Below are 72,089 nucleotides of genomic sequence, written 5' to 3' on the forward strand. Positions count from 1 at the left end.
CCAGCAACATTTAAGGTTTCTATTCTTAATGATGATTCTGCTTTTCTTCATTCAAAACTTAGTACAAATAGCTACATAACTCTGAGCTATAACTTCCATTACATTACAAAAAGTAACTCAGTCTCTATATGTTATAATTTTTGTCGTTCAGTATAATATATTAGTTTGGTCCTTCTCCGTGCTCTCAGAAGAAAAGGCTTAGTTTGTGTAAAGTATGTCCGTGTGTGTGTGTGTCTGTGTGTACACGTATTTGCAATCTGATTCTGTAGCTCCTGTAAGATGTGTGCATTTGTGTGTATTTACAGCTCTTTGTTGAATAAGTCACTGTGTATCAGTATGTCATGGATGCACTTTTGTTAATTTTCCATCTTCGCATGGTTTGGGGGGATCTCCACACGTGGGATCAGGCCTTCTGCTGGGCGGACACACCCTTCCAGTAGTCCAGTATGTCATGGAGATCTTCATCCTTGGCAAACTGAACTTTTCGCCTCAGCGCATGTCCGGCTGCCACGTAGCCTTCATCCTCCATAGATGCCTGCCTGTGCCTCTTGCGATGCAGTTTGAACCGCTCCCACAGCCCCAGGGTCGGGGTGCAGAGGAGCCCTTCCTCCTCCTCGTCTTCCTCGGGGCTGGAGCAGTAGCTCAGGTTGTGGTACTGTGGCGAGAGCGGGTAGTGTGGCGAAAGCTGGGAGTAGGCTAACTCCCTCTGCTTGGCCTGCCTGCTGAGAGTGAGGGGGTCTAACATCGAGGGCTTGCGACCTCCTGGGTGGTGGTGGAGTTCCTGCAGGATCTGGGGGTGGTGCTGCAGCTCCTGGAGATGCTGCTGGGAGCCGGGGTAGGAGTGACGGTGCTCGTTGTACTGGCGGATTCTCTGGGCTTCAGCTCGTAAGATGGCTGCAGCCGGGGTGACTGTGCGGATGGGCTCACCTCCCCCGCCCCCCCTTTCCCCTCGATCTCCTGGTGAGGCTCGCTCAATGTAGCGGGACTCTGATGAGTGGTACCCTCCCTCTGAGCGGAAGGAGCGAGGGCTCCGGGCGGAGCCGGGAGAGGAGGACGTGCTGGGCCTTTTAGATGTTGGAGGAGCCTCCATGCTGTGGTGTCGCTGTAATGAATGATGATAACTTCTCCCCCTCTCTTCTCTTCCTCCTCTCCCTCCTTTGTACACCGGGGAGAGGAACTCACCTCCTCGTTCCCTTTCTCCTTGCTCAGACAGAAGCACCAGCTGTGGCTCTGCTGTTGAAACAGCTCCTCCACCTGCAGAAGAGGGGGATTTGATCCCCTGTTGAAAGGAGGTAGATTCAGATTTGAGAGCATCTATACAATTGTTGATGATCTGGTTAACTTTATCTACTTCCTTGGCAATGGTAGAGATCTCTGCTACTGAGCCTTGGGGATTTGCTTGCGGTGACATCTCCCTTTCTCTCTCTCGTTCTCTCTCCCTTTCAATGTCCGACCCTCTCACCTCCATATAGTTGAGTTTAGGGGGCTTGTGGGCTGGTGTCTCTATCACCTCCTGAAGCTTGTATGGATCTATCTCACCACCCTGAGGTAGGTAGGGCATTCTGGACAGACTGTCCCCAGCACCAAGCTTCTGGGAAACGGTTCCTCCACTCCCTCCCTCTATATCCCCTTCTCCACCATACTTTAGCTCTATCAGTGTTCTCTGGATCCTGCTCATCTTCCTTTCCTTTTCCTCCATGATCCTCTTTCTTCTCAGGCAGTGGACAACAAAGCCAAGGAACACAAGCATTCCAAACAGGCATCCCAAAATTGTCATAATGTAATGGGTTGCTGATGACTCAGTGGGTAATCTGCCTGTTCCGACTCGACGGCCTGTTGAGATGGTCAGACAGGTGTGGTTGAAGCGAAGGGAGTTTCGTATAGAAGCCACACAGTAGGTGTAGTCAGTGTTTGGTTTTAAGTTCTTTAGCTCAATATCTTCTCTTTTATCTTTCAAATTCTGAATATCCGTGAAGAAGCTATTGTTATAAAGCATCAGGATGTACATTTTCTTGTACGGATCGGGAATCTGAACTGTTATCACAGCGCTCGAATCTAGCACTTGCTTTACAGTCATAAAGGGTTTGGCATCGGGGAAAATGGGACTCAAGCTGATCACCTCACCCCCATCAGGAGGGGTCCCAGAAGCGCAATCATCCAGTCCGCAGGGAGAGGCGAAATCTGGCGGAGGAGTTGTGGAATCAATACCATAGAAGGATGTTGCGCTACTGCTGTCATCTGTGCACACGTGACTGAGCGCATACAAAGCACTGCGTTGGTTAAGCATGCGGGGATTTTGGTTGAGAAGGTTGTACCCCGAGAATCCATGAGGGGAGTCACACACCATCCTCTCACTGGTCCTGTTGGGGAAGGCTGCAAGCCAGCGAAGGAAACCCAGCAACTCGCAAGAGCAATTGAAGGGGTTAGTGTAAAGTTCACAGGTGGTCAGCTTAGAGAGTCCAGAGAACAAACTGCCATCCAACACCTGAATCCTGGAAAAAGATCAATAAGAAAGTATAAATTTATTGGCAAGTTACCCCTTTAGATGTGTTCTTTCACATTTAATGCACCTATTCCCTCCATTTAATAGATTTCAGCTTATGGTCAAAAACATCTTCTGCAATACAATTTTCAACAAGTCCAAAAGAGCAGTTAAGCTTATTTCATTTAGCTGTTGCTATACATTTAGGTCAACAGATCAATACCAATTACCAAAACCAATAGTAAGAACAAGACAGTTATTTCCACTGAGAAAAAAAGTGAGTAGCGTAGGGATCTGCTGAGGATACCGTCACAGGAGAAAATTAGTATCACTGAATGGTCAGTAGTGCGTTTTTCCATCACCAGTGCAAATAGTTGAATTTAGAAAACAAGCATAGCTAAAATGCCTGGCATTTTAATTTTTGTTTGTTCTCCAGTGTACATGTGCTGCAATTATTACAATTACAATTTCACCATCTATATATATCAACAATCATCAGGAATAACATTATGAGCACTAACAAGCGACATTTAAAATGAATAACACTGATTATCTCTTCTTCATGGCACCTGTTAGTGGGTGGGGTATATTAGGGAGCAAGCGAATATTTTGTCCTCACATTTACTGTGCAGGAAAAATGGGCAAACATAAAGATTTGAGTGAGTTTGACAAGGGCTAAATTGTGAAAACCGCAGATTTTGTGGGGTGTTCCCACTCTGCAGTGGTCAGTATCTTATCAAAAAGTTGTCCAAGGAAGGAAGAGCGGTGAACCTGCAACAAGGTCATGGGGAGCCAAGGCTCACTGTTGCATGTGGGGAGCAAAGGCTGGTCTGTGTGGTCTGATCCATCAGATACTGAAACCAAAGTTTCTGAAAAAAGTTAACACTAGTTCTGATAGAAAGCTGTCAGAATACAGAGTGCATAATAATGGGGCTGCCCATGCTGACCCCTGTCCACCGCCCAAAGCACCAACAATGGACACGTGTGAGAGATGCACTATGGGAAGAAGGCAAGCTGGCACAAGCAGTGTGATGCTATGTTGGAAAAACTTGGGTCCTGCTATCTCTGTGGATATTCTGTTTTGACATGTACCACCTACCTAAGCACTGTTGGAGACCATCTACATGGGCATGTTATTCCCTAATGGCTGGAGCCATTTTTAGCATGCACCCTGCCACAAAGCAAATATGATTCAGCAATGATTTGCGCATCAACAAGTTTGAGGTGTTAACCTGGCCTCCAAACTCCTCAGATTTCACTATAATCAAGCATCTGTGGGTTGTGCTAGACAAACAAGTCCGATCCATGGTTGCACCACATTGCAACTTAAGGGACCTAAAGTATCTGTTGCTCACTTCCAGATACCACAGCTTCAGGGGTCTAGGGGAGTCTTTGCCTCGATGGGTTAGGGCTGTTTTGGCAGCAAAAGGGGCACCAAAACAAGAGTCACGATGTTATGCCTGATTGGTGTTCATATATTATGGCTGAAAAAGCAGCAATTTCCAACATTTAAGCAGTTTCACCTAGTAAGCATGATTGTCAATACCTGTTCATGGAGAGGTCTATATTCTCTATATTCGGACATTCCCAGAAGGTGTTGGGTGTAACAGTCTCAATGAGGTTGGCTTGCAGGTAAAGGTACTGCAGCTTGCCCAGGCCTCGCAACATGCCCTCTGTCAGGTTCCTCAACTTGTTAAAGCCCATCTGGAGAACCTGGGGAGGCAAAGACAAGTGGGATTAGTCTAATCTCTGAAGACCTAGCCTGTGCCAGGCATCACTCACCACAAGCTGGAAACATACGGAACAAACAGATGACGATTCAAACAATTCGTGTTTGACACCGTGATCTAAGCCCGTGTGCTGCGCTGAATTTACTGAGATCTTTCTTGTTCACATTTTACCTCCTGGCTTAGCTCCAGCAGCCGGATAGATGTGTAAGCATGCCAGCTCATTATGGATGTGTTGAGATCGGTTTGGTGAAACACTTTGCTTGAATATTCCTGGAAGCCATAATGAGCGGGTGTTGTCATTCTCATGTCTGTGTCCATCTGTGCGTATATCGATGGAAGAATTTCGATCTCTTTAGACCCCTGTTTTGGTTTACATATTATTCTAAATAGAACAGTTTAAACTTGTAATATATGATAAATACAGTTTGAATAAGTCTATGTTTATTGTAGAAATCTATAAGAATAAGTAAAGAAATGGTATGCATAGTTTGATTCTAAACTATTTGTCTCTGTGAACTCCTCAGGACTGTTTTATTGTGATTACTTTCACATAAGATTGACAATTTCACCATATAAATGAAACATTAACCTCTATGTCAAAACAACCCAAGTTTGATATCAACGATCATCACTAGTGTAATGTGAGGGTTCGTCATAGGCTACTAAATCTCTGACCTGTTATAAACATCAAGATGGACACAGATAACTTTTCCAGCACTAACTTCAGAATTCATAGTACTTCTATCAGTAGTCACATCATCAATAAAGACTAGTAGAGAGCTGCACATTCCATCACATTACCTCCACCATGTTTCGCAGATGTGCTATGCTGTGGATCAGAAGCTGTTCCTAACAATGCCTTGTTGTAGACACTCTGCATTTCCATTCATGAAGGCATCTCTGCATTGTAGACTTCACGAGTGATGCACCAACCTCCCTGAGAGTATTTTTGAATTGGTTAGTTGGTATGAAGTTCTTTTTCTTTACCAAGGAAAGAATTTACGATGATCCACTTTGGTTGTCTTCTGTGGTTTTTGAGGCTTTTTGGCATGGTCGAACTGCATTCATTATTTGTTAGAAAGTACCAGATTTGGTCACTCCTAAAGTTTTTGTGGCCTCACTGACAGGCCTGCTTATATTTAATCTCCCTTAAAATAACAAAGAACCTGGCCTCAAGTGCCCATGAAACTGCTTGTCAGTCAATTGTCCAATCAAAACCTGTCCCATTGTCCAAATACTTATGGACCTGACTGTAAAATGGCAGCCACATGGACGAACTGCATGGACGAAAACCACCTTGAGGAGGGGATCAGATTACTAGAAATGAGATAAGGCATTTGCTTTTGACAGGGAAAGTGGCAGAACTGTATTTTTATTGCATACACATAAACATACTCATACATACTACTACTAATAATACTAATAATAAGAAGAAAAAGAATATATTCGGTTGGTGCATAATAGTATAGTAATTTGATACCAAGTGTTAAGTATATATTGTGTAATTGGATTATTAGTCCTCTGGTGCACTGTGGGATTAAGCAGCAGTTTAATGTTGGATATGCACTCTCATATGCACAAACACTTTGTTTACATTGAGACTGATGGATTTCATTTAGTTACTGTGTATACTGTAAAATTATGGAGCACTTTTTACATTATCCAAATACATCCAAACAGTTTGAAGAGTGCATTTCATGTACCCAAATAATACTGTAATTTTCCACTGCTGTATGTATGTGCATTGATGAATGTGCACCTATATGGAAAAACCTATGAATGCATATTGTGTCAGGACGCACCTGCAGATTAAATTGTGCTGAAAACGCTCCATCTTCTACGTAACTGATATCGTTCTTGGTCAGGTTCAGATAGGTGAGGTTGCTGAAGCGACTCAGTGAAGAATAATGGACCGCCCGTATCTTGTTCTCGTTCAGCCTCAGATCCACAATAGTGCTATGGAGAGATGTGTGAGATCTCTCAGCATCCAGCAACTCGGGAAAATACTGTGGAAATAAGTTTCTTTGTAAGTTTTCGTACCTGTTAATGTGGGAGGGTATGGCCTCGTAGGGAGGCTGGTTCATACTGCAGATAGCCAGCCACACGAAGCCTTTCTCCCCTTCAATAAGCCAGCAGTCTGCCTTAACCACCGGCAGCCGCATCATTGAAAGCAGTGCAAGGAAACAGAAGAAGGAGCTGGCTGTAGACAAGACCACTGATGAAGACCCTCCAGTCGTGTTATGTCGCTGCCGTCCCTGTTCAGTGTTCTGGGCCATTTGGGATGTCATTGCAGTATCCGCTGGAGAAAGCCGACCAGAGTTGCTCGCCATCTAACATTTATTCTTGTAGACTGGAGCCATTGCGAAGGGAGGGTGGGTGTGTTTTTTAACGGTTATATTTTCATGAACAGGGATTTGCTTTTCTTGAGAATTGTGACTGTTCCACGAGCGGCAAATGTGCCAAACCGAGGAATTGCTAAAAGCTTGAAGAAATAGTGTGCATGAATGGGATGTAACACTTCATTGGTAGTATGTGTGTCTAGGTAAACTGTATAAGTCGATTAATTAGCGGGGTCACATTTGATTTATGTATGATTTGGCAAGTGGAAGTCGTCCTAGTGCCAGATTGGCTGGTATTCATGTCTTCTGTGGCCATCTGCACCTCTGATTGGACAAGCACCTCTTTTCTTTCTTCCTCATTGCGTGCTGCTCTGTACTTGGTGTGAGAACCGGTCCCTGGAGGGAAAAGGAGAGAGAGCGAGAGATGGGAGGAGGGCGTAAGAACGGGATTGCCAGTAACACACAGTGGTTTGTTTGTGAGCTGCAACAAAAACAACCCTGTTACCAGCACGATGAGATAAAGGTGCTTATTTTTTTTCTTATATAACAGTCTGACGTGTGCACATGCATACTCAAATTTAGGCATGCGTACACACACAATTTTTATATACAGTGACATTTCTTGACAAGTCCAATTAGTGTACACACTGGCGCAGATACACAAGCACCTGCAGATCTGAAAAATACACACAGCTTGGTGCTGCTGCTGCGAAAAACAACACAAACAGACACACACACACACACACACACACACACACACACACACACACACACACACACACACACATGCACACATGTTTTCTGCAGTTCCATTAGCCTCTGGGCCTTGATGGCCAGGGCTCTGATACTGTATCTAATTAATTAATCTGCTCTAAATAAAACACTTCCTGGGAAAAACAGCTGACGTATGACGGAATAGGAGAGACGGGGAGGCGGAAAAGTGAAAGAGGCTCTCACAGGGCTGTGCAGAGCAGGAGGAAGAAAAAGTGGGTGCAAGGGAGTTGCAAGGAAAGATGCTTGGGGGAGGGGGGAGAGAGATGGTGAGATGGAGAAGAGGTTGAGGTAGAAGGAGGAATAAAGCAGTCGGTGGTGAAAGAGACAGCGGTTCTGTGGGGAGAAAGAGGAGGCTGAGAGGGGGAAAAGGGATGTGGTGGGACTCTGTTCAGGGAAATTGCGAGAATAGTGGCTCCCTCTTCTCTCTTCTAAGCCTTTTTCTCTCAGCTGCGAGAGCAACAAACAGGAAGTGACATCACCGAGGTGAAGGAGAAGGAGTAGGAAGGAGCAAAAGGTTGGGCCTTCCTGACAAGCATCTCCTGGCTGCTGTTGACACATTATTGATTACGGCGAAGCAGAGCGGTGCTGATGTGTCACCTCTGATCTGAGGACGAGGGTAAATGAGAGCGGCGTACTTGTGGGGAATAGGATACAGTTCCCTTCGACTTTTTGTGTCCTTTTAGAGAGCTGGCTTCTGGAAACATTCACATATAGCTTGTTAGTAATGCATTCACATAATGAGTAATGGCAATGACATTTTTCACTTTTAATGACACATGGGTTTGTGTTGATACCCTCCGTGTTCCCTCTCATAGCTCATCAGTCATCTGGCCTTGGTCAAGTAGGTAGCACTAAACCTGCAGTGGTTTGGAGCTCGTTGGATATTGTGTTAAAAGGAGATGAAAAACAAAACAAAACAATAGGAGTAATCTTTCACGCACAACCATCATGTCTAGACAAAGATATTGAACGGCACAGCAATTGTAAGGCACAACTGTGCTCCAAGTTTTCTTTGTCATTTGATTTATCACAAATGCTATGTGTTTTTCAGTGAGGGTTTTTGAACTTCTAGACTTGCAGGGATTGATGGCTTTAACTTCTCCAGTATGCAGTTTGTCCCTTTTCCTCTTTGTCCTCTCTCCCCTCTGTACCTTTTCTCATGCATGTCTGACTCCAGAGCTGCATGTTTCTGATGCACGGTGACTGAGTGTTTACTGTTATATTGTTCGTGATTTGTTGCTCCTCTTTTCTCTCTTTGCTTTCCCCTCACCCCAACCGGCTGAGGCAGATGGCCGCCCTCCTCGAGCTCGGTTTACGTCGGCGGTTTCTTCCTGTCAAAACAGAGTCCGACCGCCTGCCGTTACAATGTAAAGTTCCCCGCAATAATCGCTGTTGTGAATTGGCACTTTAGAAATAGAAATGAATTGAGGGGAACCCCCCCCCCCCTCCCCCCGGAAGCCTTCTTCATAAATGTGACTAATGTACGCTGGCATGCATGAGTGTTTACCGGTGTGTAGCCATATGCATGGGCTTTCCCACCCAGTCAGCATAATCTATAATTGATGGTGAGACTTCCTCCCACGTTGCATGAGGCAAACTACCTAGATGGGACACGAGAGAAAGTGTAGGAACTGCTGCCAGCAACACACACTCTGATGGGAGATGTCCATTTTGCTGACCAGATAAACTCGAGTAAACAAACTGTTGAGAGGGAACAACATGGTGGTGTAGCAGGGGGTGCAGTGTGTGTGTGTGTGCGTGTGTGTGTGTGTGTGGGGGGGGGGTGTTAGCTAAGATGCTGATTTCCACCTGACCTCTTTCTTTTCATACTGAGGCAAGTACAAGGGTCCAGGAGACAGAACAAGAGTGCAGGTTACCAGAAAGAGAGATCCAGTAGCAGTTACTAGCTTTCACTTGACCTTCTTTGTAGTAAAAAGTGTAGTAAATACACTTGTAGTAGCTAACGTGATATGCACAGAAGGAACTGTTAAGAGCCTGTCGGCCTCTTTTCCATTTTGCATCATTCATTGCATTCCCCGACCTCGCTCGCACTCTCCGCGTGTACGCACGCTCGACGCTGCCTCAGCTGTCGAGAACAGGCATGTGGAATATTTCAGCACTCAGCATCGTGACCGCCTCACTTTTCAGTCATGTCACACTCAAAGATTTATAGGGTACAAACTGTCATCCCGAGAAAGACTGAGACTCTAACCTTGCTTTGACCACGGTGGTGTCATGGCTGCTGTACTTTAAGGTAATGTTGTGTAGATGCGCATGTTCTCTGAAACTCTGGAAAAACAAGCCACCCGGGGAAAGATTCATATAGCTGTGTGTGCACAAAAGCAGAAAAATGCATACGCTGTCTTCTTGAGAGATTTCGAAAGCCACGTGTATGCGCTGTCCTCTTTTAAAAACACAAATCTCAGTCACAGTGAGATTTTACGCACATGGCCGAGCCAACTCTTTGCTCGCATCTTTAGCCACGAGTGGACACAGATGCTTTCTTATTGCATCAGTTCCATATAAAATCGCTGTTTGCAACTCAGGTTAATGAAGAAGTGCAATTTACTTTGGGGAGGATGTGAAGAAAGTGGAGAAAGGGAAATGTGGCTTTGATTGTTTTTGGAATTAAAAAGAAAAGAAAAACAGAACGGGGATAAAAAAGAGCAAAAGACCCTGGCAAAAAACAAAATATTAGACTACAAACAAAAGGAAAAAAAGAGAAAGCAGACCATTACACATGGTCACAGCTATTTATAGCATCAGTGATGATAGACCATCGTAAAAGCACTGGCTGTTTTGCTTCATGCTAGTTATTTCTCACCTTATTTTTCATCTTTATGCTATTGGACTTGGCCTTCTCTAGAGGCATTTTTACAGTTAATTTTTACATTATAAAAAACACTTTGCATTCGGGGAAGGTCATATTATATGCATGTTTCTTTGTACATACACAGTTTATGCACACAACCTCTGTAAACACCCCTAAAACTGGTCTTTGTTACACCTTCCTCACATGATTATCAGATTATTGAGTCTCGCTGATTTTCACCATGATTTTTATATTGTGTCTTTGTAATATGGAGACATAGTTCTGAGTGAATCTCCCCTTTAGACCCTCTTGAGCACTGGAGCACTCTCCTTTGAGAGTCACTATTTTTTATTTACTCTTGTTTCCATTTCAGATTCTGTTACTCTCCCTTTTCATCATGATTTTTTCTCTTTTTTTGGTCAGGCATAGCCACAGTCTCCTTCCTTTTTTGAGCGTTCGTTTTCCTGGGAGATTTTTAGTATCCAGACAGAATTGCATAATAAAAGCGAGGATTGTAGTTAGCCAATCTAAATGCAGACCGCATCATTATTTTTATTTTACCTGTTACTCTGTGCAGTAAAAAATAAGTGTGTCATCTTTAACAAGGCAATAAATGTACAGTCCAGTTTCCTTTGATTTAATGAATCTAAATAACCTCAAATCACAAACATCCATCATCATACGCTCATTTGCAAGAAAGGAGCTTGTGTGAAACAGCAGCAAGTGGCCCGTAAAACAATAATAAACTATTTTCAATCAAAACACATATTAAAACATTTTAAACTATCAACAAAATTTTTAGTAGCATCTTTATTGTATTTCTGATTTTCGCTCTTCTTCTCGCTCCCTGCGTCAGCGCTACCCCAAACAAGTGGGAAAGATCCACAGCATGACTCAGAAAAATCTAAGAGAGTCAAGCAGAGAAAGTAGATTGCAGATGATGTATCCTGTTTACAAAGCTGAAGGCTGTTCTTTCTATCTCTGCTGAGAAAGCTACAGAGTTGCAGTCCTGTTGGTTTGATATTTTACACATTTCAGAGACACCTGGTTTTAGGTTACGCCCTGAGGCTAAAGAGAAAGAAACAAGTTTTCTGGTGCAGATCCCTGAAGGGTTTATTTTATATGCTCTCATTTAAATGGATCAAGGAATATTTAGTCGGTGTTTGTCAGCTGCATATAGAGAGGTTCACGTCAAAGGAAAATCCTGAACCCTTGACTCCTGAAAGGTGTCCATTAAGTCTCTTGTGCTGTAATGGGCATTTTGTCCCCCTATAGGGAAGGGTTGCTTCTCATCAATGCAGTATTGTCCTGAGTGATCAACTTTAACCCTAATGGGCATGGTCTCTCAATCCAAAGGCCACAAGGAGTCACCAAGTGAAAATAACTGTGCTCATTTACTGTGAATCTTCAAGTCACCAGATGGAAAAGTCTGCGCTGACAGGTTGTACAGCTCTCTGCTTCACGGTCATGAAAGTACCAAGTGAGGGAATATATATTTTATTTTATTCCAGGTTTCTAGTAGCACTCAGTTTTCTTTTCCTTTGGGTGATAACTTCATTTTATCATGCAAACACTCACCTGTTTATGCCTGCAATTACCTAGTCACACAATGTACCAGCAGTACTAAGCATAAGATCCAGCACACAAGTCCGGGGCTTCAGCTAATGTCCACATCAAACATCAGAGTCAAGACAAAAAGCGGTCTCCGTCACTGCAGCCGTGATGTGAGTGTTGATGCCAGATGGGTGAGTTTGAGTATTTCTCAGACTGCTGATCTCCTGAGATTTTCACAACATGAAAGTATGGCTGACGAATCTGCAGAAACCACGCGATCCAATCATGTCAGCATGGACCAGCATTTCAAATGGATGTTTCCAACATCTTGTAGAATCTATGGCATAAAACATTTAGGTTGTTTTGACAGCAGATGGGACTGGTCGATGTAATGATGGTTTTCATAATAAAGTGCTTGGTGTTCCTACTTTGGGATAAACTGGAAGTTTGATTAAAAACCTGCATGATCATTAAAAAGATCAGCAGTTTTTACCGCTGCAAAAAATTTTAACGTAAATGTAAATTAAAAGTAAATGTTCTTACTAGTAGAACTGAATTGTCTATTTTTTAACATCTTCTACATCATTTTTCACTTTTTTTCCCCCCATGTGACCGATGAGCAACACTAAGGAGATGGGTTGCACTCCTGGGCAGGCTGTGAATGAGGCTAAAACATGCGCGCATTAATAACAGGGATACTGTCATATACCCACATACATAAGGAGATGTAGATCCCCATTTCTGTGTGTAGTGGTGCATCTCAACTCATGCCAGTGCTTTCATTACCATTCAAAAGCAATGTGGAAAGCAGCAGCGGCACAAAGCGGCTGGAAGCCATGAATGGAAAAATGATGAAGAAGGTGAGGCAGAATGAGGAAGACAAATGACCTATATTGCCCATATACCTGTATATGTATGTGTGTGTATGTGTGCATTTACTGTGAAGTCGTACTATATTTAAATGTAAGTAGAAGTCCTGTCAGAATAGGTTTAACTGGTATGCCTGTAATAATAGCATAATAATAGCATATTAATGCAATGGTTTCATCTGGAGTTTAAAATTGTATACCTCTTTTCTTTTCAGAAAAGAGGTATACACTATTCCACTATTTCTATAACAAATAGTGGAATCTGGCCATCTCCACCCTGAAACTCATCAGACTGCCTGATGCATGCATTTATTGCAGCAGTGCTTCTCACTGATAAGACCCTCACTGTTAACTGTTGCTGTGTTACGGCTTATGCAAACCTAACATTTCCACCTGACTCTACTTTACTTTAAAAGCTTTCAATGAGATGACATGGTGGAGTTTTTTTTGTGAACCACTGACTGTACATCTGTGTTTGGGTTTCCTCATAAACTGTAAGAGATGAACATGTCTGCCATGACATCAGTCTGTGCTTTTTCGATGCCTCGTTTGAGACTTTGATTGTGGATGTTGCTGTCTTGTATTGTTAACTTAGCCCACAATTAGCTTCACTTACGATTGAAAACCACATGTGCACATCTGCAAATTAGCAATTACACATTAGGCCAGGTGTAAGCACTTAATTTCTCCAACAGGTCAAATGAGAAACTGGGACTGCTGTGGAGGGTAAATGTCGTTCACGCAGTCTTATGAAAGAACGATGGCCCAGAAGGTTAGCTTAGCTTAAATTCTGAATCCAAAAATACTTAATAGCCAAAAAAGGGTTTCATCCTCTGGAATAGTATTAAAAATAACTACTAATTGCTTAAGTTAGTATTCTCTTACACAAACAGTCTGAAGAATTTCAGTTCAACTTTGTTTTCTGGGTGTGGTGTTTAGCACTGTCACGTCAGAGCAGCTCGGTCCTGGGTTTGAGTCTGCCAGTTGACCGGGACCTTCCTATGAGGAGTTTGTTCTCCCTGTGCCTGTGCAGGTCATCACCGCGAACTCCAGCTTCCTCCCACACCCGAAAGACAAGCATGTCAGGTTAACTGATGATCCTAAATTGGCTATAGGTGTAAATAGGTGTAAATGGTTATCAGTCTCTCGGTGACCCCCTGAATTAGAGTTTTCGCCTTGTACTTGATTTTTTCTTACACCCACTAGACGTTCTACAAATACTGTCACATGCATCTTCTCTTAATGCTGTATGTTGATTTGCAAGGCTATTTTGGGATTGCTCTCAAATTATTTGGGTATTTATGTAACCAGCACAAATATATGGACGTTAGCAGTGTACAGTTTTCCCTTTGTAGCTTCAAGCCCTGACAGAGATGTTCTAGACAGTCTTTATGATGCTTTGAGTGCATCGTGTAAATTTGTCTTCTTAAAGGCTCGAAAATTCAGAAACTCATTTCTCTGGCAGAGTTCAAAGCATTCATTGCAGCTGTGTGAGATGAATCCTTGGGAGTTGTCATTGCTTTGAATAAGTTTTTTTTTTCTCTTTTTTCTTTTTTGGGGGGGATGCTAGGCCTGTGTCTCTCTGTCGTTCTGCCTGTCTGTCCCCAGAACTTTTTACGCTGTATTATTTATCTAAGACCTCTATCTACAGAATATGGCTGTCTTATCGGTGAGGACTCCCTTGCAGATTTTGGATCCCAAAAGGTGCAATCTGGTTAAATATAGATTTAGCGTTAAAATGGAGCATAAGTGAATCCCTTTCCTGTGTTTTGATTATGTTCGATGCTTATTGATTTCCCAGGACATAGAGATGTGAAACGGTGGACAAGCTTGTGAAGAATTCATCTTTTCTCAGTATCTTGGGACCTCACAACAAACCGTATCACACAGTCAGCTCTGGGCAGTACAAAAGTCCTCACACACACACACACACACACACACACAGACTTTGCACATTTGTGCAATCGATGAAAGTGAGTCATCTGGATTAGGTTAGATTACAGAGCAAGAAAAGGCGAAGAGGAATGGAGAACGAGAGAAAAAGAGAAGAAAGGAGGAACGGGAGTTTAAGGAAGTCAGATCAAAACGCGCCACGCTCTGAGGCAAGTTCTACTACATCTCTCACAACCGGGAGGCGCAGCGCGAGTATGCGTCTGCCTGTCGTCCGCGTGATTCAAAGACATCTGTGAGAATGTAATTTGTTTTGACTCTCAGTCTCACCCATCCCTCCCCACTCTCCCCCCACCACAGTGATTGACTATTACGGATATAAGGCTTCAACATCACACAACATCACACGTCCTTGAGGGAGGAATGAAAGCAAAAGCGTCTTCTCTCCCCCTCTCTACTCAGTCACGAGGGTAAGGGGTTTAAAAAGTGGGGGCGGGCCGAGGAGTGAGCGATGGATGGAGCGAGGGGTAGAGGAGTTTGGGGGTTAAGCTGACGTCCAGACTTGGCATGATGGACGTTTCTATAAGAGATATGGAAACACGGAGCGTGACGGACATTTCTATTATAGAAATTCTATGCTGCTTGCTACCCAGCAGTTGGGAGCGAGAGAGAGAGAGAGACTTCTATGCAGTAAGGCATGCCAGACAGGACAAAATGTGGAGAATAATGCTATTGATACAAGCTTGTACTTTTCTCATCCTGATCTAATATCTGTGTCGTATCTGTCTCTGTCTTTTTCTCCATCACAGAGTGTCTTCCTGTCTGTCTTTCGCTGTCTTTGCAGTGAGAGGGTTATGCCAGAATAATAGGCAGTGCTGATATATATCTCCTCCACGGGCCCTGCGGTGCTACACTTGTCACTCCCCTGTAGAGAGATGTGGACATGTGAGATGCCGTGGATGATCCTCTGTGGCGAAACATTGTACGGTTACGTAATGCATTTGGTATTCAGAGAGGAGAACAAGAGGAAGGAGGAAAGATGGGAAGCAGAGGTGGAAAGAGTCACACGGCTCAGTAAATGAGGGCGAGGAGCTGACTGGAAACATGCCACGTAGTTCATTTTGCCTTAGAATTAAATCTCCCATTTCTTACTCTTAGTATGGAGTGCTGAGTGTGCTACCTGAAAACAATCACATCTGGAGGTCTCTTTAAATATCAGTTGTAATCTTGTTTTTACTTGTATTCTTTTAGCATTTGAAGAACAACAACTACCAGAAGACAGAAAAAAACCCTCATCATAAAAAATTAATTAACAGTTTTAAGCTACTCATCGAACATCTTTGAACATTCAGCCAGTGCAGATAAACGCAGAGAAACTTGAGCTTCCAGCTACAAGCAAGCTCGCTTGACTGATATTAATAAAGCAAGCTCATACTGGAATGCCTCCAAAAGAAACATAAAGTGCCACTCTGCTAACATTTAATATTGTGCAAACGTATTTAGCCGCCCCTCATTTCTTTAGATTTTTATGGGAAAATGGAAAATATGCGCAGTGATTTATTGAATGTGCAAACATACTTGGTGTGGCGGAGGCGTGGCCCCGGGCGCAGCTGCAGGGGAGGAGTGGAGCGGAAGGCTCAACGGGGCGGCGCCGCGAGGCTGGTAAGAACAGCTGATATTGTTTATGGACTAATGATGGTCTCCTCCGCTGTGTTTATAGTGAGACGAGGAGGAGCGGCCAAGAGGGATCAGCTGGGCTCGAGCTGTCAGACGGTGCGACTGAGTCAGCTGTCAAAATACAAATATATCAATAAACGTGGAAGTTGGCTATACCTGCCTGTGTGTGCGTGTGTCTGTGCTGGGTGTACTCTACACTTGGAAATACAGAACAGTAGGCAAAAACAGAGTTTGTATAATTTCAACAACTTTGAAAGTCAATATTTGGTATGACCACCTTTATTCTTTAACACAGCGCTGCTGCAGTAAAAATACTATTTTATGCCTGTCAGACAGAGATTTATTTTTATCTTTGTTCTTGTAGATTCAACTGAAGGAATGGAAACAAATTACTGTGAATGTTTTGAGACAAAGTGCCTAAAGATGCCATTGATAATTGGATCTTTCTGTGGACACAACACTGATTCATCTGTTGAACCAGTGCTATCAATAAAGTTACCTTTTGTCACCAAAAGCTGATTCTGTTCATCTGGACGTAGCGTTGTCAGAGGGAGAAACGTCACATTACATAATGACTGAAACCAGCCCACTGAAGGTACAATGGGCTGTGAGGTCAGTTCATTGATCATTAATATGGAAATTCTCATGACCATTGTTGAACAACCACTAATCATAGCCCATTGATGAAAGACCATTGATCAATGACCATGACTCCATAGAGAGTTGAGGAATGGCTGCAATCACAGCACTGCAAGACGGCAAAAGATGTACCCTTAGCCCCCCTCCTCAATTGGGGAAACATGCAGTCAGTTGAGACTGAAGAATCACTTGGATGAGTGACGAAACGTTTCTCCCACAAAACGCTACGTCCAGATGAACAGAATCAACTTTTGGAGATTTACTTACCTGGATGATTGAGCACACATCAAGAAGTTACCTTTTGTACACACACACACACACACACACACACACACACACACACACACACACACACACACACACACACACACACACACACACACACACACACACACACACACACACACACAAAGACCTTGAAAATGGTCAGGTACAAGAAGTGGACTGAAAAGGAGTGAAAAAGCAGTCAAAGAACAACTTAGGCTGGAGAACTATCGCTCAAGACCACTTTTGAAATGTTTGAGAAAATTTGGGTGTTTGGAAGCAAAATATAAAGAAATAACGGTCGGTTCAAGAGTTTTGCACAGTATTATATAGAATTTATTCAAACGTTTCCAAAGTGAATGTAACTGTTCACATCTCAGTTCCATTTAGAAGTAAGGAGACTGCCAAACATTTGCAGTGTAGCACATTTTCACAAAGTGAATTCAAAGTTGAATCAAAGAACTGTTTATTTTGTCAATTTAAAGGTAATTTAAATGAAGGAAGTTTCCCACATGTCATGCCAAATGTTCGTCACTGCAGTCAGGAACGATCTCAACTCACATTTAAAACTCATTTCAGATAATGAAAGTTTGGAGTTGTCGTGTATGCAGAGTAGGTCGTAGCTCAGGACAGAAGTGATGGTTAAATGCTCGATGCTGCGTATTCACAGTGGCTGATGACACAGATCTGACCACAGATGTTCCTCAGTTGTAGTGTTCAAATCTGATTCCCATCTCGCTGTCTCTCTGTAGATTTGTGAAAACGTAGCACAAAGCCAACAATGATAGATATATTTTAGAACTCTGTTTATATGGGCGTCCCTCAAAAAGCAATTTCTCCTCAGCAGTCAGCACAGTTAAGGTCATTTCTGGGTCCTGGCTGGTTCTAAGAAAAAGACCTTAACTGAAGGTGAGAGAAAAGAAAAGTCCTGGCTGAATGGATTCATGTTTTCTCGTCAGTGGTTCAAAAGGAATAAAGAGCTTGTCTTCATAACAGTCTTCCAAATATTAGATTTCTTCATGACGCCAGGGTCTTATTGTTTAAAGTATGAGTTTATTTTTTCTCAGACATGTTTTTGTTGACAGACTGAGATCTCTGAGTCACATACACAATTTTAATACTTTAAGATACATTTACTTCATTTTTGAGTAGATGAAGGGAACAGTTGCCATAAACAGACCTTGAGGTGAGATTATTTTGTCAATTGTTTCGTTGCCAAGGTCAAGAATAGACTCTAAGCCACAGCCTCACTCCCTCCTACTGCTTATTTCAAAGCAGCTAATGAAGTGCTCTTAAATTATGCATTAAAAACTAAGTAAAGTAATTAATGATTTGCGTTAATTGCTTTGGTTCTAATTAAGAGAATTCTCTCAAAAAGTCATGTAATCTCGCACAGCCCTGCGCAACCGTGTAATGATACCAGCTCGTAAACATCTGACCACTTGTTACGGACCATCCATCTATCCATGGTTTGATCATCTAGTAATCTCATAAGGCATCGTAGGAAGCACAGATAGTTTACTTCCAACTCTGACATGTCAGTGCCCCTGTGAAGAAAGGCAAGTCCACAAAAATAGCTTTTCTAGTGTGGTGCTAGAGAATGACTGCCACAGAGCTCTGACCTAAAACCAACAAATAAAAAACAAGAGAGTGAGCCAGCTTTTATCACCACAGACATTAAAAGAGAAAGCCGTGGCACTCTAGCAATCGGGAAAAGGTCTTTATTGAAGTATTCTCGAAAGCCAAACGGAGCCTGTCATTCCAAAGAATCAGCCAGCAGCTACGATCTTGCTGCACTGGCACACATTCGTATTAAAATGTTCAATTTCAGCTGTGTGGTGGGCACGTGTGCTTCAAATTGAATAGCATTTGGAATTTTTCAGATTCCCTAAACCTTTACTGAATTCCCAGATAAACAGCCTCAAAGCATGACACAACCACCGCCATGCTCGACAGGGGCAATGGTGTTGTTTTGATGAATATGTAGTATATTAGTGCTGTTTTTGTGTCAAAGATACCATTTACATCAGAGCACAACACATTTTGGAAGACTTGGTGTATCTTGTTTCAAAATTTAGCCAGGCTTGAATGTTTTTCTTTAGTTTCAGCTCCTTAACGAAAGATCCAACGATGAGACACCCCCCAGAAAAGGAATGCATTTACAGGTTAAGGCCACTGACATTTTTTCCCATAGAGGGGTGCAGAGGAGATTTAGGAGACAGGCAGTTACTCTAGGAGACTGTAGAACATCCTTAACCCATCAGCAGGTCTGGAGAAGCCGTGAAGAACTTTTACAAACATTATAACAACTCTATTTTTGCCTTACATACATTTCCACGTATGTTTGCACATTTCAATAAGCCACTGAGTCTATTTTCTATTTTTCTAGCATCATACAAAGAAATAAGTGGAAGCTAAAGACTTGTGAAGTCCCAAGCTTTCACCTTGCTTTTCAAAGGAATTGTACAGATTACACATTAAATTGTGGTCATATGTAGTATGCAGACTTTTTGAGTTTGTGACATATTCATGGTTCCAAAGCTTCTAGATACCAACGAGACCTTGAACCCACATTAGATTCACAAACGCTATTTTCGGTAGAAAATATTCACCTGAAAATTACCATCACACGATATAGCTCTTCTCCAAAAGCCGATGTGCATCCATATCCGCACGCAGAAACATACACAGATGCCTGCGTAACAAAACAAACACACATACAGGTGTGACAACTGCGAGCGTGTCTGTGTGTAGGGCGTCTGCCTCTCCAAACAGGCAGTAGGCCAGAGAGGGGTTTTAACACACTTAATGGGATTTTACACTCTGAAGTACACACGTGTACACACTCTCGGACACACACTAATGTTGAAGATAAACATGTCTGAAAGCTATGTGTGATCCCAGACAAATAAACACCCACACACCCACACATGCACACTCTCTGATATAAAAGGATTTGTCAGGCTCCCACATTGTACACATGCAAAATTAATGGACTCCAATATCCACACAGAAACACGACTGTTACTCAGTCATTTACAAAAGAGATGTGGCTTCACACACCTGACAGAGTGAAGACGCAGAAACACAGACGCTATACAAATCTTCCATTATGTGTCAGCCCAGGATTGTTGGGGCTTTACCGGTGCTGTGGTCATGGTGACCTCTTATTCTTCAGGGAGTGTTTAAGGAGTGCTCTACTGAAAATCTATATTTTCAATCATCTGGTACTTGGTGTCTCAAAACTTGCTGAATGCTGCACCGAAAAGTTTGTAGCTCTCCTTTTTGCAGAGAACGACAGGTGTGGTAGGGTTGCTTTGACTGCAGTTAGAGCAGAAATTGAATCATAAGTCATTATTTTTTGATCTGTGCATTTATGTTTTTTTCTGTCTTGTCACATGAGCGGTTGAGCAACTTTTTTTCCATCCCTCTTGATTGCTATTAGAAACCATGTAAGGATCGACTTAAACAGATTAAAGGAACAGTTCAAACCAAAAGCAATTTATGCAAAAATTTGGCTCAGTTCTTGGAGTTCTGGTTTCTCCTGCCATCCTAAACATGCTGGTTTATTTCTCAAGCATGTACTAATATGAGCGTAGCAACTCTGGTTAAATTGTGACCGATAACAATGAATGTATTTCCATCCAGACTGTCAAAAATGTGCACACATACACAGGCCAAGGTGTACTAATGTGTGCACACAAAAACCGCCATAAAACATTGGTAAAATCATGTGTGAAATGCATTCATTAAACACACTAAAAACATCAACTGTGTGGAGTTATAAAGACCCGGAAAGCTTCACCAAGTAGCAAGCAACAAACTTTCCAGAGCCACTTATCAAGCCTGTGCGGTGAGAATTTAGCACTCCAATAAAATTGATTTTCTTCAGATTTATTTCTCTAAGAATACATCTGTTTGGGACTAATGCTCAAAAACAGGTGTGTTTGGGGATCAATTTAATATTTCTCAAGAAGACAGGCTCCAGACTTCTCTCAAAGTGGATGGCATTTTTTATTTTTTTTTATTTTCCCCAAACAAGAAACTCTGCGGTAGTTATCTGTTGTCTTCAGAGCATGCAATAAAATATGGGACCTCTACGCTGAGAGAGTGAGTGAGAGCGAGAGAGGAATTTCTTAGTAATAGAGCTTATGTGCTCTGGTAGGTGGACCGTGTTATGGCCTGTCTGAAAACTTTTGCAAAGTTTGGCATTAGAACTTCACCAGACAAATGACCCGGGCCACATACCATAAGTCATGGAGGAAAGCATCTTTCTCTCTCTTCCTCTTTTTCTCCCTCGCTTTCTAGTTCTATCTGTCTCTCTCACTTAGGTGCACACACACACACACACACACACACACACACACACACACACACACACACACACACACACACACACACACACACACACACACACACACACACACACACACACACAGCTAGCGGCAGCTGAAGCAGCATCACTCAGACACCTCAAGCTGTTAATTTCCTTCCTGTCTTGATACATGCAGCCAAGTGGAAAATATTATAGAAGCAACAGCAGTGTGTCCGCTGAGCGCTCACACAAGCACCCCAATCTCTTTTCACCTTCTGACAAACACGTGGTTAAAAGAATCTGTGCGACTGTGCCAGGAGTGCCTGCTGGCTGCTGTTTGCTTTGTGTGTGTTACTGTGTGGCACACACTGGTGAGCTGGGAGGTCGGACGTAATGGAAATGCGGCTCACCTGCTTTCCTGGTTGCTGACGTGCCGACTGATGGAGAGGCGACCTCTGCTGTGATGGTGGGGACAGAAATTGAGATAAATGATGGAAATAATGGCACACCATGGTACAAACTTTGTTTTTCTCTTTCAACTATGCATAACTGGCATTCAGTTTTGATACTGTGCAGAAGGCTTCAGGGAGCCAGACATTCTTGTAATTTTATAGAAAGTGGTCTTGAGCAGTAGTTCTCCAGGCTTCCTGGAGGTCTTTCAAAGTTTTTCTTTGGACATGGGACTGATTTACAATCATTTTCACTTCAGTCGTTGTACCTGACCGTTAACACTGACCTGTGAATTATTGAAACATAAAATGCACCTGACTAAAAGTATGAATCAGTGTTGTGTCTACACATGACAGATGACTTAGCAAAATTGTATTTAATTGTATCTTTAGGCTCTTTTTTTATTAGTCAGTTGTAAATGCACATAATTTGTTGCCACTTCTTTTGTTGCATCTATCATAGCATGGTGTGCAGTTTGCACTTAAAATTTTGAGGAAACTGGAAAAGAAGCCACAGAAACTGCTGTTGGGGAACTTGTTGAAGTACCATCAGAGTTTGGTCCACCATCTAATTCAACCTGGAAAACATCTGATTTGGAACAGCTTCATTTTTCAGCATGACAGTGATCCCCAAAAAACTGCTAGTGTTGTAAAAGCATACATCAGCTGTGGATTGCCCTTTTCTGAGCCTGCACCTCAATGTTATTAAAGCAGTGTGGGATCATTTTGACTTATTTTGGGTCCAGTTTGTATGCCATTTGGCATACCTCAGCCTTTTCTCCCTTTTTTCCTTCCTTAAGACTGACTTGACAACCACCCTTCTACTGAGACTATTTCTGATGGGGCTTTAGTGAACACAGTGGCCAAACTGAACAGCCAGATCCATCTCCCAGGTCATCTTTGCTGAAGGAAATCTGCTTGAAATGGTCAGATACAAGGACTAAACTAAAATTGTGTGGAAAAGGTAGCTAAAGCCCAAAAGAAAATGACCTTCAGAAGACCTGGAGAACGCTCAAGACCACATAAAAAATTACAAGAAAGTCTGGCTTCTTGGAAGCAAAATATAAAGAAATGACAGATCTAACCGCTCTCATTTAGTCGTTATTCCTCTTGCTTATATTGGCCGTTGTTGCTGCTGCTACACTTTCTTTGCCACTTTTTCCTACACTCTCATAATAACCTTGTTCAAAATCTCTCTTGCCCAATGACCACTCCGCCAGTTTAAGCCAACCTGCCCCTTTCCCCTGTTCTTTAAATCCACTGCGATCTGTCACTGTGCATTTCAGGCTCTGTATTGGTACATTTGGACTGTTCAGGCTGGATGTGTGTCATCCAAACTCTGATCCAAAGTCTTTACCTCAACACCACCATCCTAGCCTTCCAAACGATCCCTCCTTATTAAAAGGTATATTGTCAATATTTTTACAAGAAGCTCGATGACAAAATGAGAATATAATATTGTGTAACTGAACATACTTTTAAGCAAAGCTTCCCCTGCTCTCAGCACAAAACGTCTTGTTTCACTGGAACTCTAAATTTCATGCAAATATAATTTTACTTCCTTGATATAAAGAGGCACAGTTACTCCTTCATTTTATCAACAATAAATGCCTTTATAGAGTCGTTTGTAAATGCTGGCTAATCACCCTTAGTTTGTGTATGTGGGGATATACCCACATACACAATGCTAAGTGCCCAGAGTGAGGGACAAAAACAATATCCATGTGCAAAGGATTTGAAAATGAAAGTGCATGACCCAAATTGGGACCGATGGTCTGTTGCCCTGCTACAATTTGTCTGGCTTATTTCCAAACACTGTTGTTATTTGCTCAGACTTGGCAGTAGTTAGTAATTCTTCAAAAAAAGGGAAAGTCAGCAAATGCAGATGCCGTGAACAAAGTGGATTATGTATTATGATTAAAGTCTCTGGGTCCACCTGTCACAGGATATTGTTGTGGGCCAAATGCTGGTAAAATTAATTATAGATTTAAAGTAGTGCAATTCTGCAGGAAAAAAAAACAGGAAGAGCTGCTAGCTTCTGAAAGAAGGTCATTTTTTTCTTTTCTTGGATGATATCTGTTCAGTGAGAGGCATTCGTGATCTCAAGACTCTTCTTTGGTACTAAAAACATGAAAACAACATGAGTTATCAAGATGACAGTGCACTTGGGTTGATTTGATAAGTAGCTATTGGCTCACCAAGACACACTAAGTGGATAACAGGCAAAGGTGAAAACTTTCTCTGCTTCAAAGAAGAAAAAAAAAGCGGTGTGCTGCAATAATTCACCTGGTGCAGATGATAGAATTTAACAGCAGAAGTGCTGTGGGCAACTTTGCTGATTTTATTTATCCATCCTAAATTCAGTAAGACTTTCTCTGTTTTGTGACTGTAAGATTGCAGTCCAGGTCCTGCAATTTGGCTTCAATATTGGATCTTAACAATTTCGTCCCACCTTTTTTTGTCATAATGCACCTCCATCAACTTTGCCCCGGAGCTCGGACACAGCCGCTGCAGCTGCCGTCTCTGCCTCGCTGCCATTAACTCATCTGTAATCTTTAGTGCTTGGTCCAAAGTTGCAGTAAACAGTTTTGCTTGCTTGCAACTTGGAGTTTTATTATCCAGTAATCATGTAACACATTGCCAGTAAACTGCACACAGCTGGACGATAAATTCTCTGCCGAGCTTTCACTCGACAGAGTTTGCACTTTTGTTTTTCACCTTTTCTATCTAAAACAGCTGTTTTGTTTGAACCCCTGGTACATTAATAAGATCTTCAGGTTACCATGTAATAAAGAAGATCACAATTACTGAACATAGTGAACCTTCAGTTGTTATTTAACAATCTCAGCTGGATCGATTGCTCAAATACTTAGCTGTTGCACTTTAAACAGGATACAAAGTGACAACAGCACTGATATGTGTATCACGTTTCCCGCTGATACAGGCACAGATCAAATCATCTGTGTCGCATCTGGTTTGCCCGTGGTTTTTTTTTTTTTGGTTGTTGTTTCCTCTAATGTTGCTCTACTTTGTCATCCTGGCTGATGAAATATTTGTAGTTTTACATAAAAAGCCCGCGCTGGGCTCCTTTGACAGTGCAATCAAACATTTTTAAACTCTCAGATCAAGAAAATTCCAGCAGCATCCTTCATCAGCTCTGCTGGGTGCTTTAAATTCAGTCTTGTCTTAAGTATGAAGCAGTTCGTCTTTCTTAAAATTCGAATAGTGCATCGCTGCCCGTTCTGGACTAAACTGCTGGTGAAATTTCCAAAGCAAATCTGCAGAACAGTCTCAATGGCACAACAGCACAATGGATCAAATACTCTGTCTCTGTGTGTAAGAATAAACATGTGGTTAAACACAGCTTAATTTGAACAATCTGAACTCATTCGAGAAAGTTAAATTACCTGGAAACATTTCATATTTCCTAGAAGTTTTCTTACTCTTGATTGATAACTTAATTGATTCGATCAGACTGACTGACATATCTTCCTAGTAACCATCCTCAGATTCTGAAGATGTTTCTAGAAGGTATTTTGATGTAAACACTGCAGACCTGCCACTGAGGTACAGCCTGTTCATACTGAATGGTATTTGTGATTGTTTTGAACGAATCAGGTTTATCCTGGCACATTTTCAAAGTCTGAGCCCTGTCCCTGCTTTTTCTTTTCACCGTTGTGTCTTCTAGTGTGTGCCACTGTGTGTCTCTCTCTGTCAATGTGTGCTTTCCTTGTCACCTTTTGCAAGGATAGTTTATGAAAAACCAACCTGGGATTTGTTGCATATTTCTGCTAACACACAAACAGACAAGGAAACAGAGAGAAAATATCCCATTTATAGTCTTCTAGTTCCTGTCCCCCACAGCTTGATGCCTCCACTGCCGTGTTTGACTGTAGGGGTGGTATTAATGAGGTGATGCTCAGCGCCTAGTTTCCTCTAAACATGCCGCTGGAAATTGCGGCCAAATGGTTGAATCATCATTTCATCAGACCAATTTCCCCTTCTAGTTGTCGTTCAGGTGGCCTCTGGCAAAACTCCCAGCATGTTGTGATGTGCCTGTTAGTGAGGAATGAAGTCCATCTGGCCACTCCACCATTAAGGTATAATTGGTGCTGCACTGAAGGCTGTCCTTGTAGAAGGTTCTCCTATAGCCAACAAGGAACCACAGTATGGCTCTCATCCATCCCTTATTACTCATTTTGACTGGGTTTTCAGTTTGACTGTTGGTTGCTTCACACTTCTTCTGTTCAAAGTAACTTTGTTAGAAATTCCTTTCAATGCTTAAAGTATTGTCTTGTATCGATCCCCAGATCTTTGCCTTGACACAGTCCTGTCTTGCAGGCCTATGGACTGCTGACTTGACCTAACAACTCTCATGATAATGTCCAATATTTTATCCACCCTTAGGAACCCAGAGTTTTTAGGTTTTTTTCTCCTGTACATCACCACAGTGGATTTTAGGTCAAACACTCACCATGTGGCAGACTTTCAACTTTAATTCAAAGGGTTTAATCAAAGTGCTGCATGAACTGTTCATGAATTAAAGCCATTTTTATACACGTCCCACATTTCAGAGGCTCAAAAATAATTGGACAGTTGACTGATACAATAGCTTCATGGCCAAGTGAGGCCTGTTCCTTCAGTAGATCACAGCAAATTAGGCAAATAAAAGATCTGGAGTTGATTCAAAGAGTTGAATTTGGAGCTCTGGTAGTCATGAAACTGTTCATCAAACAATTGTCCTGTTACTTTCGATCCTCTGAGAATGAGGGACTGGATATAAAACTGGCTGTAATTCCAAAACGTTTTTATTATTATTATTATTTTAAAGCATAAAGCATTATTTTTGAACTAAAGCCAAAAGTTTGGATTTCAACCACATCTTGATTGTTTAACTTAAGATCCACTGTGGTGACACACAGCGACAAAACCTACAAAAACTATGTCATTTTCCAAACATACTCCCAAGAACCCAGCTACAGTATTTGAGGTTACATAACTGTATCATTAAATACACCATATCTGTTCTTTAATATATGTGTGAAATGCTTCCTGTGGCCACTGGAAGGTGCTGTCACATTAAAAGGGGTCGAATTAACACAGAATTCATTGTTATCAGTTTCACTATTTCATTCCATACAGAGTGAGTGATTGTTGGGTGTGCAACCAACACAGAGTGATTGTGGACAGTTCATCAGCTTGATGGTGATGACACTACAGGGAGGTAAAAATACTGATTTGTTGAAAAGTTGGCTTGAATTGAAAAAGGAGTGACAGCACGCTGACAGGTATAAAACATTCATCAAAGCACATCAATGCAATTCAATTCATTTCAATTCAGTTTTATTTATATAGCGCCAAATCACAACAACAGTCGCCTCAAGGTGCTTTATATTGCAAGGTAGAGCCCACAATAATACATACAGAGAAAAACCCAACAATCACATGACCTCCTATGAGCAAGCACTTTGGCAACAGTGGGAAGGAAAAACTCCCTTTTAACGGGAAGAAACCTCCAGCAGAACCAGGCTCAGGGAGGGGCGGGGCCATCTGCAGCAACCAATTGGGGTGAGAGAAGGAAGGATAAAAGCCAATGGCTGCAGTTAACATTTTTAATGGCTTCTTACGCTCACTTCATAATGAAGAAGTGTTACGTATGTTCTCCGTGAGTAGCTAAAGGAACAAAAGTAGTGCGACCACAAACAAAAGTTGCCAATGTCCCCTGGTGACAATACACAGCTACAACACGTAGACGATAATCTGCAAAGCTCCATGTAGGAGCGCTGCCATAACCACGCCAGTCACTTAAGCTGCTTGAACAAACATCTTACTGGGGCTGGGAGGGATCCGTCTATTTATGTTTTTTGAAAAATCTATACACGCCTCAGTTTCTGGCACAAAAAACATTGAGGATAAAAACTGGAATTTCTTATTTCATCTGTTTCATGAATTTGTTGATGCTCTCACTAAGTGCGAGTGAGAATCGGCGAGTGCCTGCTTTGTAAATGTGTGTTTGGATAATGGAGAGTCCAGTGATTGATGGAAAGGTTAATCATTCTAGACAGATGGTATGTGCTGCTAAATCAGCATGAGGTGAAGTCAGTGAGTGTGTATGTGTGTGCGTGTATATCAAGGCGTTCATGTCCGCTTAAGCTGTAATGAGCCGGTTTTCTATGTGAGGGAAGGAGGACCGGGCCATTCAGGCATCATGGGAACCAGCAGCCTCATTATTTTCAGAGAACGTAGACAAGGAGAAAACAGCGTATTCATTTCCTAGCTTGTGTGTGGGCGACTTGGCGACTGAAAACATAAAGCAAGCCGAGTTCAACAGCTCATTGCACCAGAGCTTCATAGAAATCTACAGTAACGCTACCAAGGTTACTTCATAGAAACTGTGAATCCAGACGTGTGATTGGAATGACCTGATATGAAGGGGTCGAGTGCATCTGTGCGTGTGTGCGTGTGTGTGTGTGTGTGTGTGTAATGAATCCGATGAGGCTCATGCAACCTTTTTGTCTAGACCTCATAAAGATCTGTTGACCCAAGCTGACTTTCACGCTAACACATGCACACTTTCACTGCACACGTTGCTGATCAGCTTAGACATGCTCAATGCAGCTGCAACATTTCCATGCCTTTTATACATAAAACATGGCTTCTGTGTAAACAGAATACCTTCACATGGGTAAACTAAAGCACAGCCTCCCCCGACGTGAGTGCACACACGAACGCATTCACACACACGCTTGAAAGGATGGAGGAGGCAGCGGCAGGCCATAGCTAGGAGCTAGGGCAATGTGATAAATGTGTTTGTACGTCTCATATAGGCTCAAGAATGTGGATACACACAGTGGAGGCGAGGAAGGAGAGGGAAGGAGGAGGAGGAGTGAGTGGGTGGCCGAAGGAGGTTGTGAATGAGGAGAGAAAAGCAAAAGATTTTTGTCATCTCAGTCACAACTTGAGGGTGATATTTTATTAATGTTGCTAATATCAATATTGCTACTGCCAATAATATATTAAAGACTAGAATGAGTTATTAACACCATAACAAGACAGCAATCAAATTACTCAGTGACAGTAGACTGTTGAGGTCAGGCAATGATAACACCCGGATAATTGCAATATGGTCTTCTTGAGCTATTCAGTGACAGAATGGAAAGTTTGAAGATCGATATTTCAAACAAAACAACTGAGACGTCATTCTCTGCTGGCGCTCTTTAAATGCTTTGTGGAGAATCGCATGCTCTACGCGGTTTGACAGACATCTCCGAGGTGCCGCATCAGAGCTTCATTTCCATGGCTCCACTCAGGCACAAATAACCAGTTTGACCAGTGTCATATTTCAACACTGCTTCCTTCTTTGTTATGCCAACCTCCTCACATTCTCTGTATTATGCTACTGCCGTCGAATACTTGGCAGAGGTGCTCATATTAAAAGGTCCTTTCAGCACCAATCAGATGCATTGAAATGCCTGCTGCTCTTTTTATATCTCTGTTGAACATGAAGTACAGCCGTAAAATTAGAGGCTACCGAGTGCGCAAACTACCAAAAAGAGACGGAGAATATTTCAGACAAATGATCAGACAGGAAAGGAAAAAAAACAAGAAAAGAAAAAGATGCTGTTTATAAAACTCGCTAGGATCATATTCTACGCTTTTGTTGTTTATTTCCAATGACCAACTGTTTGTTTTATTTTGCTCATACTTCAACAGAAAGCATTTATTCATTGTAAAAACAACAAAACAAAAGCAAAAAGGTTGGTATAAATCCCAGACAGAGGTCAAAGTTCACATCATATTTTTTATAGAATAATAACTTCATGAAAATCTGGCTGTAACCTTTGTGGTGTAACATTTTCCACAAAACTTAAAACACTACAGCAAATTTTTCAAAGCTGAGTGTAACCAAATCATCTAACTACACTCACATACACGGATGGCAAACCAGGGTAGTGGATACAGCAGGGCAACGAGAAACAAGTGACGACAATCAAGACAGAAATGAACTGAACTGAAAAATAAAGTGGAGAACACAAGATGAAGATGAAGACTGAATTTTTTTCTTTTTTATTGGAGTGCATCATGTTATAACAAAGTTCACCTTTGCTCACCTTCAACGTGTAGCTATTTCAGCACAGAACTGAGCTGTAGCTCACACACAATGATGGAAAGCATACGATAAATCCAAGTACAAATCTGAGGCACAACCAAGAAAATCATGGTCTGAATGCTTACCCAAGAGGAGCATTGTAGGCTTTCTATAGGCTTCCTCTTATTACTCTTTTTGCCGTATTTATTTATTTTACAATATTATTCACATTATTATCTGTGTGTATTGTGTTGGAGTGGGCAGGGGGTGAAGGCCAGGTTGGTGAAAGGAGAAGAAGAACGAGGAACAGAAAAAGAAAAAGGGGGTTGAGGATGAAGCCAACAGACATAAACACAGTGTTTGTCATGAGCATCATGTCATGTCATTACATGCTAACAGGGGGCAGGAAGGACAAAAACATGGCATGATACACTAATAACGCTAAAAAATGTATTTTTATTGATTTATTTAGGCAGCACTAAATTAAACTAGTCCTATGATGATCATTTCCATATTTTCTTTATGTTTCCCACTAAAAGTATCTTTGCATGATTCAAGATTCAAAATAATTGCATCTTGGTGCAGCTTCCAGACAGAAGCTGACACTTCAGCTTCTGTCTGGAACAAGCTGTTTCAGCTCCTTTCCTCTTAAGTTTCTTTCTTCTGACTGGCTGCCCTTCAACAAACAAAAGGTTTGGTGTGGCATCAGGTGGGTGGTGCTGCTGTGCACACACAGACCATACTGAGCATATCCTCTCAGTGACATTATACAAAGACAAGAAAAAAGTGTCCCACACTGTTAGGAGCAGGGCAATTTTGTTTTGTGGTGATTACCTGCACACATGCTAACCTCCTTAGTTAAAATGTTGCACACGTGACTTCAGACACCTATCAGCAGACTCACAAGAATATTTTTCGAGGCTTATCACATGTAGCACACAGGAGGAGAAAGTCAGCTTCATGCACATTTTTAGTGGAAATACTAATTTAGTCAAGACCGCTGTCCTTTTAGAGCCACGTGATGACCACTCACTCACTGTAAATACACAGAACCTGTACCAGAGCTGCTCTCACATCAGAACTGCTGGACATAAGTAGGTGAGATAATGTTTGCTTGTCGCATGCAGTTCCATCAGGTAATGTCTAGAAAGGTTCAGGGTTATATATATACACCATGTGTGAAAACTTGAGATTGCACTGAAAGAACATTTTTCTGAGCCAAGAAAGAAATATTGTAGTTATTGTTGCTTTAGGCTGAGATTTTTCCCACCAGTCATCTAATGTATATAAAACTGAGCATATGGTTTTTGCTCTGGCAGGCCTCAAGTTCAAGCTCAGCTGCAAATCTGTGAATATCAGCTGATGTCGGTGCCAGCCGGCATTATCTGATGGTTCACCTGATGCTCTTCTAAGCATCCAACTGGCAAACATCTTATGAGGCAACCTGTTCAAAATGGTTCAACCTGCCTCCCAGCTCCTCCTTTTCATGTTATTTCTCCATTTATCAGTCATGTCTGTTATTATTGATGCCATCTCTGTTCTGTGAGGGAATCTTGTTGCTTTGATTTGACTTTCCACATTTCCACATCGCTTGTAATATCTTTTCTATACTGTAGCTAGTATTGTTTTAACTTTGGAATATTCAATTTTAATTTAACATGACACTCGAGTGCCTTAGTTTTACTTACCTTCACTTATTTTTTTTCTATAGAGTTTCTATCTTTAATATTAATACTTTAAGCGAGCATCAGTAGTCTGACTCTGACATGTGCATTGAAGGGCAGGGAGGTCCGGATGCGGATGGATTAACAGTTTAGGTTTGACTGAAATGGTCCTGATGCGAACGCTTTTAGAATAAAAAGAATTTGCTCAAATCACTGAAACACTCGACTGGATGAAGAGCAAAGTTTCACTACATCAATATTCATGTGGTGAAACATCACTGGGCACTTTTACAAATCTATTCCAAATGAAGTACCATGCATTTGTGCCTGCTATCACAGGATCTACCTCTCAAACATCATTTGATGCTTGAAATGAGCTCTTTCTTTCCAGCCTCCTCACCTGCCTTCCTCATCACAGGAACAGAAATGTGCGCGGTATATTTTTGGTTCCCTCTTCCGCAGACAGGTATTGTTTCGGATTCGTGACAAACGTAGAGTCGGGCTCTAAAGCGATGATGAGGGATTATTCTATTACTCATTTTTCCTCTCTGAAATAATGTACACGGGAATATTTAATATGGCTTTGCCTGCTGGGTGGAAAGCATCTGACTAGACTGCAGATTTACAGCGAGGTTCTGACCATTTTGCATAATCCCAGGAGACATCTGTCTGTGTGAGTCCCACCTAGTACATTTCACATTTGAAGAATTTAAATGAGGCGCTTAAGGACTTAACACTAACAGACTTTTCTAAACACATGCAGGCAAAGATGCTAATTTCCAACAGATAATCGACTGTTCGCGGATAATCTCTGTTGCCCTAAAGCATGTACGCACTTTAAACCAGATTTTAATTCAAAAATAAACCATAACTGTTTAAGGTGTGTGTCTTTCTGCGCGTGTGAGTGCGCAGAGTAAATCCCGAGCCAAAATCTTTCCAGCTGCACTGCTGTTTATCTGTGTATCACTCACTTTATGGTATTTGTTCGCTGGTTTTTCCTTGTTTGCAGAACTCAGTGGATAAGAAGCACTTCTGTCTCAAGTTATGCCAGCCCTCCAAACACACGCACGCACGCACACACACGTTCGCAAGTCAGTTGTTACACTCTGTCCCTCTTCCTTGTCCTTGTAGTTCTTATAAAAACAAATTACACGTCCTCATCCTCTTTGATTCCTTTTGTTAAGGTTTTGTGTTCCTCGCGTGTCCCGCCGCTAGACGATAGTCTGTCACATCTCGGAGGTGTCTGTGCACATGCGGCGTAGATGTGTGGGCCCGTATTAAAGCAGGAAGAAGTTATGTGGCTGATTCTGATCTTCTTTCAAGTGTCAGCCGGCTCTGCATCAACTTCCCTCCGCCTGTCTTTTACTATGTATGCCTCTCTTTCTACACCTGTCACCGCCATGCAACAGAGACAAATGAGCCTCACGGATGGTGACAGGATCTTTTCAAAACATTTTCCATCACCCTCATGTGTTTCTGTTTTTGCTTAACTTTCTGAAATAAACACATTTACTATTACATAAACAACACTACCAACGAGATAATTGGCAGTGCCCATTGCACCGTTTCTTCTCTTTCTCTGTCCCTCTGGACCAGATTTGATGAGATTTCTGTAGCATTGCACAAAAAGCTGCTGTTCTTTGGCTTCACAGAATAATCTTTCTCTCAGCACATATTGGATGGCTGAATTTGTTCAAAGCAGCTGATTTTGGGAGCTCACGCACAGAAGAACGTAGGCTGTGGAATCGATTATAGGGCTAGTTATTAAAACAGTTAAATAACTGACCTTTAGTGAACTCAGCAAGTCTCCGCTGGGGTTCGAATCAAGAGAAAATGCTAGAGGTGGAACTTTTAATGAATTAATTCAGGTGTGTGACCTGACTGGATAATTAGGAAAGCAAACAGGAGATTAGGCGAGTAATCCAGATGGTATTGAAGCAATAGATCAACAAAAGAGAAACTAAATATCATTATTCTCTCACACAAAGGATCTAAATTCAATTGTCTAATTCAAGCCTGCATGCACTGTTGCATCAAGCATATGCAAACAGCGGCCGCATCACGTCGCTGCAGTTAAAATGCTTCTACGTGTTATTTTGTTCATCCTTGTCATCATATCTGGTCTTTCCCTGTGTTTGGAGATTTTTGTATTTTGGTTTATTGGGTTCTTTTGTATTTTCTTAGTGTTTATGTGTTGTTTGTTTGTGACTATAGGCTCAGGCACGATTCCTGTTTTGACTTTATTTTTCTTCCTTGTACTTTGTCTTTATTCTTGCTACTTATATCCTTAAATCCATGGTTTCTTTTACTCAATTCAGCTGCTAGTCTCATCTTTCTTTCTCATTTTTCTGTGTTCTCTACTTTATTAGTTCATTCCTGTGTCCACGTTCCTTGGATGAGTTAAAGTTGTTCATTTCCTGTCTTGATTGTCACTAGTTTTTTCTTGTTACAAAGCTGTATGGATTTCCATCAGTGTGTGTGTGCGCATATGTCCACATGTTCACAAGTATTTTCTTTTGCCTGTTTTTTCTATACATATTTACTAGGGGTGCAACGATACTCGTATCGATATTGAACCGTTCGATACAGTGCTTTCGGTTCGGTACGCATATGTATCGAACAATACAATTTTTTTTATTTATTTTATCAACTTTTCTTCTGACGATGCTGTCTGTGTTGAGAGCTCAGTGGATCTGCGTTTGACTACTCCGCCTAGGCTGCACTGTCGAGCGCAGATCCACTGAGCGCAGACAGACAGAAGCTAAGCTCGTTGCAACATGGCAAATTGAACCTCCCCCACCCTCATTCAGATCTGGCCTTTGGAACTATTTTGGTTTTCATGTGACGTATGACCCTGAAGGTAAGCGTGTCATGGACTAAAGTAAAACAGTATGTTGGATGTGCCACGCAATGCTCAATTGGTGGGAACTGGTGCGTTAGCGCAGTTAGCTTGTTAACGTGTTGACGCCGTCCAGCCCCACGCACGGGGCGATCCGCGGTAACTCGTTAACGGAGATTTGCCGCGTTATGGCGTTAACGTCATTTTAACGAGATGAATGCTGACAGCACTAGTGGGAACACAACGAATATGACGGCACATTTACACCGACATCATCCTAGTGCAAAGACAAGTGGAAGCAGACAAAAACAACAAGCACGCATGCTACAAACTTTACCCGAGTCATTTAGACAGCCGTTAGCACATGATTCTCCTTATGGGGACCTGATATGTTTAATATGCTGCTGAGAATATAGCCCAGAAGAAGCGTATAGTATAGCTTTTATTTTGGAAAGAGCCATTTCTCTGTAATAAACTCTCTTTTCCAAAGATGAGTGATTCCTCAATCAGAAATCAGATTTATTTTTTTTTTAAATTATTTTGTTGTTTCATCAACATTAAATTTAAAAACCGTACTTTTGAGTTAAAATATATATTTAGAATTTTAATAAATGACAAATTAAAAAGGCATGAACATTTTTTTGGATCGAAAAAATGTCGAACCGTGACACCAAAGTATCGAACCGAACCGTGAATTTTGTGTATCCTTGCACCCCTAGTATTTACCTTAGGTATTTTTTTAAGTTTCTGTAAAATGATTTTCAGAAGCTCCGTTTATGTGTCTGGATGAAGAGAAACTGAGATTTTGTCCTGCAGTATCAAAGGTGTTTGCATCTTTCGTTGATGTTGGATTGTGCACTGATTTATTGCTTGTAATCTTCTGATTGGCCAACGTTTCTTTATGACTAGATTTATACCAGCAGCTGTTGATTTTTCATGCTCTTAACAGCACTTGACATCATGTTTTTCTTTTTCATCTGGACTACGTGGAGCTTTATCTCAGCAGAAATGTGTTTACAGGGGTAAGGACAGAAAGACGTTTTCCCATAAACTTCTACAAGACTATCGTCATCTGGTGGCCTTCAGATTTCCAGATTGGCTTTATTTTTCCTTCTATGGTGCATTCCTGATGTGTTCCTAATGTTTGGATAACCTTGTTCTGATATGTTTTGCATTTGAGTTTTTCATTGGACTGTGTTAAATTATTTATTTTGTTCATTTTTTATTTATGGACTTTGACATTTAGTTATTTTTAACCCTGCCACCAGGATCTGGGTCCTGTCCCCTTCAAACAAAACTGTGTGAAAACAGTTGCGCAATCATGACGATTCTGTATTGATGGTGCTGCAACAGCATCAGTGTTGCTAAAGCAACATGTCTGCAACTGACCAGTCACGTTGCCATGTTGTCTGGGATATTTTGACTTCAAGACACTTTGGCAGTAACACTTTTAATACTGTGTTCAACAAATGATTTTGTCCTACACTTAACCAAAGGAAAGTAAAAAACTCAAAAAAATAGTCTGCACAGACTGTGTTGCTCTTTATCTCACCTCACTTCCTGAACCTTTCTGCTTAAAAGCCAGGAGGCCTGTAAGACACAGAAACACACTGATTGCCAAGTAGTCCAACTTGGCATTTTTGCCAGTGAGGCTTATTTGGCATAAAGCCCTGCAAGCAAACTTCACACTAGCTTCCAACTACTCTGCTATCTCACCAGTCTGGTGTTTTCCCCAAGTCCCAAATCTATGGCATCGCAGCGGTGTGATAGGTCAACCCCACCGAAGTTTCCTGAAGCAACATTAATCATAACACTGTAGGAACAGCAACACTGGGGCAGTAATGGATACTCCAAAAACAATGAAAAAAACAAAAGGAACAAGTAAGACAAGTATTATATTGCAAAGGTGTTGATGACATTTCTCAGATTGCATGTCATGAAGATCTCTGAATCAGGGGACGATTTGTTTTAGAAAACAAAAAGAAATCTCTGAAAACAATCAGCAATTGATGAAAACAGTTGTGTTTTTCCATTTGTGTCTGTCTTTGGCTGTTTCATAAATCATTCATGAAACCAATACCTCTTCTAATTAAAAAAAAACAAACAGATTGATTTTCTGAAAATGACTCTTTGTTCACATTTAAAAATCCTTAAACCTTCAAAGAAAAAGTGAGCTGAACACTGAGCAGAGACAAACAGGATTACGATGTCTTGTGCAAGAGTGTCCTGGGCCAAGATGGGCAGTGTTAGTCGCATTTTTTGATGGGCTGCAGAAACCAGGGCCAGCAGAGGAAACCAGCACAAACACCAGGAGACAAAACCTCCCACGATATGAAGGAATTAAAAAGTTATAGGAGCCTGCTGTCTTTTTTGTGCCGTGTTTGCATGTGGTTCCCATGTCTGTGTAGGTTTAATTGTTGTGTCTCATCAGGATTGTTTGCTGTGCGAAAAGCTAAAGTTTTCTTGTTATTTTATATCTTTCTTTTTTTCATTATGATTTCTGGTGGCTTTTCTGAGCTGTTCCATCTCTGGATATAGTGCTTGGAAACTTGCACCCAGCTTATTTACTTCTTTTTCTCATTATATATGTTATGACCGCTTTGATTTTTATGGTGCTGCTGTTGCGTGGTGACCAGAATAACAACAACAGACATGCCCGCTGAAGGATCAAAGGCAGAGGATGACACACAGAGGATGTGAAGAAGGAAAGAAATGATGAGAAAAAAAGCTGAAGAGATATGAACTATATCTTCTATAATGTGCTGTCGCTGGATGATGGATGCGAGGAAACTGAGGGTCCATCTGTGATGGTTCAGTTATGTGTTTTCAAAGAGGCATTACTCTGGATCTGATGCCGACTGCTACCAAATGTTATGGTGACCATGAATAAATCCAAGCATGCCAAGTATAGAAGGGGATGATGGTCACATTACCATGAAGGAAAACGTCTGCAGCACAAACTTTTACCCATGCAACTCCATCTTGATGGCACCCCTAGATGCCCAGGAAGTTGTTTGCATCCCTCTCTATGCTAACATGCTAACCACAGGTAACCCCATCCAGGCTCTAGACTTTGCATTCAAATGCTTGCAAAACAATTTCCCATCTATTTCAGTTTCCTGAAACTCCAAAACATCTTCACACCGTTCACATCATAAATGTAACTTTAACAAAAAAGTTTCTCAAATGAGAAATCAGACGCTATTTTGCATGTTTAGTTCGGTCTTCTTTGTCATTAATCCTCAGAATGGCAGTTAATTTGACAAAAAATATATATATTGATGTTTACAAATAGCCCACATTCAGTCAGGTAGATACATGGACAACTAAAGTGTGGTGCCAGTGACGGCTGAGTGAAGAAATGCGTCTCCTGCTGTCGCTGTGCTTTATCAATAAACCAAGATGGATCTCCTCTGCGTGCCGCTCTGTCTAATTTGGATGTCTACCAGAGCTGACACCCAACCAGAGAGATATCAGATGTCACAGCGAGCTGCGCGTGATATTTCTTATTGCATCAAATCAACTTGAGGTTATATTGAAGGAAAATAATCTTTATTCTGGCCTTTATAAAGAAGAAGCAAAAGACTATTCAAAATCAGTCCAGTCATATTTGTAAAATGAAAACAATAATTGTTGAAAAATCCTTTGTTTTTTTTTAATTAAAAGGTTTTCTTCATGATTTTTTGTTTTCATTGAAAATAAATTTTCCTGCTAATTAAAATTCAAAGGAAATGCCCTTGTGTGATGATCTCAGTGCTGAACTGTTCAATTTCTCATCATTACCAGTTTTTGCTTCATTACAATCTTGTTGGATTTTTAATGCATTTGATATAACTCCTGTTTTTAATCATATCAAAAACAACCAAACAGAACAAAAACACAACTCCCCACGCTGCATGGCTCAACCTAAGCAGGGATCTTAGCTACCACTATAAAGGACTGCTGAGACACCCCTACTGTCACAGGCTGGGTCTCCGACCCAGCACTTTGAGTTTTCTTTGTATTGTTCTTATTTTTTGAGATGTTGTTAGTTTTGTGTTATTTCCCATTTTGCCTTTAGTTTAGGCAGTTATTGCTCCTGGGTTTTCTGTTTGAGTTCTTGCATTATTCATCACGTATTTGGTATGTTAAGTTTGTATTGTCATGTCTAGTTTTAGTGTTTCCTGTTTTATTCTGACAGTGTCATGTGTTCTTTGGTCATTGTATTTAGTTTCACTCCTCCTGGTCCTGTCATTAGATTCATGTCAGTCAGCTGTTTCCTCATGTGTCGCCACTTCCCCTGATCACCTCATGTCTGTATTTAAGCCTTTTGTTTTCTTCATGCCATTGTCAGTTCGTCTGTTTATTCTCACCAGAGTCATAGTCATAGCCTGTTTATTTTTCCCACCTCGGTCATAGTTATAGTTTTTGGTCTTAGTACCTTTAGTGTTTTGTTTCTTAGTGTTTTGTCAGTTCAGTGTTTTGTTTCTTAGTGTTTTGCCTGTTTGCTTTGGTCTCTTGGTTCATTTCCTGCCGTCATCGCAATAAAGGTTCACTTTTCTGTTAATCATTACTATTCCTCGTCATCATCTGCTTTTGGGTCCTGTTTCCGCACACATCGGCGCACCCCGCCGTGACACCTACTAAATCTGCTCTGAGCATGAAGCTCAATCATGATCGTGTGCCAGAAAATAGGACTTGGTCTATCCTCATTCTTGCAGTGTCAGCGTTTACTAACAGCCCCGAAGCAGCCTTTGTATCATTACGCACCATTACATACTGTGAGTCCTAACAGCCCTGTGATTGATCACTCACGAGCTGGTATAATTTATGATGTCATGCGTGTTTTCCTGCATCTTTTCTCCTTTTTTTCGGTACAGACAGTATGTAAATACATTTCCTTCAGCAGGAATGAAAGTCTCTGTGTGTTTTGACCACTGGCTGCACTGCATAGCCATGATGTGATTAACTAGCATGAGTCAAGCCAGACTCTGTAATGTTTACCATTGAAATCAAACAGCATCATTTTTGGCTTTTCCCAATGATGTCTGTGGAGGGAAGCAGCCACTGAGTCAGACACCTCATTAACACCATCCTTGCAGTCTAACACGATGGTGGCAGCATCACGCTGTGGAGCGTTTCTACCACAGGGACAGCGAGGATGGTAAATGAAAAACATAAAACGGGACTGGATAAAAACGTTTTTGTAATTACTTAAGTTCTTTGGCTGAGGAAAAAGTATATATTGCTATACCTTTAGCAGCAATCATGTTCTTTCCTTATGTTCACTGAAGTTTGCAGGCAGTCATTTATGCACAGCTCTCCTGATCATTGACCAGGACAATGTGCTCACCTCAATGACTGCAGGGGGCCCTGTGACTGGAATACAAGGCCAAATCATCACCCTTCCAGCAGCTGTAGGAGGTGTTTGGTTTTCTCCAAGCATGGCGCTGTGCACGATTGCTGATTGTTATCTGCCTTTAGCCTCATCTGCTCAGAGGACATTGTTCTGGAAGTGTTGTGGTTTGTTCAGATGTATATTTGCAAACCTAACCTTTGATGTTGTTTTTAGGGAGAAAGGAGAGGCTTTCTCCTAGCAACCCTTCCAAATCAACCTTACTTGTTCAGTTTGTTTCTTATTGTGCTGCCTGGAACTTTAACATGCTAAGTGCGGCCTGTGGAGATTTCTTTGAGCATTGCACAGTCCAACCTTGGGATCAGTCCTGGGAAGATTGTGGCATTAGTATGCTCCAGACCAGCAGGATACCGAAACGTCTGTTTTTGCAGCTGTGGTCACAGTTGCCGATGATTAATTAATGAAGTGGATTTGATTAGCATGGAGTGGCTGCTGCTTATCCTCTTAGTTCCTCAGATATCGCTACGTTAACCTGTTGTTAAGTGAAACGTCAGAATTGTTAGTGGAATATTTTAGCCTTTCAGTCTAAAAAACCCCACATCTTTACTTTATAATTTTGGAGTCTTGTGTGTACATCAGTGAGGAAAAAGATAAGATTCGAATCCGTTTTAAGTCTAAAACAGAAACAAAGATGAAAACAAATATTAAATCAGTGTGTATCTGATGGTTGTGGATTTACAAAGCTCTAATACATCTTTCTGAAGCATATGGTAATGTTTCAGATGTCTGTATGTAGAAGTTAATTGCTGATTACTTTTCCCTTTTTCACAAAAAAAGAGTGAAAAAATAGAATATTTATGTAGCAAAGTGTCTTGTATATTTCCTTCTTTTTCTTTATACAGTGAATAACACCTTCACATGCTTCATGAATCCTAGGAGGTGGACAATCCTTCACCCCAGAGCTGATTGATGCAGGTTGCTGCCCGTTCCTGAGCCTGGTCTTTCTGGATTGTTCTCCTGCTTTCCCTCAGCCCATCCACAGATCATTTTTTAATTATCATCATTATCATTGTGTCTTCTGTCCCGTCCTTCTCTGAGCCTTTCTTCCCATTAAAAGGGAGTTCTCCTTTCCCACTGTCACCAAGTGCTTGCTCATACAGGTTTGTTTTATTGTTGGAGTTTTCTCTCAATTATTGTAAGGTTTTTAGTTTATAAAACTGTATAAAGCTGTTGGTATAATTTGGGGCTATATTAAAATAAAACGGAATCGAATTAAACTCGCAAACATACATAACATAGCTCTATCTCAGACAACAACTCAGTAATAAAATGCTTCTTTTAAACTGAAATGTCAGCATTAAAAATCGAATGCTACATAATATATAAAGGTCTCCGAAAGCAGAATCAGGTTGTCTTTTGAGCCTGTAGCTCCCACCCTGGCACACCTTTGAGACCCAACTTAACATGTTGTCCAAATTCAACAATGCACACAAATCCACATGATAACAAAATGTGTGGATATGCGTGGATGCATGGTGGTGTACGCACACACTAACACATGGGAAACAGTCTAATTTCTCAGCAGAAAGCAGCATGTCTTTGTATGTAAATTCATGTACTCATTGTTGTGCCTGCTTGGCTCACAAGACAGATGAAGCAGCACTTGTCTCCCCAGTCAGATAATCTGCTCTCCTGTAATTTAAAATTCCACTTTCTCCTAAAAAATCTCTTGTCGCAGCAAACACACTCCCCTGTTCACACCCAAACAGCCCTCTTCCTCTCCCCTGTCCCCTTTTCCTCGCTCTTTATCTTTTCTTCTCTCTATCACACACACAGGCTGGTGCCAAGTTGTTAAATTTGAGCTCTCCATCTACTTTCCTATACAGACAAACACACACAGACACACACTCTCTCTCTCACTCACACACACACATGCACACTCATGCACAAATAGAGGCAAACACACAGCCTTGCAAAAATAGCATTCATCTCTACATCCATCTCTGATTTTGGGCTCAAAGATGAGAATACTTTGGCAGGAATCTATCACTCTGTCACACACGCACACACACACACACACACACACACACACACACACACACACACAGGGAGAGACAAGCATAATCTCTCGCTTTCTATCTCACCACTCAAATTGAATCTGCGGTCTTGACAGGCCAAGAGGACAGGGACGACGAATAAAAATCACCTCATTACGCACATACACATCCCTCACACACACATACGCAGACAAACGTAGGCAAGCAGGTCATTCACATGCATTAGGGATGGGAATAGAGAAGCCTTGAATCTTGGTCAAACACCATTTGGTGTGTAAATGCTGACAGACGAGGGTAGCCACATTTGTGTCTGGAGGATCAGAGACGATGTTTGGCAGAGAGGCTGGAATAATGGAGGGACGGACGGAGGCACAATGGTGTGTACATTTGTGCAGGATAAAAATAATGATGATAATGATTAGTCTGATGAAAGAAGGTCACAGTGACAATATAAGCACTGAAACTGATGATAATGATAGTGTTCTGTCAACCATTATCTCCTTTTGATCATCGATCCTGGCACACTGGGTGGATACAATCATAATAAGATGTGTAAAGCCTCCTGCTGTTAATTTTGTTTTAGGAATCTTTTAGTTTGCGCTCAGCTCTGACAGACAAGGACTGTTTAAAGAATGAAATGTATGCCACTGGATGAATACTGCTGTGTGCAAATAGGCAACAGTGTGTTTTCAAAAAGCTACAGGCCACAGGGAGCATCGCAAACAAACACTGAAGGCTGACACACTGTCACCCGTTAAGAATCGACAAAGAGCACTTTCACAGGAAGTGGCAATAATAGGGCAATAATTACAGAGCAGGTATCAAACCTGTGAACTGCCTCATGAATATAGGTGTGAATTCAAAATACACAGAAAATTTGCACTACTGGTGGCTAGTCCTCGAGACCCTTTACATACACAAGCTTTGTCATGAGTTTATCATTGTGATCATTATATAATCAACATTTTAAATGAATGATCAGTCTAGCATTAATTTCACTTAAGTATATCGTTGATGGCTGTTAATAAACACTGAAGTGATGATTAACAATGTCATTAAAAGTGTTTGTTTGTCATTAGTTAGTTAGACATTTCGTGTAGCATGCCGAGGATAAGAGACAAGATTTATGTTTTGATGACACTGCCTCTGTTATGTATGTGTTAATGACTTTCAGTGTTTTATAGCCAATCAGTGAATCAGTTCTCATCACAAATCAATCAAATGCTGCTGTTTTATCATAGCTATCAGTATCTCAGAGGTACACTGCCATTGGTGCAGTGTCACACTTGACTTACGCCCAAATTCTTACATTTGAACACTTCAGTAGGACTCTTTAACAACCATCCATCCATCCCACCATCCATCCATCCATCCCACCATCCATCCATCCATCCATCCATCCATCCAACCATCCATCCATCCATCCATCCATCCATCCAACCATCCATCCATCCATCCATCCATCCAACCATCCATCCATCCATCCATCCATCCAACCAACCATCCATCCATCCATCCCACCATCCATCCAACCAACCATCCATCCATCCATCCATCCATCCACCCATCCATCTTCTTCATGTTTCAATTATTTACTTAAAAGTTAAATTTAGCTTCACAGCGTGAATACCTTCAGACAAAGCACTGTTTGAATGTGTTCTCCAGACAGTGTAAAATTTAAACTGGCTCATTGAGCAGTATTTCACATATAAGGAGTATATATAATCTAAATAAAATCCACCAGGTGTTTTTAATGTTACAATCCCCAGGCTGCTAAAACATACAGAATAAAAATAAATTCTGGTGGTCAGTTTTGCTTTGGCCTATCCTCACAACAAGCCTGAGAAGCTCAGGGATCAACAGATCACAGTGTGTTTGTACTGGGAAGCTGAATTTTAACAATCCTAATCTATGACACAAAATAATTGTTTATTTTATCGAGCTATACTGTAGCAACCTGATGTGAATTTGGAAGGAAAGTAAAATCTCAAAAGAGGACTGGAATTCAGTTTGTGCTGATGCTCACTGAATGCACGCCTCAGATTAACACACTGTAATCATGCAAACATAAGTAACCTCTGACAAGTCATAATTATAATCAGACTATATCGGGCATATGCACCAGATGCACGGAGGCTAAAACAACAATGTTTCACTGTGTTTGTCAGTGAAAGGAAGATTAAAATATTATGGGAACTGCAATGATATGTGAGAACATGCATCTTTTCTGTTGTGCTATTGTAATTTCAAGCAAAGAAATACTTTCTAATTCTTTTGTTTTGTTTTATACTTCTATATTTCTATATACAAGGTCCCTCTTGCAAAACATGCAAACTACAACACACATTTATTTCTGGTTTTCAAAATTTCTGGTTTTGATCGTCTTCTAACTCTACGACCTACTACCAACTCTAATTCTCGTCAGAAGTGTAGTCTATTATTCTTACTCTTTCTCTTTTTTTTAAGTGAAAGTGTATAAACTAGCAACACTGCTGGCACGGGTTCGTGTACTGTGTAGAAACAGACTGCACACTTATTAAAGAGATACCAGATTAAACAGATTTACCAATAACACCTCAATCAAATCCTTAAAAAATGATTAAATTAGTGCTGAAAGCTGAATGTTATTATTAATAAATCTTTTGTCGCTATCATTCAGCCTACATATGTAAATTGTTTACTTCCTAGTAGTGTAATATAAAATAACCAGAGCTACCATGCTCGGTTCACGATCAGAGATGGGCAGTAACACGTTACTGTAATCTGATTACTTTTTTCAAGTAACGAGTAAAGTAAGGGATTACTATTGCAAAAACGGTAATTAGATTACCGTTACTTCCCGTAGGAACGCTGCGTTACTGCGTTACTAAAACCGTGATTTTTTGCGAGAATGTCTCACGACAGTGACGTAAGCGAGTGCGCCGTTAGTGACAACAGCTGTGTGCAGATCAACAATGGATCACATATCGAGTGCAGGAGAGAGTATGAGCGTGCAGCGTTTAAAGCGTGGAAGTACTGACCTTACTTTGAGTTTGATTCCATAAAAAGTGACAAAAACATTAGCGTCCATCGTGCGTGGGAAGAAAACTTCTTTTTACAGCGAAAAAAACCCCTAAACTTCCAAGCAAGCACCGAGTGCGCAACGACGTAATGCGCAACTGACCACAGCACACCTGCACCAAGGTAAACCTCCGCCTACCCTCAGTCCTGCTTTACAGGTAAAAATAGAGCAACAGGACCGCTGAGTCTTTGACTTTATTTATTTTCTGCTGTGTTTTACTTGCATCTATTTGAAAGAGTGAGTGTAAACACAAAAAATATTTTATTTTATGTGTTGGAATGTGTAGAAAATAGGTTTAAATGTTAAACTAATTTATTCAAGTCAGAGAATGTTGCATATAATTAAATTTTTGCTTGATGCATAAAGTTAAAAGATTAAAACTGATAAAACAAGTTAAAAAAAGAGACTTTTCCATTTGATTACATTTTGTATGATGGATTATGTAGAAAAAGTATTGGGCTGAAAGCTCTATCGCTTTATCACCTATTCAGGTTGTAAATCGTGTTTTTAAAAAGTAACTAAGTAACTAAGTAATTAATTACTTTTGAAAATAAGTAATCAGTAAAGTAACGGGATTACTTTTTTGGGGGAGTAATCAGTAATTAGTTACTGATTACTTTTTTCAAGTAACTTGACCAACACTGTTCACAATTCTCACATTTGGATGTAGCATTATTTTCTTGTCCTATGTTTAAAATTATAGAAACTGTGAAATTTTGAGGAAATGTGGCATTTTGCAGCTGTGATTTTTGGTTATTACACAGAAGCTACTACACGTTTTCAGGAAATCATCACATTATTTGAGGTTTGACTTTACGTAATGTGTGCGACTCTGATCCCTGGTTATTGCCTCTGCATAAACATTGTTACTTTGTTAACTTTAAACAAAGAAGAATTTCAGCATTATAATATGATCGTCAACCATTATCACTATTATCCATGAATCCTCTGCCTCTTATCTTTATCAGGGTGACACAGTAAGAGAAAAAATTTAGACCTTGCTAATTACTGGTTACAACCCTGCTTGACTTTAGACAAATCATGTTAAAGCTTCCGATTCAAAACATAAAAAACATAAAACACCGTCGGGTCATGCTGTAATGCTCAGTAGGGTAAGTTTGAAATATTGTGGTATTTTCACTCTAAGCACAGCTCCAATTTGACTGTACAATAAACACGTCTAGATTTTTCTGTTACCAGTCCCGTGTCCTTGGGTGGCCATAACCCTTAAACTTTGACAGCTCACAATTTCTCATAAAGGGAAGAGATAATAGGATTTTTCATCTCTCCTCACACACGTGCACACACACAAAATCTCCTCCTGTGTTTGTGTCATGAACATTTTCTCAAAGGAAATAAAGGGTAAATCATGTGATGAATTACCTTTTCACCGCGTTGCACGCCTGTTTATGTATGTGTGTGTGTGCATTTTGTGCATTTGTCTGAAATGTTTGCCGCATGCCACTTTTGGTCTAAACTGTTAAAGCGCTGCTTTGTATTCTGCAGATGTCTTCTCATCCAGCAGTGAAGGTTTAAAAGCAGAGACAGAGAACAGAATGAAAAACCGACAGACACAAAGAGGAAGGGGGGAAACTTTTTACCTTTGCAGATGGAGGTCTTTTCCAAACCAGCTGAGCCTTCAGTCTCAGAGCACTTTTCACATCACTAACAAAAAAGGGACCAAAAGTGGGAAAGGGAACAGGAAGAAGAAAATAGAGAGAGGTTAGTTTAGGGTAGAATGAAACAAGTCATTAAGCCCATTTAATGCCTCTACTTCAAAAACAAGAAAGCTGAGCAGTTAGGATGCATCAGGAAAAACACAGGAGCTGCTTACTATAAGTCTGAATGTGCCATTTTCCTGCAGTTACGGCGCGAGAGTCATCCAAAAATAATAATATGAATTAGATTTATATAACACATTTATAGGACATTAAAAAATCTATGTATGTCAGAGAGGGAAGAGAGATTGACAGTGAAATGGGACACAGTCATGGGAAAAAAGTGAGGAATTGTTGAAATAAGAGCTGTGTGAGAAAACAGAGGGGGATTCCCATTAGAGAGACAAATGAAGGGACGGCTGAGGATGACAGCAACATCTGACAGTTGGCAAGTCAATGATGGACAGAGGGAGGGAGACAGAGAGAAAGAGCCTATATATATTGAGGCTAATATGTGGCTCTGTCTCGCAGAAGAGCGCTAACAACCTCCTCTGGCCTCTCTGGCACATGACTGTTTACTTGTGTCAAGACCCATGTGTATGTGAGTGTGTGTAGAGAAGAAGCTCCCATTATTCAGTTGGTGGATGAAGAGAAAAAAAACAAAAAGCAAAAGCCTGCCGGCTATGTTACTGTAAAGTACCCCTATTATTTTGTCAAACCCCACTAAAACATGACCAGCTCATTGCAGCCTATTACAGAGGACAACATCACAACAGACCTGTGACTGTGACGAGGCTGACCCACAAATGCTTCACAAACATGCAGCTTATTTAAGCTAAGGTTGCTGTTTGAGGATAAGATTTTTTAAAATGCAACAGTGTCGAGACTCAGACAGAGGCAGTATTATCGATTTAAGCCAGAGGTTCCCAAAGTGTGGGGCGCAGAGCCATTGCAGGGGGGGGTGTCACGGTATGAAAAGAAAAAAAAAGTGGGGATACAAATGATATCAGGCTGATCCTGCCACAGTTTGTTCCCCTGGTTCAAATCCCGGACAAACAGTATCCCACAGCTGTTTATGTTTTTAAACCCATTTTGCACAGAGAGGCATTTTTTGAAAAATGTATTGATAGCAATGTTGAATTTTATTACACAGGAAAAGAACAACTACACGTAAAATAATCACACTGTGACGCCTCTGCCTTTGTAAATGGAGGGACCGTAACTGCGTGTGTATGTAAGCGTGTAAAACCTGAGGATAGTCAGATTAACAGTATTTTGTCTCTATCTGCCATTCTGCAATTCATCTCATGTAAACAATAACGTGGCGCACAGCGTGACGTGAAAAAAGGCACATACCTTTGACGTTGCGTGACGAACTCTGTATTCCTCGTCCACACGTAAACGCAAAAAAGGATTTTTAAAAACTCTCCGTTTTCAGTGATTCGAAACGCCGTTTACGTGTGGACGAAAGGCCCAAACACATAGAAACAGCTGCGTTTTCAAAAATACCCGTGTAGGTGTGGACGTAGCGTAAAAAAGTTAGTAGTGTATTTTCTTACTACCTGTAATTTCTTGCAGTTTACTTGTATTTGCTTAATTGTTTACTAAATGTTTGAGGTGTGCGGTGGCGGGGTAGATGGTTTGGGGGGGGCGAACATTTTTCTTGTAAAACAAAGGGGGTCTAGCAGAAAAAGTTTGGGAACCACTGATTTAAGCACATATTTTAAGTCATGCTACCGACTCCACAGGCAACACATCGCCCTCTCAGGATATTTGCATAAAATGATTTCATTGGCTAACAGCTGCACTGGATCATTTGAATAAATGTGATTTGATTGGCTGACGCTCGCACTGGCCCTTGGGAAGTTGAATTTCTCTCGACTTTGACTCCAAGCAGGAAGACTAAAGCGAAACAATGGATCCATAATTCAGTTTGGCACTGTGTGACATCACCCGATTCAGCGTAAATGAGAAGCGAGGGCGCCAAATTCTGAAATGCATCCATGTGAATCTTGCCTAAGTCTATCAAGACTAATACTCCTGGCAGTCAGTGTCATACAGTTCCCCTACAGCACCTTTACTAATGGTAAGTGTCATTGCAGAATTACAAATTAGATTTAAATTTCATTACATGATATTGTGAGCTCAATAATTTGATTATCTACATTTTGCAGGATAATTTAATGCAAATTGACAGAATGTTATGTGTTACGCATGCAGAGGTCTATTCTTCTGTCAAGATGCTTTTTGGCAATAAAGATCTCACATAAATTAGTTTTTGCCTTCGATACAGCACCGTCATTCCCAAATCAGTCTTAGACCCAGACTGAATTTCACCTTTTCATAGATCTACTCTATATTCACATAAATATCTGCACATAAAAACTGGTAGCACATATCAAGTCATTGCATAATTAGATTCATGTTGTATTAATCATGAGTAAAAATTACAAGATTATCTCTGTTTTTTCAAAAGGACAAAGATCTCAAATGTTCAAGTCCTTTTGCGTCATGATGATTTGATGTCATTAAAGAAAAGTCCAAATCTAGTCATGCAGCTTCTCTCAAGCTTGAGCATAGCTTTGGAGTGTTGGCTTTATGCATCTTGTTGAATAGTCAGTATACTACATAATCCCTTCATTGTAGTTTCCTCTATTTTAAGCACTCAAGTGACCTTTTGTAGGCCTGTAAACCAGAACAAAGATGCTGATCTTTTTCTCTTTTTCTTTATTGTTTGTTTTGTCTGTCTGTCAGTGTCAGACCAGTTACTTTTACTGAATATGTATTCCCAATGAAAAAAGTTATTACATTGCTTCCGGGGAGCTCAGCAGCAGACATCCAATCATTCACACCTACATGTTGCATCTTTTGTATTTAATAAGTAGAAATCAAACATCAGACTTGCTGCCATCCCTCCAGTTTAGAAACATTTAATGACCTTTTCAACAGCAGGTGTTTTAGCCTCAGAGGCTCCACACAGTTCTCCAGAAATCTTTAAACATTTTGATACCAGCAAACTACTGACAGCAAACCAGCCACGCACATACATTTCAAAACACAGAGTGCATAATCATCACATGCTACACTGAAAAGTAAAATAATATATGGTTTTACAATCAAGGAATTTTCCTTATTAATTTAAAGATTTTTTCCCATATTTTTTAACCACACGCTGAATAGTAGCGCTTGCCATGTAATAATGTATCCATTTTTTTTTGTTTTGTTTTTTTACATTGTACTCCCTTCACCCATCACAGACTTTCCAGTCTAGCACATCTGGCCACATCTGGCCACTGAACAGCAAGAGCAGTCCTTTATCTAACTGGAGATAGCGAACAAGCTGCCCCTTACGAAGTGTGTATGCTTGGTACCGGAAAATAAAATCCCATCACATTTTCCTTCCCAACACTGGTCTGAGGTTAGATCAGGCTGTTGAGAGTGAAACTAAATATAAGAATAAAAAGAATAAAAATATAAACCTGATGTCTTTGGAGATCTTCCAGCTTTTTTTTTTACAGGCTTAAGAAGTCAACTCGGCCATGTCAAGTCTAAAGTCAAGTCATTTGGCCTAAAGCTCGAGTTGGTACTTTGAACTGAAAATGATTAAATCTGCTTCCACAATTGAAAGAAATGACGACGAAAATAAAAAACCACATCTACACAAACATACACAAAGACACTCATTCAAGCACTGCAGCTTATGTCTTTTTATTAGCAAGAGAGCTGCTTGAGCCTGAGGATGCGGAGATGGACAGAACCAAGAGGGAGAGACTGAAGGAGGAACAGGAGGATTCTGGGAAATGAGAAGTTGCCTGAGTGGAAAAAGGCAAAATAGCAAACTGTTGAACGGCTATAGAATGTTACTTACAGCCGAATGATACTGCTAACAAGTGTAGCCATTTTGTACTTGTGTGAGTCCTTGGAGCCTGCCGGCCAGGATAAACAGTAAGACATTCAGACAACATCATTGAGCTCCGCAGTTCTGATCTTTACTGCAGGGATCCGTTTTTTCAAACACCACACGCTTTCCGTAATCGCGGAGGGCAACGGCGAAAACACGTATTCTATGATCAACCACAAAGTCTCTCGTGTCATTTCTGGCATTTGACATTACAAACCGAATGGAGACAACACACATTAAAATCAATCCACATGCAATGGAGGATGAAACAGAGCAGGTGTGGTAGGTTTACAAGAACAATAAAGGAGAAAAGCATGGGGAGATGATAGGGGTGGGGGGTGTTAAAGTAAAGCAAAGAACAGCTAAAATTGAGGTTGTGATGCATTACCTGTGGCAAATTAGCTAAACATAGAAACTACTACTGAACTGCCTCACACAGACGCACAGTGAGTGCTCTTCAAATATTCCTTATGCATCAGCAGTGCGCTTGCTTCTCTGTAGTCACCTTGACTGCAAATGGAGAGGACAGCAGAGAGAGGTGCTGCGTGTTTATTGTTATCCTGACAAACTAGTGTCTGTAAAGGCTAAAAACGCAGTGACCAGCGAGCCCAGGAGCACTGTGAGTGAGTCAGACTCAGCTGGTCTCCATCAGTGGGAGGTCTGTAGTGTGGGATATCTGATTTGCTGAGAGAAATATATAAATAAATATATATATATATATATATATATATATATATATATATATATATATATATATATATATATATATATATATATATATATGAAGAAAAGAAAAAAGGGAAGTTTGGCCGCAGGCAAGCTCAGGGCACTCTGTCTCAGCCCTCTGAATGTCATTTCACTTGACTACTATAAACATATGCCCTGTATGTGGAATGTACCGTGTGGTGTATGCATTGTGTTAACATTTGTCAACAACACGTGCTTGAATAAAGAGCTGGATGAAGTTTGCTTAAGTCGTAGGAAGCTGCACAGCACCTGCCTGACACAGAGCAGCAGACAGACTGATCCTGATCTTTCTTTGCTGTCAAGCAGAAGCCCGCTCCTATCAAGACTGTAAGTGTGTGGGCTCAGGAGTGTTTGATGGGCTGCATGACCGCTAATGAATGCACACAGCCAAACCTGCTCTGTGGGACATCAAAGGACTCTCCCACGGCATTAGAGATTACCTCGGTGTCTGCGTGGACACTTAAGATACCAATAAATGTGTTTTCCAAAGGACACACGCTGGACGACAAAAGCCATCAAATCCCTTATAAATAGGAAGAAGAGAGCTCTCGGGGCTTTGGGGAAGAGAGGAAGTTAAGTCTGTCCAGAGGGAGCCGAAAAGGAGAATGGAGTATGGAACAACACCTACCAGTACCGAAGAGAACAATCTGCAACAAAAACAGTCTAAAGGAGGTGTAGAGTGTGATGAGAACAATCGAACACGCAACTAGGCCAAACCGAGAGAGGAACAAGTGGAATACTTAAAGGGGAAACAGCTAGCTGGTAAAATTTTTATGTACACTGGGAGTTTGTACCTGGTCTTAATCACCCTCTCTGTCCCACTCCGCAGACACTTGAGTATGCATGAACTGCATCAATGTGTTAATATATAAATATAGATATAGATATATATTTCAACACTATGGGTGGCTGGATTTGTATTTCCAGAATAAAAATGACTGTCATTGTGACTTTCAAATCAAATGTGAATGCATTTTATTTTGAAAGAAAAACACGTCTTTTGAGATTGGGATTAGCCTCACAGCCCCTGAGTGGGTGGCCTCACAGCTGAGCAGGCAGGGACGCGGGCACACAATGTAAATTAACTTGTGCTTATAATTGTGGCTTACAAATCCAGAGCAGGCAGCATTTTGTTAGACGTGGTGTACTGTGGTGAAGTGGGTGGAGGTATTTTAGGCAACCAAGATTTGAAGTGTTGAAAGTTTCATTAATTTCCTAGCTGTGACTGGCAGATGCAGCATTTCTGGGCCTCAGATGGGCATTTGAGTGTTCTGTTTTCATTGTCCGTGTAAAAGACTTGTTGTCTTTTTAATAATAAAAAAGCTTAAAGAAGCACGTACATGAATACTTAAGTTGAGAAGTTACCTACTGTATGACTACCTTTGAGCACACAACTCCAGTGAAGACAAACCCAATACCAGGTTCTGTAGAAAAATGCTAGAAGCAATTAGCAGTTTAAATCAGGTTAACAGCAGGGCTTTTTAGTACTTCCTGTTCTGCTCTGTGGATTTCCTACAACTGTGAGTCACACCTTTGGCTTGTCTCTGTTGTGATAGTATTATTTTTTTAAAGCTCAAGAGCAGAACCAGGGGTGTCAATGTCGTTTAGGTTCATGACCCAAACACAACCAAATTTGATCTCAACCAGACCAGTTTTCAATTCAGTTCAATTCAATTTTATTTATTTAGCACCAAATCACAATAGCTGTCACCTCAAGAGACTTTAGTTGTAAGGTAGAGACGCTACAATAATACAGAGACAATCAAACAACCCCCTCTGAGCAAGTCTTGGCGACAGTGGGAAGGAAAACCTCCCTTTTAACAGGAAGACACCTCTGAAAGAACCAGGCTCATAGAGAGTGAAGAGGTGAGTGACCAGGAAACCTGCAGTGCATTAGTGAATCCTGTATTATACTGTATTATAACTACCACTAACTATAACTATCAGAAATGTGAGGTTGCTGGTCAAACTCCCAAGTTTAACCGCCTTAGGCCCTAGGCACACAGAGACCTGCAAGCGAAATGAAATCTGTGTTTTGTTTTGTACTTTTACTTTGAACGTGAACACTCCCCACACTGAAAAAAATATGTTGTTGGATTTACTTAATTCAATGGTGGACATTTGTTGCACACAGATGTTTTGCTTTGGCAGCAACTTAAACAATTGAGTTAAATTAACACAATTTATTCATGTTCAATAAATCTGTGCAATTTGTGTTGATAAAATGTGACTTAAACATGTTTTGATGAAGTAATTTGAGCTCTTGAAATATTTTAATCCTTCACAATTTTCTCACTTTATCCCAACACCATTCAATAACTTTTACCCAATACTACTTGGTCACTTAAATACTACATGTTATCTTCAAATTACATTTTGCTATTATATTCTAGTATCAAATACACAATTTTCAAATGGAGGCCTTATAACAGATTGTATTGTTCTCTTCCAAGATGGTTGCTGGCATCCACCAGTAACCTTTCAAAACAACATGTCTAATTTCACTGCAGTAGTTAAAGAATTAAACTGACATTACTCCTCTACTGAATCTATATAAATCAACAGTTAAATAATGTCAGTTCTTCCGTGTTCTCTGGAATCAATCGCAGCAAAGAAATTAGACTGTTTCTTTAGAAAAATGTTGGGAAAGAACAAATCAAAACATTCTATTTAAGGCCTCTGACATCAAGATTCAGTTAAACAACAATTATAACTAAACAATTTGAGGTAATGTTAGTTTCCATTAACATTAAATTAGGTTACTGAATTGGCAAACACCTTCCTATTAACACTACCCATTTTACCCCAATAACTAAAGAAATTAGCACTTGCAGGTCAAAACCTTTATTCAAGAGACGCAAAAATAACATTGATACAGTGACTGTCAAAAAATACAGCACTGATCATACTGTGACATCTTGGTTCAAAACAGCACACTTAGAAATATTCAACGTTCTTTACTTCAACTGAATGAAACTGAAAATACCATTTCACACGACCCATATGGGATATTTAGACTGTATAACTGTTCACGCTACATCTCTTCACTAGTAAAAGAAAGAAAAAATACAAAGAGAAATTTAAAAATGCTGCCAAACAGACAAACAGAACTTGTACAGAGCAAAAGGAAAAACAAACAACAACAAAAAACAGCTCGTCCTCATGGCAGTTGCAGAGTATATAAAAATGAACCCTGCGATCCGTTCCTGGAATTGAGCTTCAAAAATGCAGCAGAACAAGTGTGAGATTTAAATGTCCTCTCACCTAGAGCTGGTCACCTCACATGCATAACAGTGAGCTTCGTTGCAGGAGCAGTTTTGTCTTAGTTGTGAGCTTTTCTTGAGAGCTGAGTTGCATCCAACTCCATTACCACCCTTTGAATCACCTCAAAAGTGTAGCAGAGTTGTGATGGGTAACTCATGTTGAAGGAATAAAAAAGGTCCAAACAGCATGGCTACTGCAAAGGTCACGTTATCCAGATCTTGAAGAACAACATCAGAAAAGTCATTGCCTGGCGCATCTCTGGAGACAGATGTTCATTGTGGTTTTCTCAATCTGTGCAGTGGCCTCAGTCAAGTCCTGGTTAAACACAAAACATTTCTTTAAGATTCCTTTTTAAACTCATCTCTTTTGAATCTACCAGTTCTAATGTTAGAGTAATTTAAACCAATGCAAGCAACATAGTAAATAGCTATAGCCAAAGAGTGGCCTGCCATGCTGCCATTCATGGTCTAACAGAGTTTCTAAGAGAGGGTGAAAAACATAATAATTTCAAATGCTTTACATTAGTTTTTGTTAGAAAGACACCGGCCCATCAGAAATCCAGGTTATGTCACTCAGAAGATGTTAGAATTTAGACTTTCAGCCCCACAATTTGGTTAGCTGTTGGTCAGTTGGTCTTTTTTTTTTTTTTTCAAACAAAAGCTAATGTAAATACTGGTGGGATTTTCCTTTGTTCACTAGAATGACAAATTTAAAGTTTTTTCACACTGATGTGACCCCTAATACAGGGGTGGGGGTGGGGCCTCAAGGGCCGGCGGCCGAGTTCACTACCAGGCCTCATGTGAACTTCAAATTATTAAAGAGGACTACTGGTCCTAACCAGTCCAATGAGGATCAAGTGGATTACTAAATGCATTTTTAAATGTTGCAAATCCACAATCTACTCATAAAACACTCACCATGAACTCCTGCACCAAGATGTTGCAATTGTCTTTCACACAGATGCGGAGCACTTTGATGAGGGACTTCAAGCATTAATGTCATCCTTGAGTATTATAACAAAGAAAACAAAGATTTGTGAACTTTTCAGTAGCACAGAAGAAAATGATCCCAGACAAAAACTCTTGACTTTTTAAACCAGTCAACATGCAACACCAGCATCTACAAAGCAATAGCAAAAGTTCCTGTTTGACATCAACTTTATGGATATATAGTTTCCAGAACATTTATTTTTTAAAAAAAGATAAATTTTTCTCAGTGGGCCAGTAAATGCATGACGAAAATTATGGCATCCTTTTAGTGGAATCATTACTCACAGGTAATAGTTGACTGTTTCAATGGATGTAGCATAAAAATCTTTTACTGACCTAATGCAATACATATACACTTTGTAGTTAAAGAATTTTAAAGTTCTTACTGTCATAATGGCAGCTACATCCTTTAGCTTTGTGCCCTGTTCCCCCGATCACTTTGCAAACACTTTCAGCAGACTGTCAGAGAGAAACTCAGCTCCGTCAGAAACCTTGACTGTAAAGGCATGGTTGGGATGCACTGGAATGCTGCATTTTATCTAAAATGACATAAAATTATTTTGAAATAACAGCAGGCACTGTGCTTGGTTAATCAGTAATGTTTTGTTGAATAAAAACTGTGTTTCCAGATCTTATGGGATTAAAAAAAATCCAAAGATGTTTGTTTCTGATTTGCAACCCAACAACCCACAAGTTACAACCTCATTTCAGTTCAAGTGTGCATTAATGCGAGTCCAGTAATCACCTTTCTGGCAATACATACAGGTATAAGTTAAACCTATGGCAGATTTTGGATTTCTCAGTTGTATTAATAGGGTGAGTATGCATGCACCTAATAATTATAAAAAACCTATTATAATTAAGTTACAGAAACGAAAATAGAATATACTTTCTTACCATAACACCTTGAACCCACAATCCATCAGCTGACTCCTGGTGAAATGCAGAATAGAGGTCGTCTCTCAATGTGCAGCAAAAAAAACAAAAACAAAAACAAAAGGACAGCAGGTGAGGGCAGGAGGGGTAGGGATGTAAGCTAGCATAATGCCGCTGATGATATTAGCTAAAGCTGTTCAATGTCCAAAATCTCACTAACACCACGGTGCAGTAAATACACAATGTAACTGAAGAGTCAGTTGGCAAATCTATTCACACAGAAAACCAAATTATGTTATGAGTGCCTCGTAATTAGGTTTAATGTGATATTACGGCTCTTGTGCCAAAGACAAATTCAAATGAAAAAGCGCCAATTCTTTGACAACAGATAAAACAGCAAATAAGCTAACGGCTCTTTTTTAGCATGTTACATGGCGACACTCTAGACGTTTAACTACATTTGGCTGAAATATGGTAAATATTAATTCAAAAAATCAAGACATACCAAAAACGTAGAGTTGGCTGCTCGACTTGACTGAGATGGATGCCTTTTTTAAACCACGATCCAAAGCCCGCGAGATGAAATCACGCGTGGTTTCACGAGATTTAACGTTGCTATCTTATTGACTTACTTCACCTGAACATGATATGAACAATTTAATACACCCTTTCTGCATATCATGTAGTTTTTACACTATATAGTTACATTTAACTTTAAAACATGAGGCAATTGTGTTAAATACATGCAAGATGCTTACATAAATCCAAGAGATGGCCAGTCCCTTTTTTTCAGTGCATTTGTGGTTTCTACCCCAACTACTGCTCCATGAGTAGTTGGCCAGTGTTAGTGTCTTCCATGCAGACTCTGGGCCAATCGTCTAGTGACCACAGAAATGACAAGAAGGTTTTTAATGCAGGACCTTCTCTCTAACCTTTTCCACCTAGTGACAGCCTCAAGAAACCACACAGCAAGCAGTGAGGGAATACTGGAGGTCTCTGAGCAGTTTCTTTCAGTGTGGTATGGGAGTTCATGGTTAATGCTAGCAATAAAAAGGCTGTTTTAAACTGTTTTTTCCTTCTGTTTTGAGTGTGTTTGAACATTTACGTGTAATTATGGGCTGTAAAAATAAGACTGACTTGACTTCAGTTGATTTGATGTGATACATTCTTATCACTACCAAACCAATGCTTCCTGCTACATAATACAGTCAAAGTAAGAAATTATGCCCTCCTTTTCTCCCATTATGTACCTTTTGTTTGGCTGGTTTTAGTGGCAAATGATAATGAAAAATGAAGACACTAAGGCCATAAGATAAACAAAAAGAAGTTTCTGAAACTCCAGCACAGTTATTCAGCTGAAAACCAATATTTATTTCTGTTTCTGTTCCAGGTGCTCCAGCTGATTCTGACTGCAGTGTCACAGTGTTACTTAACGTGTCAAGGAGTGTTTGTTTGGTTGCCGATGTTTTTCTTTTTTGTTCTTTTTTTTGTTTCTTTGTAATGCAATTTTACAATCAGTAGCAGAAACATCCAACTTGACTCCAACATAAAGTACAGTCATAGTTGAAGCAGTAGAGATCATAATTGAACTCCCTTGGTTATGAGGCACAATGCCATTGTTCTTAGTCATTACTCCCAGCATGCATGCTGGGTCGTTTTCCTCTCTGGCAAGGTGTCAAACCCGCTTCCCTGCACTGCCTGACGATGTCTTGCCAGGCGTGCGGCTAATCTTTCCTCCAAACAAATGAAAATGGATTCAGGAGCGACTGCAGATATAAAACACAGTGATTCAGAGCTCACAGTCCTCTTGTCTATCTGCATGCACAGTCCCAGAGGAAAGGAAAAAAAAGAGAGAAAAACTTTTTCAATTTCCTGCTAATAGCAGCACTCCCAGACACACACGTGGTCAGGTCAGCGATCAGCTATTTCATGCTGGGCAAACTGACACACAAACACATTGACACACGCACACTGAGAAGACATTGCCTGAAAGCTGAATGCTGATTTGCTAATGAGCTGTCATGGTGACTGATACTGCCATTTAATTGGCTGGTAAAGGGGGCAATTAGAATTCAGTGCATAGATGCACATCAGGAGAGGAAGACAGTCGGGTTAGGCTGTCTGTACATTATGTGTGAGACTGTTCGCTTCAAAGTGAAGCACACACTGGAACACCGGAGGCATGTCACTCACTCATTATTATTATTATTATTCATTCTGATTATGCTTTTGAACTGCTCCATGATCTGAAGTATGAATCTACCAGTCAGTGTGAATACATGTGGGTTACTTTGCATGCAGGGGGTTTCTTTTTCTTCTTCATCACTTTTTCTAGTTTATTTTTCTTCTATCGCCGCCCTGCACTCTTTCTCATTTCAATCCTAGTTCACATCTTTTTCTTTATGGCCATGGCTCACTCTTTCTCTCTCTCGCTCTCGTGTTTCTCATCACCATCTGCTGGCAACATCACTCAACACTATGCAACATCTGTCCAATTTCTTATTGTCACTTTCCTCCTGTCTCTCCTCAGACGCGGCTCTCTGTCCATTATGTCTGTCTATTTGATTTGCTTGATTAACTTCAATATGGTTTACAAAGTGTAACACTTCCCCTTTCACATAAGGACTGCCCTGATAAACATTAGTAATCTGACTTTACATACACGTTATAAATTGATTTGCATGTCACTGATTGAAATAAGTATTTGATCAAAACATGACTTTGTCCTTGGTGTAGACACTCGTGGAGGAAGGAGGTTCTCATCCAGGATTTTACGATACATTTACCCATCCATTGGCATCTCAATACAGTGAAGTAATCCTGTACCCTTAGCAGAAAAACAGCCCGAAAGCACCATGTTTCCACCTCCAGGCTTGACTGTGGGCGTGGTGTTCATTGCTCCAGACACGACGGGTCGAGTTGATGACAAAGAGCTTGATTTAAGATTTCTCCAGAATTTTCCCTTTAATCGTTTAGACGTGTTCAGTGGCAGATTTAAGACGGGCCTGTACACGGTCTTTCTTAAGCAGGGGCACCTTGTGTGATATCAAGGTGGTATTACTGGTGAATGTTAACAAGCTCCTCCCGTGTAGTTTTGGGCTGATCCGCCACCTTTCTCACATTCAGCCTCAACCCATGAGGCGAGATCTTGCATGGAACTCCAGGCCAAGGGTGACTGATGATTAGTTTATATTTCTTCCATTTCATAATAATCACACAAGCAGTTTCTCACCAAGCTACTTGCTGATGGTCATGTAGCCTATCCTAGAAACTACCATAAAAATTACAGAGTCTTCATTTCATTGTAAGTCGTTATCACTCTGGCCCAATCACTTCCTTTCCCGCCTTCTGCGAGCCAATCAGGTTCCCATATACCCATATAAAGTAAGGTGCTTATGTAAGGGGTACAGGAAAGGACAAGTACAAATTAAGAAGCACAGATTCGCTGGTGTGTGTCATCCCACTGGTTTTCCTTCTGACTGTGACATTCTCTGACATTTATTTTTCTGTAAGAAAATATAAAATTTTGTTTTGGTCTGAGATGTTTAATTTTTTATGTTTAATCCTTGAAATTTTAGCTTTATTCAAATAAGGAACTTCCTTCTCATGTATTCACACAGACTGAAGGTTGGCAGAATCTGGATCTCTGTGTCTGCTGCCCCCCCCCCCCATACAGTAAAAAGTGTTTGTTTTATCTGGGTTGCCAGGTTTGTGTTGATCCGCTATGTTGTGGTTGTTAAGTCTGTATTTAGCGTTTGTGTTTCCTCATTTCTGGTAGCTTTCAGAGCCCCAAAATCGGCTGCCTGGCATCACATGCAGTGGGCTTACTACGTTTAAATTTGAATGACAGTAGTGGTAACCGTCCAGGAATGGATGTATTTTTTTCTTTTTTTCTCTTTGAATGTTTTGTTCAACTGTTTCTTTCTTTCTGTGTATTTGTCTCTTGCTCGTCTTCCATGAAGCCTCTCTGAAAAAACCTTAGACTCAAGCTTCATGAATAATTTCTGTAGACATTTTAGAGTTTTATGTGTGCTGGTGTGTTTGTTTGTTTATTTGTGTGTGCGCGCGTGCATGCAGGCCCAGACGTGCACGCTGCCTTGTATGAGCCAGGGAGGAGCAAGCACGGATCAGTGACCTTCGCACTGTTACATTTTTAAAACAGGCCGTGAATAATAGATTAAGTTAGAATAAAACAGTGAAGGATGAAATATGAATTAAAATAATGTGAATTAAAGAGATGGGGGCTGAGGGAGGGAGGAGAGGAGCAGCAGGGAAGGAGAGTGGGTGAGTGTGAGTGTGGGGGGAGGGGACGTGGTGGGTACAGGGAGAAAAGATGTAACGAGTGTTATTTGTAAAGTATAAAAGAGAATAAGCTGCTGCTACACCACGTTCTGGCCAATGTCATTAATTAAAGTCATAGTTAAGCATTTGTGCACTTTTTCTCTTTGCAGAAACAGGAAACTTTAACAAAACTGAATCAGCGATCAGAAAGCCCCAAAGAGCTCTTTAACTGTAGCTTGTGCGGCTCAGAACAACATCAGATGTGACTCATATACAATTTGTGTCTTTAAATGTCATCGTAAATAGCATAAAAAGGTTTGTGACGCATAGTACTACAGGTACAGATAGGAGGAAAAACATTTTCTTTTAAGATAAAATAAGAGAAAGTAGCTTTAACTAAATTAAATCAAAGCTTTATCTTGAAGTAAAGATGAAGCTCGCTAAAAACGCTGAAAACAAAATTGCAAACAAAATGTTTGCAACTCTTAAATCATCTGAAGATGAATCTGACCTCTTTTCTGCGTTAGTGTTTTGATTATTTCTGTTCTGCGGGAAAACCCGAGACTCGTCTCATAACGAATTTGTCCAGATTCACTGATAAACACAGCGGCAAATTTAATGCACTTTTCAGTGTTTATGCATTCAAACACATTCCAAGTGGCTTAACAAAGTGATAGTCGAGGAATAGAAATACCACTTTGTTTCCAGACAGACCACACTTAAAATTGCTTTTATTGATTCGATATTTACTCTGATTAAATGGGTATGTTTGACGTGTGCAGTGTAAATTACTCTAATGATCTAGCCGAGCACCACATTAGTGACTCCTGACTATCACCTATCACATTTGTCTTCATAGTACACCTTTCTGGTATTTTTTTTTTACATTTATTTGGGTGTTTAAAATCGTAAAAGTCAAAGTGAACAGCTAACTAAATGATTTGAGTGATTCTTTATGTGTTACATTAGCTAAGTTGCTTTTAGCCACCTGAAGTATTCAGAGCTTATTTGACTCCCTTCCTTGCTTTATTGAGTTTGTTTATTGTGGAGACGCAGTGCACTCACCAAACACTGCAGGCCTTTTCATGTATATAACATCTGTCTCTCATAATTACGACTCACTATCTAATAAATATGAGACACTATCGCATAATTATGAGATCCTGATCTCGTAATTATGAGAAAGGGGTTGAGGTGGTTATCAGTCATCACTGTTTCGGAAGACGAAGGCATGATGGCGCAACCATTTACTTTCATTTCCCCCTTGATTTGAAAATAGGAGATATTAATGTCACTGAGTAACATATTATTACTATTAATATTAGTGGTGTGGTATTGTATGCCTCGCGTGCAGTACCAGTCACATTTCTACAATCCTGTAAAATGAGGCCTCACATGAAATAAAGCAGTAGCTTCATGCACGTCTTGTTGCAGAGTCCCGTGTAATAGACACTAAGAGTGAAAACATGATAAGCATAACAATTATGTCATCGCTGTGCAACTAGAGTCCTTGTGCTGGCAGAGAGCACACTCGCAGGTGCTCTCTTCATTCATTGCTCAGTTCGGTTAAACCTGTGTAGGGTGCTTAATGGATGCTTCAAAGTCATACATGAGAAATTTAGCCAAGCTATCAAAATTTGTGGACCTATTGTGTGTTATGGTATCATATAGCAACAGCTGTCATTTCCCCATCAGAGTATAGTATAATCACGATATATCATACAAAAAACCAGCTGATCAGTGAAGCCTCTCCTTTTTTTTAAATCTCAGACGCCAAACGTGGATCTTATCAAAAAGTAAGATTCATGCTATGCAACCAGCAGGAGAATACTCCCACAGCGCAAACTTATGTTAACTCAGCAGTAAAGTTTTTGATCATGGTTCAATAGAAACAGAAAGCTGGCTTCAAATAAATGAGCTTAATTTACTCCAAGAGAAGAAAGACTTGGATGAAGCCGGTTTATCAGACTTGTGCGAGTCGATGGACAAAATTCAGCACCACCTCTTGGCCTTCGTGACTCCTGCCTTCTCTTGTGAGTGCAGGTTTGATTTGGCATTTCAGAAGAACATCCTCCTTCACCGCTGCAACTCACCGTGGAGCTCTTCTGCCACTCCATCCCACAGAAAATCTATCAAGACTTCCAACTTTGAAGTCCTCCCGATAGCGAATGATCAAAACAAACGAGTTCTCTGCTCTGCTGCAGATGCTCATTAAATTCAGAGATTGTAAAAATGAGCTCAGAGAGAGAGACAACCTTATGGCTCCTCTTTGCCTCACGCTGCTGCCGAGAAAGGCGGAGTGATGAGGCTCAGAGAGATCCTGATGGACCGTCTGCTGACAAACCTCATCGAAGCAACAACAGATCATCCCGGGTAAAGCAAAAGCTCCCCTCAGATAGTTAACGTCATGTTGAAAGCAAACTTTGCTTTGTTTTGCTGAGTTAGCTTCACACATGCTGTGTGCTGGAAGGCAGGAGAAGCTGCCAACCTAGTCATGCCCTGCTCAGTCAGAAAATCACTCCATCATACACTCCATCAGTGAATCAATTTATGCCACAAAAGCTCAAATGAACGGACACGAACAACACACACGGCCACTTCTGCGGTCCACTACGACAGCAGCCTGGCCGTGTGATGATAAATTGTAGTTACCCAGTGTGTGGTGAGATGTTCTGCTCCTCTGTACCTCTGTGCTAATACCAATGACATCTTTCATAGATCATGTCATTTTCTACTGAGCAGAGAGGGAGAGAGAGAGAGCCATCTAAACACCTGGTCACCTAGGGAGCACTGACCGAGGAAAGAAGGCAGTTTAGGTGACATTGAGGATGAAATGCATTTCACCGCCCATTGTCCTAAATGTGAAACAGCTAGAGAAGCAGATATTCACTGCACGCATTAGATCTCCCCTCTGCAGATTCCCCATGCAAAATGCAGCTGTAAATAACAAATGTACTGATGTAAATTTGTGATGCCATAGTTTACATGCTCGGAATTAAATCGAGCATTGCTTACCCCAGCAGATCAGCTGATCATCTGAGCCATCAGCTCGCATCAGCTGATAGCTCTTGAGATGCCCTTCTGCATATCTGTCGCTTATATAGCAGTCTAAGCTGCTTTAGCACGCCCACAGTGACTGCATATCTGCAAGCTGCTTTGCACCCCAGTTCCTACCTTCATGCTGGTCTGACTTGATCAGTGTCCTAACTCTTATCATCGATGCCTGCTCTGTTCTGCGTCCTGCGGCCTCGCTCTCTGCCTCTAGCTTTGCATTTTCCAGCGTTATGCCACCACATACAAATAATTGCATATGGAAACAACAATCTTCTTTTGACTATGGCGGTCCTGACCAGTGTTGGTCAAGTTACTTGAAAAAAGTAATCAGTAACTAATTACTGATTACTTCCCGAAAAAAGTAATCCTGTTACTTTACTGATTACTTATTTTAAAAAGAAATTAGTTACTTAGTTACTTTTTAAAAACATGATTTACAACCTGAATATGTAATAAAACAATAGATCTTTCAGCCCAATTCTACTTTTCTGCATAATCCATCATATAAAGTGTAATGAAATTAAAAAGTCTCTTTTAAAAACTTGTTTTATCAGTTTTAATCTTTTAACTTTATGCATCAAACAAAAATTAAATTATATGCAACATTCTCTGACTGGAATAAATTTGTTTAACATTTAAACCTATTTTCTGCACATTCCAGCACATAAAATAAAATAGTTTGTATTTATACTCATTCTTTCAAATAGATGCACATAAAACACAGCAGAAAATAAATAAAATCAAAGACTCAGGGGTCCTGTTGCTCTATTTTCACCTGTATAGCAGGAGTGGGGCAGGCGGAGGTGTGCTCTGGTGCAGGTGTGTCGCAGTGGTCAGCGGAAGGATCTGGCGGTTTCTCAGTGAATTTCCCATTACGTGGTAGCTCACTCGGTGCTTGCTCAGATGTTTAGGGGTTTTTTGGCTGTAAAAAGAAGTTTTCTTCCCACGCACAATGGATGCTAATGTTTTTGTCACTTTTTACAGAATCAAACTCAAAGTAAGGTCACTACTTCCACGCTTTAAATGCTGCACGCTCATACTCTGTCCCGCACTCGTTATATTATTCATTGTTGATCTGCACACAGCTGTTGCCACGAACGTCGCACTCGCTTACGTCACTGTCATGAGACACTCACGCAAAAAAAAAAAATCACGGTTTTAGTAACGCAGTAACGCAGCGTGCTTACGGGAAAGTAACAGTACTCTAATTACCTTTTTTGCAATAGTAATCCCTTACTTTACTCGTTACTTGAAAAAAGTAATCAGATTAAGTAACGTGTTACTGCCAATCTCTGGTCCTGACTGAAGGTTAAAGGGTATAGGGTGTGATGAGGTTATGCATTTCCTTAGTATTCATTAACAGTGTTCATGCTGTAAAGTGTACCGTCATGCTTTACATTCTGGAAAGCAGCAGCAAAACAGATGACACAATGTTACAACCATCATGTCAGTAAGGCAAAGACACATCTAATCTTAGAGGAAAACACTGCTGCTGGGCTTCTGAACACAAACATTCATGGTCATTTCTGAACCATGTGGCAGCACTGTGTTTTTTCAGTGAGCACCTAGTAAGTAAAATTCAAGGGGCATGAACACACTAGTATTCATGCCCCTGGCTTGCAGACAGGTACTTGGGTTAGGCTTCCATGTTAGGTGGCTTAGATGATCATCCATGCTTTATCCTCTGCTTATCCAATGTGGTTGTGGTGGCATCAGGCTAAGCAGTGTATTCCAGACATCCCTCACTCTAGAAACATGCACCAGTTCTTCCTCTTGTCTGAAGCCTTCCCAGACAACATGTATAATCTCTCCAGTGGATTCTGAGTCTGTCCCAGGGTTCCTCCCAGTTAGACATGCCCAGAAAACCTCCAAACAGAGAATAAGTTAGGTGTTCACCATTTTATGCGCTGCCTATAACAGTGATGTATCGCTCCTTTCCCTTTAAAAAAAATATCAATATTCCACCACAAGCTGATTCCAACAGACAGGAGATGCAGTAATAAGGGAAATAAGTGTTTAAGGGTTTAAATCAGTAGCAGACAGGAAAACAACGCGTTCTTCTCATCATTTGAACAGAGGCTCAAGTGTTGCTGCAATGCAAGGCGGAGTTATCTGACAGGGCACTGAGCCAGGCAATTAAGTACATGCAGAAAACTGCATTTCCCCTGTTTCCTTTAGGTGTCAGAGATGAAAAACTTGCCACTGTAAATGGACTTCCCAAATGTTTTGTTTGGACTTTAATGAACAAAACAAAAGTAGGAATATGAACCAGGTCCCTGGTGTGCTTTGGCCTTCCTCTGTGATTGCTGTGATTAGTTTAATAAAAACCAAGCAAGCTTTATAAGCAAAGTTAAATGAGCATTTAAAACAAAGATCAAAAAGTTCATCTGAAATGGTTGAAATTACGAGAATACAAATCAAAAGGGATTAAATGTGCATCACAAATCTGTGTAACAACTTTAATTCCCTTGCTTGCTGTTTTGATTTGGCAGATCACGCTTACAGTTGCCCATATTAGACTTACAGATTGTCCAGTATAAATAAAAAGGGTGTTTTGCATAATAACATTATGTTAACACGTTTGGCAACGATGATGTCTACTGTCTACTGAAAACTGGGCTATTTGCAAGTTTAAGTTATGTTAACCTGAATAGCTAAAAGGCAGTAGTTTCCCTGAGACTACAGTAGCCATCATACATTGTGCCTGCAGTTGTGTCTCTTCCTGCCTTTCCTCACTTATTTTCCCAGTCCACCTTCCCTTGCTCTCTGTCATAAGAACACACACATATACACACTTCTGATTTCACGTCTCATCACCCCCGTGACCCACATAGACAAGGAAACTAATTCACACAGGAAAGAAAGAAACAGATAGAAAGAGGGAGAAACTGAAAGGTGACAGGAGGCAGACCAAATGAGAAGGACAGGAGGCTGAGACACTAAATTAGAGAGAGCAGAAAAGACAGCAGTCTGCAGTGAGGATCCTGAAGGCAAGATGAGAGGAGGAATTGGTGGGAATGTAGATTCAGGAGGAAAAAAAGGGCAAAGGGGAGGAGGAATGGAGCTGGATAATGCAGCCGGTAAGTGATAGACCAAGCAGTGGGAGAGGTAGAGTGAGGTCAGATGGAGAGATGGATAGAAGAAGAGGAGTGAAGGGGTGGAAGAGAAATTTGGGTCGGCGAAGTGCAGCTGCATCGGGAGGGAGCCGAAATGAGGAGGGTAAAAAGGGGGAGAGACAGGAGGCAGGAAATCAGTTGAGCAGACAGAATGTAGAGTATGTGTAGAGAGGATAAATGAAGGGGGGGGGGGGGGGGATGGGAGAGAAGTAGAAAGAGAGGAGGATGAGGAGGAGTGAGAAGGGGGGGGGGGGGGGGGTGAAGAGTAACAGTCATCAGTATTCCAGCCTTGTACTCAGTTTCCAGCCAAGACAAATGAGAGCCAACATCAGGGAGGAAGTGGATCAGCTGAAAACACACCAACCTCTCCCTCTGTCACCCGGCTCCCCTTTCTCTATATTTCTCCCTATCTCCCTTTTCTTCTTTGCCAAAAAAGAAAGAACCTTATAGCTGCGGAAGCTCATGCCATGGCAGCTTTCCCTAAGATTGCAGAAATATATATATATATATATATATATATATATATATATATCTGCCACCATAAATAAATAGAGCTGCATGGGTGTGTGTAGTTCGGCCTTATCCTGGGTTATTTCAGCAGCGCGGGCATCCTGATACTGTGAGAGCATTAGTCCCCCTCCCCCACTGGAGACTTATTTGAGGTGTCATCAAGTCAGGGTTTGTTATTGACATTGCTTATTTATGACCTTTAGAGCTTGGCAACGCCAAAGGGGAAAAGATTTACACATTTGTTCAGCGAAGCATGTTAAATGTTGTCAAACATTAAACAAAGCAATTTGCTTAGAGTCTTAAATTATATACTGCAAAATTTGATTCACTGAATATTTTAAAAAAGACTGTATAAAGTATAGAAATGTCCTGTATCAGATAGTTAAAAACTACCAAGCTTGGTTTGCAAGCTACTTCATAAACTGTATGGTGCAATGCACAGACACACATCCAGGTTAATGTTTGCTATGCAAGAACTTCACCTAAGCTGAAGCAAGAACTTCATTGATGGGTGGGACCTCCAGAGGAGGTGTTATTATTTGTCCACAATAATTGCATAAGAAATACTCCAAAAGGCACCAACAGCACAAACATAGTTCAGTGACTCGAGCCAGTGGAGGTGAGGCCTGGCAGACAATCGACATGTTACTTAAGGCAGTTCCACCCTTAACTTTAGGTCATCAAAAATAACCCACTGAAGAGATGCTCTGAGGAGGAAAATTATCCAACTATTCAAACAGTTTTTGTGTTGGTCTTGCTTTAAGTGACTGCTAGAGAAACTGCAATTTTTTTGCACCAGGAATTTACACTTGGATCTGTGCAGTGTACGCTAATACTAATTAGTGCTATGTTACAAAAAGGTAAAAAATGCAAAACTAGACTTTACTCACAAACACCGAAGCACAGATTTCTCTTAGTGGAGTCATGCACACTGCAGATGATTGTATGTATTTAAAATGCTCTAAGAGGCACCAACTCCACAAACACTTGGATTAGCAGAGGTAGAGCCCAGCAGGTAGCTACCAAGTACAACCGTTTGTGTGAGCATCCACCTGTCAGTCAGAACTGCCTCTCAGTTTGATCGCCATGGTCTTAATCTTCATTCAGTGCTTTATTTCCCCCCATCTTGCCTTTCCCTTCACCCTCCAAATGGTCATGGCAGATGGCTCCCCCTCCCTGAGCCTGGTTCGGCTGGAGGTCTCTTCATGTTAAAATGAAGCTCTGCCTACCCACCGTTGCCAAGAGCTTGCTCATAAGGGATTGTCTGACTGTTGGAGCTCTCTCTAATACTGTATAGAGTTAACTTTATAACATAGTGCCTTGAGGTGTTGCAAATTGCAAATTGCTTTGAAATTGCCAGCACAGCTCTGAAAAGGATCCGATGCGATGATTCTGACAGTTTTGGCAAACTGTAGCACACATGATGATGGCACTACTAGAGTGACGACTCCTCCATATCCAAAACAGTTCATTAGAGTTCTGCTGGCATAGTTAACACATTTTCAGTACAAACCTGGCAAACACTATGAGTCCTTTGAAAGAGTTAGAAAATTTGAAGGGAAATGAAAACTGACTTTGAATTCTGTCATTACAGCTTATATGGATGGGGTGAATAGCTGTAACTACAATTAGAGCCGTTACAGTAACATGGCAGCAATAACTGATATAAACCAAAAATTGGAGGAATAGTTTACTACATGCCACATATGTTACAAAGTTTGAGAAATAAACATGCTCGTTCTCTGGCAAAGAGTCCTCCCTTATATTACCTCTGCATAGTCTGGAGTCACATTTAAGTTTCGCTTGACTTGTTATTTGGTTATTATAATGCCCCAAAATGCTAGGGAAAGAAGGCTGTTTGTTTAAAATGCACACTTTTACTACATCCCACCAAGTTTGGGTTTAATCCCATCTGCAGGTGGCAACACTAGTCCATGTTATCCAAAACTATTCACAAGGTAGAGGTGTTTAAATATTACAAATCTTGTAAAGAAAGCTTGCACATATCACCAAATGGCTATTTTCTGGAAGTATGTGCATCATTTATGTTAGCCAGAGCTAACATTCAGCTAGCTTAGAAAGACAATCAGGATAAGACAGGCAGCCTGGCTGAACATACTGAAAACATCCATTTGCCTTTGTATGGGTGATCGTGTGCCAGACATTTCTTGGTTTACCAGAAGCCCTCCGCGTGAACAACACTTTATAGAAAATGTACCCATCATCACCTCAAGATATGATGAGTTGCGCTACATTCAGTGCACAACTATAAGTGCAACAGGATGTGTTTTTGTATGTAAAGCAGGCAGAAAATTACTAAGTTGCTCACTGGTGACGGTTTTCTTTTTCCTTGACACTTTCCAGTAATAATCCCTGTTTACAAGGAAGCACTTTATGTCCCCCAACTCAAACATTTTTCCCCATAGAGAATATTTGACATTTTTGTTCAAATGCTGAAGCCAGCATTGCAGCGGTGCTAAATATACACTTGAACACATGCTGTTTAGAAGCTCTGCTGACTAAAGGCTGTTAGAGGGGAAAAATACAAACTATGATCTTGATGACACCATATATCAACATGAGACAGTCACATGCTCCTGGGCCTTGCCACAGCCTTCAATCAGCTTTGAGTTATCCCTTCAGTGTAATCTCCCCCCTCCCCTTGTGAAAAGCACAAACAGCAGCACACACAGTAATAATTCCACCCACTCTCTCGCTCTCGCTCTCTCTCCTGCCCCCCCACTGGGGTTTCCTGCTCTGATTACTGTTTGTTCGTACAAAAACAAAACCCACTGTGAGAAGGATGTTCAATTCTGACAGAAAATGAGAAGATACAGATTTATCATCACTCTCTCTCTCCCTCTATCTCGCTCACATACACACACACACACACACACACACACATATTCAAAAACACACACATTTACAGTTGTGTATAAATTACTTCAGAGAACATTACATCAACTTATAATCATCCCCATCAGCAGTTCTAGGCTAACTCAGCCTACCTGGATCCTGACTATAATCACTTCTTCTATAACTTATGTTGTAGAGACTTTTTTGGCTTTTTGTCCCTTTAAGGAAGAGACGTCCCCATAATGTGACTCTGTAAAAAGATTAAGGTCCCCACGGTACTAGTATACACACACACACACCCACACACACACACACACACACACACACACACACACACACACACACACACACACACACACACACACACACACACACACACACACAAACAGGCACTGATAAAATCGAATCACACGGTTACTGGAACAACTCTATAAAGAGACACTGCGACTCGTTTAATTAAAATAATTTTGTTTTCATTTGTGTTTAGTCAGGTTTAGACGAAACAGCTAACTGGTCAGTTTCAGAAAAAAATTCTGGTGTAAGTGGGTGGCTGTGTGAATAAATGCGTGAAAAATCTCCGACCTTTTTCAGAAAGGCAATGGTGTCTTTACCGCTGCCCGGGGCGGGACTTGACATCCTGGTAACCAAGACAATAGAGGAGCAGCTTGCTGCCTTCTGCGGTGCCCCTGTGTAATTTTAACACATTATGTGCCACCACCATGAAATGCAGCGCTAAGAGGTCGAGCTTTCCGTGAGACCAAGCTGGTGGAAATTCTTATTGCAATTTCATGTGTTTAGTTGCATCTCTGTGTGTAAGCACAGCTCCCGCAGACCCGACTGCAGACTCATTCCACAAGCTCTCCTTTACAACGAGATGCCCAACTCTCTGTCTATCTCGCTTTCTTCCTGTGCATCGTTCAATTTATAGAGTGACATAATCTTATATTCCAAAAATAACATTTTTAATTAAACAATATGCCTACTGGAAATTGGCATGGATTTGTTCAAATCAGCCTCTAAGCATTTAGTTAAATCTCTATATTTAGGCATTAATTGAAGCATTGCAGCAGTGTGCTACAGCGAACAACAACTCTATGGTTAATATGGCCCACTGTATTGTCCTCATTGTTTTTTTCCTCCTGCAACAAACTGCAAACACATTTACACATGCACATGCTTGGATGGAGCAATAACGGGAATGAGCTAGTGGCAGCCAATTGTTTCTACAGTATCGTGTTTCTACCAGAGAAGATAAGCAATCAAACTGAAATTAAATGAAGGGAGCAAAAAAGGAGACGAAGGATGCATTAGCCAAAAAAATTAAGTTGAATTTAAAGTGCTCTGAAGAGGATAAGCAAGTAGGCCAGTCAAGAGAGGAGGAGAAATAGGAGGAGGAGAGGAGAGAATGGGTGGAGAGGAGAGAAATAGGATGGGGAATTGATAAATAGATCATTGTATGCGAGGAGCTGCTCAGCCTCTTCTCTCCGTCTTTCCCACGTCTCCATCTACTCCCTCCACCCCCCCGGACACCTGATAAAGAGAATTTCTAACTCATCTGTTTATTGTAAGTGAGCCTAAATAAGGCCAGGACACAGAGGAATCACACAAAAACAAAGGATCCACACACACACAGCAAACAGTAGCACAGTACAATGTCTTTTCCTGTTTCACGCCTTGTTTGTCTTGTCTTTTCATCGTCGAGCGTCCCCTATAAATGAGCCTCTGTGTGTGTGTATCTGTGTGTGTTTGTTTACTCAAGGTTTTGACAGGATCGTGGCTAAACTCTTAACAGCTCAACACTAGCTCTTCTGACATACTGTTTCTCTAATGGAGGAAGCAGGCAGGCACACATGTGGATGGGACGGAAAACGTGAGAGAGACACACACACACTCTTCACAAATTTAATACACAAACATAACAGAAACACTGTGCAGCTGTGATAACTTGTGGTACTACTCCTAACATGACAGAGAACCGAGAGATGAGGGGATGCAGCA

General features: G+C 40.9%; 1 protein-coding gene and 1 long non-coding RNA gene across 3 annotated transcripts; both read right to left on the bottom strand.

Annotated features, from left to right (window-relative positions):
- Positions 1–370: 370 nt before the first annotated feature.
- Positions 371–46,506, bottom strand: LOC308395614 (protein ELFN1-like). Its single transcript, XM_080880531.1, has 5 exons — positions 46,441–46,506; positions 6,253–6,947; positions 6,015–6,168; positions 4,029–4,195; positions 371–2,492 (listed from the first exon to the last, which is right to left on the bottom strand). The coding sequence occupies exons 2-5, from the start codon at positions 6,540–6,542 to the stop codon at positions 404–406; spliced, it is 2,700 nt and encodes an 899-aa protein (XP_080736657.1). The 5' UTR covers positions 6,543–6,947; positions 46,441–46,506; the 3' UTR covers positions 371–403.
- A 7,348-nt stretch (positions 46,507–53,854) lies between these two features.
- Positions 53,855–57,075, bottom strand: LOC308395534. Of its 2 annotated transcripts, XR_013971408.1 has the most exons (5): positions 57,033–57,075; positions 56,296–56,911; positions 55,785–55,937; positions 55,327–55,412; positions 53,855–54,724 (listed from the first exon to the last, which is right to left on the bottom strand). It is a non-coding gene; the product is annotated as an uncharacterized lncRNA (long non-coding RNA). The 2 variants fall into 2 exon arrangements; XR_013971409.1 differs by lacking the exon at positions 57,033–57,075 and having other exon boundaries at positions 53,864–54,724; positions 56,296–57,025.
- Positions 57,076–72,089: the final 15,014 nt, after the last annotated feature.

The sequence above is a fragment of the Rhamphochromis sp. 'chilingali' genome (assembly GCF_963969265.1).
Source record: "Rhamphochromis sp. 'chilingali' genome assembly, chromosome: 4".
Taxonomy (NCBI): Eukaryota; Metazoa; Chordata; class Actinopteri; order Cichliformes; family Cichlidae; genus Rhamphochromis; species Rhamphochromis sp. 'chilingali'.

What these genes read in the sequence shown, in the direction of transcription:
- LOC308395614 (XM_080880531.1), bottom strand. Translation starts at nt 6,542, where the DNA reads ATGGCGAGCAACTCTGGTCGGCTTTCTCCAGCGGATACTGCAATGACA. An exon ending in CAGCACAATTTAATCTGCAG is followed by an intron (nt 4,196 to 6,014) that starts GTGCGTCCTGAC and finishes TTGCCTCCCCAG; the next exon opens with GTTCTCCAGATGGGCTTTAA. An exon ending in ATAGACCTCTCCATGAACAG is followed by an intron (nt 2,493 to 4,028) that starts GTATTGACAATC and finishes ATCTTTTTCCAG; the next exon opens with GATTCAGGTGTTGGATGGCA.